Here is a 72,089-nt window from a genome sequence, read left to right as displayed (position 1 = left end):
TTCTGAAAATATGGTCTATTAGGAACTATACGAGTGAAATTATAATTAAGAAAAAATACTTTTGATATTTTGATTTTCTGCCGCTTTTGGGAACTTCTACATCAATGTGCGCCGGGCTGACTAACTGGAATTTAAACTGCCCGTTGGAGATTCAGGTGGTAGCTCAGCAGTAAAAAATCTCAAGTTGCCACATATATTTATTTATTTTCTGACATTGTCATTCGTTTTGACATATTAGTTTTGTATTACGAGTTTGTGATTTAAATAAATAGTGTTGTGATAATTTAAGCTTAAAAATGTTTAATAGCAGACCTTGGAGTCGAACATTATTCTTTTTATAGCCTCTTCTAGTGCGAAGTATACAAGATAGCTTAGTAGCCGTAAAAAACTCATCGCAACTTTATTAGAATATTTTGAACGAGACAGCGATAGTAATAGCCCTTTATGTCCCTTAAGTGCTGTTAAGAAGGTGAGTTTTGTTGATGAAAATAATAAATGTTTATATATTTATAATTAACTTATTTTAGTTTCCTAAAATATTTTTATTAAAAGAAAATATATGAAAGTGGGCAACGCGGTGCCGGTCAAGCTTAAACCCGTGACTAAAATTTATTTGATATGAACTATATTTAAAGATTAAGGAAAATCACAGGTATTAGATAGAATTTAGTAAACTTATTTGGCATCCTAAATTTTAATTTTTAAATTAAATATTCTCAAATAAAGAGAAGAGAAAAACAAGATATTAGCAAAAAGAGTTTGGAGAATACGTATTTATAGCATTTTAACTCTTTAAAATCGCATGCAATTAAAATCTTATATGTACTATTGCTGAAAATGAGTCTAAAAGAGCATCGTTAAGAACTGAAGTTACAGAACTCATTAGAAGCTGAAAAAGACTCAATCTAAAGTTTAAATCGACGATCTAAAATCTCTTAAATTGGAGCTTGATCAAATTTAAGGCTAAAACGCTGTCTAATTCTCTTTACAAATTAAATTCTATTAAGATATATGAAATGCCCTGTTATATATTTTTTTTTTAATTAAATTTTATAATCAATCTATACAAAAAAAATAGTATTAAATATGAGGATTTCCTTTTTTTTCAAGTTTAAAAAGTTTCCTTTTTTTTTAATTTTGTTAAGACAGTTATTACCTCTCAACTGCTTTAAGAGATGGATAAACAGGTTTTTCTATGCTACATTTCAAGTAGAGTTATTAAGCACAGTTAATTATCGAATAAAACATCTTCTTGGACTGTTGACTCTTTATTTTCTTTAATTTTGAAATTTTTCGTGTTGATCAGATGTACCACTGACTTTAAGACCTATGACATTAATAGGTCATCAAACCTAGTCTAGTTTCGATTTGTTGGCGATAGCTTCACAAACTAGATTGACTCATTCTCAATCATATTAATTCACAAAATATCTCCAACACATTTGCGATTAAAAAAAGATAAGATTTCAGTCTATCGTTTCTGGATGTTCTTGTCAGTATGAAGCCATCAGTGTTATATCAATGAAGCCATCAGCATGTTTGTATATAGAAAACCGACACACACAAAATAATATTTAAGTAGTAAACAAGAAGAGTTCTGGCAAAAAATCCATGATAGCGACCTTTTGAAAAATGGCGGCAGTTTATGTCATGAGTTGAGGTGGTAGGGGACTGCTTGAAACATCACCTTTTTGAACCAGATAAACTCGGTTTGAAACAGACCCTTCAAGGATGACAGTCGATATGAACTGCTGTGATTTTATAACGGGTCGCCGTCTTGTTTATTTTTTTAACGAGAGTTCTCCATATTATACTACTTATTTCAGTTGACTAATGAATTATTTTCAAAGAATGAAAATAGGAATAGTGAATATATTATGTCATCGAGTAATTATTATATGCAATGACCTTCTCCCTCCACTATGAGAGTATACTGTGATATCATGAAGCAATCGCATTTACTATGTCTCTCCACGTTGTTTTGCTTTGCGCTGCAGTACTGGCATCATGCTGACTATGATCTTTCATTTTCTTTATTTATTATATTTCACAGTTAGTTTTTCTAGGCCATTAATTTTTCTAGATATGTTGCTAAAATATGTTAAATAAGATTGGTTTAGAGATTTTGTCAGTCTCAATTCGATATTATGCTGCTCAAGATTTGAAATGTTTGCACGATAAGCTGTGTACGTTATTCGGAGTATTCGTCTGGACAGTGAAGGGCGCAAAAACCGGTCGGCTCCGTTTTTCAGAGAATCACCTTTTTAATTTTAATATGTTAAATAAACTTGGGATATATTTTTTTCAATAATTGCTAATAAAATAAATCATATTTTTGTCGTACAGTTATTTTTGCTATAATGTTATTTATTTTGTGCCAAAAACACACAGCTCCATTTAAAAAAATGCTAAAACTAAAAGAATTTCGGACTTCCATTGTCTTTATTTATTTTGCTTACACAACGTGTAGATCACAAGTATCACTGACCGTTATCAAGTGTGGACTAAACTAAATCCTAAAACACTGAGCTTATATACTAAAGCGGATCATTCACCCGTGAAATAGTTGGGTGCAGTTAAGCGTGAGGTTCTTGACTGAAAATAGCTGCATTGGAGCTATTTATGAATGGTTGCCATATTGTTAAAATTCCCATACTTGGATTGCTTAAAATTTTATTATTGTTAGAAATGATTACGACCTCTTCCAACTTGCGCTTTTTCCAATGGGGTTCTTTGTGGACAACCCGGGCTACTGACCATTTTATGTTGTGGTGCTTGGACCACAATGCCTGATCTGACTTCATCGATTCACCTCTTTGCGTATGTTTTTTATGTTCATCAAGTCGTACATGTAGAGGACATTTTGTTAACATTCTGTTAACAGAAATTATGTAGTATTATATTTTCATATAATATTTTAATCAGAAAAGTGTTTTTTTCCTTGATAACCAACTTTTTTTTCAAATTCTTTTCCGTTTTATAAAAGAGTTTTATGTTGATACTGTAATTTTTATTAAAATGGAGTTACCATTTTTTGCTCCAAATCCTTCATTTTCAACGTACAGGTCTCCGAGGCACACTTAGCAATGGAGAAAATTAGGCTTTTAATAGTCTTAGTTTGTTGCTGATGTTACGGTTGAATGTTTTCATACAGACACTAACCAGGAAGACTCATTGTGTAACCTAAAATGGAATCCTCTAACGGTCTAAAACACTCGAAAAGTTCCTCAAAACTTACGACCAAGAAAAATCAAAGATTTTCCTTGACTTGAAAACAATCTTTGGATTGTCACGGGGTTTCTAACAGGACACTGTCTCCTTAACGAGCACGTAGATTGAAGCTGAGAAACAACGGTAAATGCAGATTCTGTGGAGAAAATTGGGAATCACTAGGCAGGAATCAAACCAAACACCTTATCGCTGAGTGCCCCGAGACGACAACCGTTCGTGCTATAAACTTTGGTACGGCTGATGTTAAAGATGGAGATTTGGCCTCTGTGAAGCCGTCTCAGATACTAGCTTTTGCCAAAGCCCTGAGACTGTAAGATGAGTCATAAATGGTATTAACTTAAGAAAGGGAAACACAATAGATCTGTAAGGTCGCACTGATTAACCGCCCTAATAAACATTCTGTATTCTATAGATAGTCCTCTTATGATTTCTGTTTAAGATCAAAGAGCCGCGGTATATGCAGGGTGTCCCAGAAATAAGTGCAAATATTTTAAGGGGTGGTAGATCTCATCAAAAGAAACATATTTTCTCTTTACCATTTTTAAAACAAATTGAAAATAACCGAGTTATTTAACTTTGAAAATTAAAAAAAATATAGCAACATTTTGAGAACCGCCGGCAGATATCGCCAACTACCTCCAATTACCAGAATCAAGCCGCATCTCCGGTAATTCGACGCCCTGTGTTGCCATATGGACAAGAAAGTATATGGTTAAAAAAAGTCATAAAATCACACCACCTGAGGAGTTTGGCAGAGATTGCGGAGATGCATTACATTTTTAATATTGTGATATTATTACAGAAAATAAATAAAAAAAACTTACCCAACATTAAAAAAGATACTTATGACAGATCGATGTAACTGTGACAGTTCTCTTTTTTGATACACACTTAACTAAAATACACTTCACTGTGCTGCTATGATAATAACTGCTAAAATAACAGTCCCCATTTCTAACACATTCTTTTCATATAGGTTTCATCACAATTTGAACCACTGATTTACAAAACACCTTGAAAAGCGCACATTACTTTGAATACCTTTCTGAATGAATAAATGTTCAGAATTATTATCTCTTATCGCTACTTTGCTACTTTTAATCTAAGAAAATACATGTTTCAGTCAACAATTTTAAATACATATTTTGTTTTTTCGCTCTACCTTTTCGATGTATTTCGACACTGCCATAGAGAGCCAACCATTCGCCAAAAGTGCCGCGTGTCAACTGGTAACTGCTCCTTTATCCTTGCGTCATGCGAGGTTGCTGTAGTTTCAACAATTTCAAATTGAAGACACTCGAAGCAATCAAATTCTTATTAAATTTTAAAAACAAAACAGAAAAACATGAAAGGAAACAAACAAATCACAAATGAATTGATTATTGATAAGGTCACGAAAAAGAAATTTCTAAAAGGTTTATCGTAATTCAGAATTCAATATATCGAAAACAGCCCGACGAATAATCAATTCATTTTTGTTTTGTTTGTTTCCTTTCATGTTTCTCTGTTTTATTTATAAAATTTAATACGAATTTGATTGCTTCGAATGTCTTGAATTTGAAATTGTTGTAACAACGGCAACGTTGCTTAACATCGTCGCATGACGCAAGCCCGCCACGATGGCGCGGCGCCTCAAAGCTCAAAGAACCAGTTGACACGCGGCACTCTTGGCCGACGGTTGGGCTGTTGATGGAATTGTCGAAATACATCGAAAAAATAGCGAAAAAACAAAATACGTATTTAAAATTGTTGAGTGAAACATGCATTTTCTTAGATTGAAAGTAGTTCGTAATTCTCAACATTTATTCATTCAAAAAGGTATTCAAAGTAATGTGCGCTTTTCAAGGTGTTTTGTAAATCAGTGGTTCAGAGAAAACAGAGAAACATGAAAGAAAACAAACAAAAATGAATCGATTGTTCGTTGGGCTGTTTTCCATATATTGAATTCTAAATTACGATAAACATTTTAGGAATTTCCTTTTTGTGACCTGATTGTGAATAATGGGCGCGTTCAGGGAACACAGCCGCTGATATTCAGCGTAGAATTTCGCTGACCAGCAGCTTACGGTATTCCCTAAACGGCACAAAGCAGCAGAAAGAACAAGAAACAGTAGCTGTCTCATACGCTCTCTGTCTACTATAAATATTTGAGAGAAATATAAATAAATCGTCTTCCTCAAATCGGTCTATAATTGATCTTTAGTCTTTAGAATAAAAATTATTTTGAAAAAAGAATTATATTTATATTAATTATAAAAGAACAATTGAAAATATATTATTTGACAATACAGTATTAAAAAATTAAATTTTCAAAAAATAACAGTTTATAAAAATAATTTTACCTATACACCTGAACAAAACAACTTAAAATAACAGGAACTGGCAGTTCGACCAAGTCACCTTTTACGCATTTTTTTTTCGATGGTATGATACAAATAAAATTACTGAAGGTGTAAATACCCTACAATAAAAAAACGACGTCAGGGGTGATGTGGAGGTGAAGATTGCTGTTACTTTATAAGTAAACTTATATAGGAAATATTATCGATCGTTATTTCTAAGCCAACTAGGCGCAATTTTTTTTCGATCAGATGGTATTAAAAGTTATTTATGCTGATTTAGATTTTTTCAGAAAGTAGTATTATTTCTTAATTTCATTGTATTTAGAAAATTTGACATGAGATGAAAATCAAGTTGAATTTTCTTTATTTCTTTAACTTCTTGGATCTCTATTTACAAGTCTTTTTCGAACGTTTTCGATTAACCTACTGCTTTGTAACTTTTTTGGCAACAAATATCTCCTATTTTTTAAAGATTCAATTAACTACGATATCTATGACTACGATTGACTACAAACTTCAACAAACCATAAAAAGTTAACAATAAACTGAGAAAATTAAAGTTGCTTTTAGTTATTTTACATTAGTTGACCACAGATAAGGAAATAGATTAAGTCTGACTTGTCCCAGCCTAAATATTTACCGCTGAGAATTTTGCACAGCGGCTGACTGTTGCTGTTCGTCAGAATAGACCGTTTAGGGAAATCGCTTACTCAGCTACTCAGCCGCTGACCGTCCCTGAACGCGCCCAATATAATGAAACATTTTATTAAATTTATTCCAAAATAAAGTTATTTTGCAGCATAACAAAGATTTTCGTAAACGTCATAAACGTAATGTTTTAGTTAATTTTCGGTGGTTTTTGTTAAGTTTTCATTGAAACGGTAAGTACTAAAAATAATTAATGTGTTTGTTTATATAATTATTAATAATGAGCACTGATAAAAGACTAAATTTAATATTCCTAATTTTTTGAGTAGAAATTTGTCTATGAATTTATAAATGTAGAACTATGTAGAATGTGGATAACATAGGAGGTTGCAACACTGCGAGGTTTAGATACACCGTAGAGAAATCTCAGGTGAATAAACAAGTGGCACTAAAAAGTTTTTTCAAATTTCAAGGAAAATGTCAAGAAAAATTTTAAATTTTCAACATTTTTTTTCGCCAAAAAAACTTCATAGGCCTGTTTCTGGAGTTGAACTATACTAAACCTACCACTACCGTTAAAATATTTGCACTTATTTCTGGGACACACTGTATATTGATCTACAACATCGAAACTTGATATTTTTTGTAGTGTGCGTGAGTGTGTCCCCAGTATGCAATGACCAGCAGTTTTTAATTCTGAAGTTCTTAGTTCTTCACTCTCAGTGCCAAAAATGTAATTCTGTCCAAAAGCCGCAACGAGATAAATATTGTTCAACCGAGATACAATAATAATTTTTAGTTTATAGCGCCTGCGTATTCATTCAGAAAACTCTAGAATAAACCACATTTAACATAACTACGCCCGAATTATTTCAGTCTCGGTTTTTGCAGTCTCCCGGCTTTTATTTTAGACGAGCGGGCTACGCGCGGGAATAAATTGTTCGCATATTTTAATTAATTCTACAATTACGCTCCGTTTGCCGTTTATTAATATTAATTTAAACGGTAAATTATTTCCAGGGCAACTAATAAAATTTCATAGAGCCGCGCGGTATGCTTTCAAGTTGCGCTGCTGCTCTTCGAAAAATAGTGGAAAAACCACCTCGCTTATATATGACACCCATTAACTATTTTAATTAAACTGTTCGGCTCTGCGTGTCATTTATTTAACGGTATATAATGCCCAATTTCAAAGTTGACGGCGAACGTAAATTACATACCGATGGAAAAAGTTTTTTTTGGGCTTATTCATGTTTAGTTTTAGTGGAAGAGCTTCTTCCAAATCCATTTTTAATTAATAGTGTTCCGAAACTCTGGAATATATAAAAATATCGTATGAGTTACCTAATAATTATCAAATATTTTAAAATGCTAGAGAGAGAAAGATGGTTCCGGTCTCATAGAGCATCGTTTCTTTTCAAATTCGTCTCAATCAAAATCTCTCCTAGAAGACTGACAGTAATATTAACCATATTCATTTTATACCGAAAGAGTATAGGTATAGGAAATAGTACATTACATACCGGAGGAAGGAAGTGTTTCATTACTGTCGAGAGATTGATATTGTTAATCGAGACGCGTAGCGTCGAGCATTAACTAAATCTCGAGACAATCATGAAAACTTTCCTCCGAGGTTTGTATACTATTTTATTTACAACCACATCATTAATTAAAAAATAGAGACAGTATTTTATTTTGAAAAAAAAAAAAATATGCAAAAATTTGTCGTTTTCTGTTTTGGCATTTCCATATCTATAGTTACCGGTTGGTTGTTATGGCGCAACCTTCAACAGCAAAACAAACAACTAAGTGACAGTTTTGAATTTCTCGTTCGCTTTTTCGAATTTATATAACATAGAAAGCCAGAATGTTGTCGGAAAGTTCTGATAATGAAAACTAGTTTAATATTGTTACTCCACAAGAACTTACAGAAGCTGCAAAAAGAGCAGAAGCCAGTTTACTTCCAGAGAAAAGTAGGGGGCGATTTGAAATAGCATTGAAAGTATATATACGAAAAAATGGTGTGCCGAAAGAAATGCTAAGAATATTGCTTCGGAGACAGTCTTGATGGCATATTTTAGCGACATGACAAGGCAGAAAAAGCCACTTACTCTTTGGGCTACGTACAGCATGATAAAAGACTGATATATCAAAATATCACAAACTCGTCGCTTTTTTAAAACGCCAGAATGTAGGTTTTAAGCCAAAGAAGTCTAGCATTTTTACCTTCAACAAATAAATGTATTAAAATCTTCAGTCATTATTGTTAATCTTCTTGTTTATTTTTGTTGATGTTAGATAAGTATTTAATAAAGATATTACAAGAATATTTTGCTGAGGCGAGAAATAAGAAAAACCGATTGAGGGAAATGGGTGAGGAAAATGGATGAGGGAAATGGGTGAGGGAAATGGAAGAGGGAAGAAATGTAGATAATTTGACACTTTCAAATTTTTTAAAAGTCAATAATGTCAGTATTACATATGTGGTTGTAAATAAATCTGTTTTTACTTCCCGCCCACGGGAGAGACGTAAACTTTCCACCCGTGGGTGGGAAGTCAAAGTTAGAAAACTGACATTTTCCAACCTTCAAAAAGTCGGAGATGTCAAACTTATATGGTTGTAAGTAAATATTATATTATCAACCAAACATGACTTGCAGCAGCCAAGCATCTTTTGCTTGTCTAACTAAATAACATTAAAACGCAGATTTGTTTCAAAATGGTTAGTCCGGGAAGTGCCTCGGTAAAATTATGGCGAACTGCAAGACATTTATTATAATATCTGAAAGGCTTAGTCAAATAGCCAAAAAGTATCATATTAACCGTCTGGTATCGTTCTAAGAACAGTATTAACAAAAAGATAAAAATAACGTCTACTAGGTACCTTGTGAATGCGGTAAGTTGGACAGATAAGGCGCGATTCTCTCTATAACGTACAGTCAACGTAACGTGAAGATTCCGCGCCGCCGCCGCCGTCGCGCGGTGTCGACAGAAAACATGTCGTCACGGGGTTTCTAACAGGACACTGTCTCCTCAACGAACACCTCAATAGATTGAAGCTGAGAAATAAAGGCGAATACAGATTCTGTGGGGAAAATGGGGAAACACCAGAACACCTTATCACTGAGTGCGCCGAGATGGAGAGCTGGCCTCTTTGGAGCTGTCTCAGATACTGACTTTTGTCAAAGCCCTGAGACTGTATGATGAGTTATAACCCGTTATATATCAAGAAAGGGGAATACACAATAGATATGTAAGGTCGCGGTGATTAACACCTTCCTAAAAATTTTACATTCTACATATAAATTTTGTGAATTCTTTAGACTCAAGTAGGTACTTCAATATCAGAAACTAATGTTTTCACAAACACCAATTGAGGAGAAAGATGCCTTACGACTTTCTTCAATATCTTAATAAATTATCAAAAAAAATTAAGAATTGAAAAAAAAAACGTATACTAAGTAACAAAAATAAGTCTAAAATAATTTATGTGTTTATATCAAAATCAAAAACACTTAAGCTTCATTCAGAACCTCGCAATTAGTGGAATAAATTAGTGGTTTCATTTAGCGTAGAAGTTTGTTCGTCTAACTTGAATGTACAGCATTCAGAACGTCAAAATTAGTGGTAGGAATTCAATTAGTGAAAAAAGTTAACAAAGTTTTAAGTTTTCCACTAATTATACTTAGAGAAGTAAATGGGAGATGAAAGTTGCCACGACAGCGCTCCACAGTGTGGCGGCTGGTTATTCTAGCGGGACAAAATCTCAGGAGCGATATTATATGGTTGGTTGACAAAAATGTATCGAAATACAAAGAATATATACGACCAAAAAATAATTCATGCATTTTTATATCAATTGGAATGTCTACTATTTATTCTTATCAGTACACATTTTTGGCTTATTTCTAAATAAACGGTTTTGTCCCGCTAGATTTATCTTCCGCCGCACTGTGCGCTCGTCCATTAAACGCAAAAATAACTGTCACTGTCTAAAATCTTTAGCGCGAACTTCAACTCGGTCCCTAGATGATATAAAAAAACTGAAAGTACAGGAAGATAGAAATCGAACTATCCTTATCTCTATAGTATCCTTGGGCAACGGGTTCATTGTTGGCAATTCAAGAATATTTACCGTAGTGGCCGGTAGCTCGACGTGACAGTAGCGTTACGTTATATTGAGAATTGCGCCTAAACCGTCCTCAAGATCTACTTGAATGTACTACTTAAAGAACATAAACAAATACAATAAAAAGGTGAAATAATAATGTCAAATATTGGCAGACTATGTATAATAGTAACTTTAAAAAAGCCGTTCTTATAGGTATCAATAATAGCATCTTTAACAAACCAAATATGAAAATTTTTACAGAATGGTTATAGGTATGTTTAGTTCTGTTAAAAGTAACACTAAAACAAGCACAATATCAAAATATCTCTTTATATATAAAATATACTATAATAATATAAGCGTCTAATAAATATTAGTTTTAATAAATATATATAATATATCTTCTTTCATTGTATTATACTGATTTACGTACATATAGTAGTATACCGGGTGGTGCATCGTCGTTGGAAACATAGGAAATCCCATGCAAATTTTGAATTGCCCAGATATTGGCTCTCCTATTGATTTTATAGCGAAGTCGTAAATAGATTCTTTTAAGGTCTAGGTTTGGTAAACACATGCCAAATTGAACAATTTTGGACTAGCCTACTTTGAGTAATTTGAGAAAAACTGAATCGATTTTTAAATATAAACTGAATACTTAAAGATCAAACACCAGTCAAAAACTTACATACCTTAAGTTGTCAGCGTCATTTTGGAATGTAACTTTAATACAATTTTAATATTCAGTACTAATAATTTATTGTTATTCACATAGAGAAAAACTGAGCATGGTAAAATGGTACTACGCCGGGAAATAGCTTAGACAGTGTATCTGACATGTTTCGGTTAATTTCACCTGAATATTAAAATTAAATTACTTTTGACAATGACAAAATCATACTTTTTAAACCTAAGGTATGTCAGTTTTTGACTGGCGTTTAATAGCTACCTTTTCGGTTTTAATTTAAAAATAGATGCAATTTTTCTTAAATTACTCAAAAAGGCTGATCTAAAATTGTTCAAATTTGGCATGTGTATTTACCATACATAAATCTTTAAAAAATATATTTACGACTTCGCTGTATATTCAGTAGGGGAGACAATATTTGAACAGTTCAAAATTTGCATGGGATTTCCTATGTTCCCAACGACGATGCACCACCCCGTATATAGTATACATTCATGTATAAGTACTATAATATATAACATACGATAAAAACGGCGTTAGAGATGGCTTGGAATTAAAGATCGCTGTCAGCGGTTTTCATTAGTAACATTGCTATCAGCTGGTTTATTTAGTCACATATAGGAAACTCAGTACTTATAACCTTTAGGCTTAAGGTGTTTGAATACAATATAATTATATAGGGAAATTAAAATAACTTTGGTTGCACATCATAATACGACCACCAGCAAACTCCATAAGACGACGCATGGTGTCATTGATGACGTGCACCCAAACTTGTTTTAAATTCCCTTAGTTATTAGTGAACGTTAGAGTTTTGGTTTTGAATTGATTTTGTTTTAGTTTCCTTTTCAGTTGTTGTTTTAAATGTTTTAGTTCCTGTAGTTTCAGTTGTAGGGATACTGTGTACGATTCTATGTTTAAACTCCAGCTCATGCTTAAGTTCTTCTAGTTCAATTCCTAAAAAACAAATAATTTTATGCAGTCTTTAATTAAACATTTGGCTTAGCAATGTAAATCACCTGTAAAGAGTTTAGTGGTACCCAAAATGTCACCAAGTTCTTCACCTTTCATTTTATTATCAGATATATTTGATTTATGGTGAATTAATTCAAATTCTATTATTTCTTGTTCATTTAGGGGCTCCTTATCGACAACAAATTTGGTTGTGACTCTTTGAATAACAGCTGACGATGACTTAAGAATTTCTTTTAATTCAGCTATTTCAGTATTATTCTCCTGATTAGGTTCCAAAGTTGAAATATGTTCGATTTCTTCATGGTTAGATTCTACTGGAGTTTCTGGGCTTTGATTATTCTCGATCTAAAATTAATATATTTAAATGAAAAAAATCAGTGTTTGCACTATGTGCGCATATTTGAAGTGAAACTTCTTACTAACAGCTATTAAATTGAAGGATTTGAAGGACATGTTTGAAAAAGTGACATATAATGCTGTTTTAATATAAATATTATTTTCAATTTATTTCTTTAATCTGTACATTTTCTGTTTCCTCAACCTGCAAATTTTGCGGAATACCACCCCCAAAATACACACTTTTAAAATATTATGTATAAAATGTATGCAAGTTCCTAATAACGTTAAGGCTTTATTTAAGAACAGAACATGAAGGGAAAACATTTTGAACCTAACAACAATTCGTATTTATAGTGGTTTACAGTAATTTTCTTAAATTATACGAATATTCTCGTTGATTATTGCTTTGAAATAAATATGTCCTCGAATGAAAATACGATTTGCTCCTAATTGATAATCCTAACGCTTGATAATCCTAATAATTTTAATACTGAGCTAGCAAATGAGCTAGATGCTTTACCAAGACCGTAATTCAGAAGCTACAAACCTATCGATGAAAATATGCATGAAAATTGACTTCCTAGCACACAACCAGAGGACATTGGTATACATGTATCAAGTTTATTATAATGATTTTCTTAGCTTTAAACCAAATGTTTTTTGGTGTTTGCGATATCATTACCACTTTTAACATTGAAAATGTTTCTGTTATCCTATATATGGGAGACCAAATCGAATTAAAATGCTACATTTGCCACACCATGACGTCATATATACAAGGGTATAGGAAATCTCGGCGCAGCGGCGGCAGTCGGCCAGCGCGCGCAAAAACCATTACATCGCTAATTGTTTATTGATATATCTTTATTAGTTTAAAAGCAAAAAATATGGGGTTTGCTTTGATACCTTGTCAAGACATAAGCGAAACTTATAAATTGTTTCTTTTTTTTCATTTAGGCCTTCGTTTTTCGTTAAATGAAAGTTATATTAAAAAAATCTATTTTTAAACCAAATTTTCGCATGATTGAAATGATTATTCATGTTTAAAGTTTTTTTGGTCATAAGCGCTAATGGAAATGTTTTTTTGTAAATAATTATAAAAAATTACTCCCTACGAAGACTTTATTGTGTACTGGATCAAAAAATAAGTATTTGTTTTCTCTATACGGTCGTATTAATATATCGATTTTTGATGATAGTGCCCTTTTACACGGTCTAATTTTGTACTACTTTCGGAATAAGGGTCCCCATATCATGTACTGTACTTCCATCCCTGAAAAATTCAGCTTGTGACACCGAAGTGAGACGTAAAGTCTGAAAAAGCTTTAATCTACCTACATCATAGGTAGGTGTAGATACTCTAGGTAATATTCTACCTAGACAGTAGCTGACAGTAGTAATTAATTTGTTATCCGATAAGTAGTTGTCATTATATAAGTTTAATCATCTTATACCTCCTATAACGGTAGGTTTTGGATTTTCTTCTGATTGGTTTGTTAAACAAAAATATACTGGGCATATAAATGTCTAACACAATACATGTATTGAATGTACTTATTTTAACCAATGCATTGTTTTGTTTTTTTAATCTCACAAATAAGAAATGTTTTATAGTTTTTATTATAAAAAACAGTGATTATACAATTTATTTGCACCCCTTACACTGTTTTCTGTAAGGGGTGTAACCAGGAGTATATTTCGTAACCTCTTACGATATAAGAGGGCACAAAGTGTTTTATTACTTAATGCTTAGATTAAAATTTATATTACTTAGATTAAAATATATTTGTACATAAAATAAAATAGACCAGAAAGTCAATTAATTAATATTGACGTAATTACTAAATAAATACAATTTTTTTTTTCTAATTATTTTAGTGTATTTTTAGTCACCTAATTATAAAGGAGAGATATCCAACCATTGCATTATTTTACTCACAAATAAATGTTTTATGGTTTTTATTATAAAACAAGGATTAATTTATTATACACCCCTTAACCCAAACACTACAAGTAGGATATTTCGTGACCCCTTATTTAAAGTGGACAAGCTTTATTAGTCAATGTTTTAATTACCCAGCGTCTTTAATAAAAATCTAATGTAATTTTTCATAGAAATGAATTGACATAAAAAGCAAATTTTATCTAAAAACTTTTTGATTATCTACAAGGAGTAAACCGCTGACAAATGTCTGTATACTAGTGCCAAAGTAATGCCAAAAATACAAATTAAATACCAAAACTTCTCATATAATGCCCCGCTAATGCCAAGCTGATTCCAATATAATACCACTAATACCACGAATAATATGTAACACATTTGTTTAACGAATTAACCTGTAACAATAGTGGTAGGTAAATTTTAGCGTTTTTAATTTGTGTAACATATTTCTTTAAAAAATTAACCTGTAACAATAGTGGTAGGTACGCGCACAGATTTTTTTCGCTAGGTAACTTATTAAGTCGTTAAACAGGCCCATAAAAGCTATAACAACATAGGTAACTAATATTTATAATTTCATTCGAGTTTTAATCTCAAATAATAAATGTTTTTACTGGTGTATTTCTGAAGTGTTCATTATTAAAAGTAGATATTCTTCAAGTTATGTGAAGTAATAAGTAATGTTTCCGGTGAGACCGCGTATATGTCACCGGATTCTGGTTAGTATAAAGACTTTTTTCTATAGAAAGAGTTTTTTCTATATTTTTCTTTCAAAATAAGACTAATTTCTTCTTATTCTTTTAAATATTACAGTGTTTCTTTTCCTAAAATGTTATACTTAATTTTCGCTTAAAATTAAAAAATCACAAATGGAGGAAAATATACGTTATTGAATAAAGTTTATACAAATCACTTTACCATAACAAAAAAGTAAAAACATGTCATGGCGGAAGATATTCAGGTGGCATTTCACATATTTATCTATTAAAATCGAGACTAAAATAATAAACTTGCGTAACATGTTATACATGAGATAGAAAGTTTCAGAATCGATTAATACGCAATACGCTACGCAGTCAACTTGTTCCTATGCGCGGATGAGCGTCTTCAAGACTCTTCCATCGGCCAGGGTCACGACGCCGCGCGCCGCCGAAGAGGAATCGGCCTACGTTTGCCTAAACAGGCTGGACACGGTGGACTACGATATTGGCGAGTCTGAATATTTATAAAAATTTGCAAAGTAAAATATGTTGGAAAAATAATTAATCCATACATAATATATAAAAGCTCAAAGGTTTTTTTTGTTGCATCCATCCCGCCAAAACCGCTTCACCAATCTTGATGATTCTTTTTTTAAATGAAAGGTATATATGAGTAGATTTGTTATGAAGTATTTTTATAGTGCTTAATGGCTATTTCTTTGTGTAAAACGACTAAATACTAAAACATACCTGAAAAACACCTACACACAATACCTCCAGAAATAAATTATTTGTCATTGTCAGTGGTGTGTCAGTTAGATTATATATTAAGTTTTTAGATATTTTAGGAGTGAGTTCATACTGCCAGCTATAGATACACAAATATTAGCACAAAGGTTCGTTTAAACGACATTAGTGAATTAGCTACACAAAGCGATTTTAGGAAATTCATCCTCTTAGAGAGTAAAATTATGTCGGAACAGTTTGTTGTATGAAAATTCCTTACTATTTGGTCTAGAAGAATGAAATCCTACAAAAAGAATTAGAAGACATTTTTGAAATTCATCAACCAAATGGATAAAGTTAGTAAAAATTTATATAAAACTTGGTGACCTCTGGATTATACACATAAAAATTGGCACAAAGATAAAGCGAATTTATGAAATTTATACACTTAGGGAGTAGAATAGGGAATGAAAGTTTGCTGTACGAAAATGCAATACTATAGGACATTATAAACCAGACAGTATAAAATTTTATACAAGGGTTTATTTAGTGACATCATAACGAAATATATCTTCCTCAATTATCCTTCAAAGAATAAAAAATAACCTATAAAGAGAGTATTAGTGCTCTTAATAAATAAAAAGAAGATGAAAAATAAAAAACATCTATGCTCACTACTAGCTCTCTATAAATTAGTAAAAAATCATTTAAATCAATGGATGAACGATTCGAGGTGGAACGCGAACGTAGTCGCGGGAAAAAGCTAGTAATTTATTAAATTATTTTATTTAACTTGTTAATTTTCATTGAAAAGGAATTTTTGTAATTCGCCACTATATTAGTTAAAAACTAAGAAACTCATATCAAATTTAAGTTTTGCGATTTTGACTTATACTTTTTACAAAATCTGAACACATTTTAAAAGAAAAAGCTTTTGATAATATTTGTGTAGATTGACTACAAGTTGTATAACATAAATTTCTACGACCGGTCTACCTAGTGGTCTGCAGCATCGCCTTGTGGTGCAAACGTGGGCCTGTTAATCTGTGACGTGACGCACAACAGCCAAGAAAAACAGAAGCGTGGCTAAGAATTTAGTAATTTAAAAAAAATGTCTTTTAGATACAGTAGTAGGTATTAAAAAGTTTTGTGTTTAAATCGGGTTTGCCTTTAACAGTTAAAAAATTATATCGTAAAGTGTAACTTTCCGTTAAGAATTCTTTATCTGTCACCGATCATGATCTGTCGTCATGTTAACCTGATGTTTTGTATGTTATTTTGTTTTTTTGCTTGTTTGTTTTACGGATAGGTGCGATCGCATAATTATTATTGATAATGTTTTATTTAATGTTAACATTACTACTTTTTCAGTGAATCTTTAAATCTGTTGTTTTTTGTTAAGTTCGTTATTTAAATATATGTTTATATTTATATGTACACTCATATTAACACTAATCATATTTTTACGTTTTTATTCATCATTTTCAATGCCCCCCCGGTTGCATCTTTGTAAAGGACTGAATTTTTCTTCATGCTAGCTCGTGCGTCAAGGCCGTGGCCTTTTACGGCCTTGAATTTTTACTCCCATCGCGCGTAAATAAGTTTCACTTCAATAATTTAGCTGTATTAACTTTTGGAATTATAAGGAATATTTTGATAATTTTTTGCAATAAGTTTACACATTTTAGTTATCGCACACTAAACAAATGAATACAGAACAAAAAACAAAAAATGTAATATACAAAATACCATGTGAATGCGATAAATTTTACATTGGTGTAACATCTAGACCCTTAAATGTTCGAATTAAAGGACATAAAGATTATTTAAGAAATGAAGATTTGTCGGCATTCATGGGACACAGGGCACAGAATATATTTTAATAACGCCAAAATTATATTGAAAGAAGCGATAGCCTCTAAAAGAAAAATAAAAGAGGCTTTTTTAATACAATTAAATAAAAATAAATGTATTGCTCATGTATCAGTAGATGTTAGTAATGTATGGCAATCGCTTCTTTGATTTTAAAGAACATAACATAATTAAACTTAACAACGTAAAAATTAAAAATAATCATAGAGAAAGTTTGAGGCTTTTTGGTTTTACCTTAGTAATTGTTATCAGGTAATAATTGTTAATTTTGAAGTTTAACTTGATATAATGTCATTTTAACAGAACGTCAATGGTTTTTGTAGACGTATCTGTTTTAAAAAAACTAAAGTGTTCTCGATTAGTTGAATTTTAAATATTTTAAATATTTTTTTTTTATTCTTTCTATTTTTGTTTGCTTCCGACGACGGAAAGAGATAAACTTTCCGAAACGTTAAGCATTTTTTTGTTTGTTGGGCAAATTTGTTTATCTGTAAACTGAACTACTGACAGGTAGTTACCGTTGGATTAACTGTGTTTACAAAAAAATAACTATTTTATTTTGTAGATTTTCTTGCAGTGGCGAAATACCCATACAGGATTTTTTTGGAGAGATTTTAGTTAGGCATAAACAATAGTTGAATTTACAACAAGACTTCAAAAATAGCATATTATTAGTCTAGTTTTACAAATACCCGTCATCTGTCGTTGATTTTGTGCAATTTTATCGTTTTATTTCAATAATAACAGCTTATACTTGAATACGACTGGAATGACGGAACGACGGATGACGCACGATGGATGCAGGTAAGCCAGCACTTACCTCTCGTTTGTAAATATTGATTCGGTTCATTTGTTTCCAAACAGATGATTGGTGCATGCCCGGAATAAAAACATTTCGCTTCTTTCTAACGGTACAATGCACGTCTGATTCGCAGAGTTGTATGGATCCAGGTTTTGGGCCTATAAAGGTATTTTTTTTATTTTATACAATAGTCATAAATCAGCAATACGTTCTAAGAAAAATAGCGTCGCAGTAGTCTTCAAAATCAAAATTACAAAAGTGGCTCCCTCTTATAACTTTTTTATTTCATTTTTTTCAGATAAATAAACGAGATTAGGTGTATTATTAGTATATGATATAAATTAGGATTGTTAACTATTCAATTGTTTTCGGTCACTTCCTATTTCACCGGAAATGACTACAAATTTTGATTTTTAAATGACACCCTTGGTATTTTTTACTATAAAAGTCTGAATAGAATGATATATCAAGTGTCAACTTTTGACATTTTCAATTAAAATATAGCATTTTAAATTTCAGTTTAGAGTGCCATGGACATAAATGTCAAAAGGACAATGACTCGAAATACTAAAGTGTGTTGTACCAAATTATTCGTAAAAAAATGCTTTTTCCAATTGTGCTAATGAGCCACCCTTATTCCATTTGAAAAAAAATAGTTATGATTAAAACTACGATTTGGGCATATTTTTACAGGTTTTTTTACATTAGACCATCAAATCTATTTTTCCAGAGCTCCTCGATTAATAATATAATTACTGTTTTCAAGACAGCCATGACACTCTGAATTGAACTTTAAAATACTATTTTTTACGCGGTAATGTAAAAAGTTGATATATGATATGTCATTCTATTTAGAGTCTTATTTTATATCGAATAAAGTAAAAAAAATACCGAAGGTGGCCTTTAAAAATCCAAAATTGCAGTCATTGCAGTCACCGGCAAGTGTCCGAAATCAATTATTGAATATGTCTATTTTTCTTGTTGTTTGTTTTTTTTTCTACTTTTTTTTGCTTGTTTGTTGAATTTTTTGTTACTCAACTTGAAATGTTTATGTCTTGCAGGAGTGATCCCTTGGGGGATCCTCTGTAATTGCATTGGTATCAATTATGAATCAAGAGTTGTACATGGCTAATGACCGTGGTGATCGATGCCTAGGAAAAAAATGAATATGTGGATAAATCATATTTAAGTCATATTACTAACGTACCAAATCTAGTTTATTTATCTGAAAAAATCAAAATGTTTTAGGGGGAGCTACTTTTGAGAAACATTAAGTATTTTCTCATCTCCTAAAAATTGATATAAGATCTTGTCAGAATTTGATGTAAACCATCGGGAAATATTTTCTTCTAAACTAAATTTTAGTTTTTGACGAATTCTTATATTTATTTGTAATAAATGACATATAAGGTTCGCCAACTTGTCATCGACTGGTTTCAAAAGCAACTGTGAGGCACTAGTGCGGGCGCTAGCCCATGTCTCGTGAGCAGTTATATGCCCCTAAGTTTTTGTGCGGCGTTTTATTAAATATGTATAAGAGCTTAAAAACCAACTGGTCACACGCTCCAGATCGTGGTCGTTTAGTCGCTATATTGAAAAATGGCCGACATGTTACTAATTTCTTATATATTTTAATATCTTCCTAACAAACGGTCGGGATTTTAATTTTAAAGGTTATTATAATTTTTTGACCGCAAACAAATTTTGTAAATACGTATTTTTTAACTGTAGTTCTTTTGAGGAAAGTATAATTTAAAAATATGGAACCATGGCGCGTTTTTAAGCACTGATAAAAATTCGTTTCAAAATAATAAAAGTATATTTAAATGCAAAAGACGTACCTATTCGCAAAAAACGCGCAACAAGTATAATTATTCAAATGCAAAAAATTAAGATGTTTAAGCAGAAAACTTACTAACTTATGTATGAGGGTTCTTGCATTGGTCTAAAACACTACTTTTACATTTACAAAAGTCGCAACACATTATTTTTAATTTTCTACAGGGACATACAGTTTCTCTGAAGCACATCTGGCAACTACATGGACTAGAAAAGTCTTCGGGTCCTCTAGATCAGTGATTCCCAAAGTGGTCCAGGTGGACCCCCAGGGGTCCACGGGAGACTTGCTGGGGGTCTACGTAGGCGTGAACAAAAAATGGGGGTCCATAAGATGTTAATGGGGGTCCACGAAAATTTATCTGCTTTTGATAGTAAAGAGCAAAAATGTAAGCATAGTTTTTATAAGGGCCTACCTACATTGTTTTAAGTACCTATCTAAGCAGATAATATTTTAATAAGGCAAGCGACTGTTACTTGTCCAAACTTGCGTATTCGATATTACGTACAATTTCGTGTACAGACTTGCAAAGCGCTATCCGCCCGACAATGCTTAATGCTTGTTCAGACATGAACTTGATCACCACTATAAATACTTGATGCCAAAGGCAAACGCATTCATTTGTTTCCGGAATTTCGAAAAAAGGCGGAATTTGGAAAAAAAGTTGTGAGAAAATTTATATCTGTGTTTGCTAGTGCCGGAGAAAAGTAAGTAACCTACCTTTTTTTTTTTGTTATAGTACTTAAGTATTTTGTTTACGTGTACTAGTCGGTTGATCACAACGGCCTGTATAGATAGGTAACTTAGTAACTTACAGATATTTTAATTGTCCTCTTTCGATTTGAAGACAAACACAGCACGTTTTATTCAATTGTTTTTTCACGAGAGAAACACTGCCTCTCTAAAAAGGCCGAATAAGCAATATTGCAGAGCAATTAATTTTGTAATTTTTCTTGCAAATAACTACTAATTTTATAAAACAGTAATTTCATAATCATTTTAAATTGGTTTTGAAGTAACTATTTTATCAAAACTATTCCTTTTCGGAAAGAGCGAGCGGTGCGCGGGCGACGGGAAAGGGCGGGGCTTGGACTTCGATGCCAGTTTGTCACGTTTTAACAATGAAGCCGCAGACAAAAATACGCAAATACACGGAGCGCGTGAACTCATTGATTTAATAAAATGTTAGTTATCGTTTTTATGGACAATTTTGGGATTTCGACTTTTATTTTTTCCTACACAAATATGATCAGTATTCGATACTGAGTACACCAATTTTTATTTATACTATTAAAAATTAGTGGTAAATTATGTACTTTAAAATTGATACCGTTTTGTGAAAACGTATGTATTTGTCTCAGCGGTTTATTAGTTGGTCCCTTTACAAGCCGTAATTCTATTTCCGCGTGCTGACAAAGGCTGCGGTGTGATACCTATATTAGAGAAAAACTTGGTTACTAAAACTTTTTTTTACAGGTAAGGTAACTGACACGAAACATGGCTACAGCAAAGAAAAAATGTCGACAATATAGTATCGATTATTTGAAATATGGTTTTGTTCCATCAGAGGCAGACAAACAATTGCCCATGTGCCTATTATGCAACAAAGTTTTGAGCAATGACTCTATGAAACCATCAAAGCTCGAAGATCATCTAAAAAGGTGTCATACTGATAAAATAGGTAAAGATTTAAAATATTTTCAAACATTGAAAGAAAAATATGGAAAGAGACCCACCATGCACAGTATGTTCGCTTCAACATCTCAAAGTAACGATGATGGCTTGCGGGCATCTTACAATATCTCATTACTTATAGCAAAATCTGGAAAACCGCACACTATCGGAGAACAATTAATTTTACCCGCTGTTGAAGAGGTTTTAAAAACTGTTTTGCACAAATCTCCATTTGACGTACTAAAAAGAATTCCATTAAGTAACAATACTGTACAAAGACGCATTGATGAAATGAGCTCTGATATCGAAAGCTTTTTGTGCAATCATCTGCAAAAAACTCATTTTTCTATACAACTGGACGAGTCAACGTTACCCAGTAATGAAGCATTACTATTGGCATATGTCCGATTTATTGTTGAGGAAGAAATTCACGAAGAATTGCTATTTGCCAGAACTTTGGAGACTGACACTAAAGGCGAATCAATATTTAATGTCCTGAGTAATTTTTTTACGGAAAAATCGATCCCATTTACAAACATTATTTCAGTGGCAACAGACGGAGCTCCTGCAATGGTCGGGCGATATCGTGGGTTTATAAGTCATCTCAAAAGAATTATACCAGGACTTACAGCTATTCATTGCGTAATCCACCGACAACATCTTGTGGCAAAACATTTAAGTGACAGGTTGAACCAATCTCTTCATTTTGTAATAAAAGCTGTCAACAAAATCAGAAGCAATGCATTGAATACGCGTTTATTTGCTCAATTGTGCGACGAAAATGATGAAGACTTCCAACGACTGCTCTTACATACTGAAGTACGCTGGTTGTCGAAAGGTGCATGCTTAACGAGATTTTACTCTGTTTTCGATTCCATATTAGAGTTCTTAGAAAGTAGAGATCCAGATTTAAAAGAAAACTTGATCAAATTCAAAGCAGACATTGCGTATTTGACAGATTTGTTTAAAAAATTTAATGATATTAACTTGCAGTTACAAGGGGACAGCCTGAATTTAATAAAAACAAAGGGGATAATTTCGGCTTTTCTTGGGAAATTGAAATTTATGAAGCAAAACATTAGTCGGCGCGAATTCTCTCAATTTCCAAACTTGTCGCAGGTAGAATGTATTGATGAGGATATCCATACCTACAGTCAACATTTAAGTGCTCTGCATGATGACTTCAAAACCAGGTTTGAAGATATACTGACGATGGATATACCACCATGGATCATAAATCCATTTGATGAAACGGAAGTGGCCAATGTTGTATTACAAGAGGAGCTGCTCGAGCTAAGCACTAATGAGGAGCTGAAGGTGAAATTTAGAAAAGGCTACCCAACATTTTGGCTGCAAGCAGAAATACCCGAAAAATATCCTGGACTGTGGGAAATCGCAAGGAAATTTTTAATAGCTTTTCCCTCGTCATACCTTGTCGAAAGGAGTTTTAGTGCCGTTACAAACCTCTTAACAAAAAAGGAGCAAATTAAACATCACAGAGCGGGGGATTTGCGGTTATTGCTCACAAAAATAAAGCCAAACATTGATCGTTTGCTGACACTCCATCAGATACATCCTTCCCATTAATTAAAATTATGACCTGAACCTATATTACCTTAATATTTTTTCTTGTAATTCTATTCTTTTAATAAATAAAGTGATATAAAATGTACCATTTTTCGTTTTTATTTTACATATCGGAATATAGGGACAGAACTCAGAAGTGACACAATTTTTATTTTTTGGCGACTTTAAGAATGTGGTAGAAATGTAGCAGCAGGGGGTCCACCGAAACCAGTAAAATTTTGAAAGTGGTCCACGAGAAAAATAAGTTTGGGAACTACTGCTCTAGATCGTCTGTTACTTGTGGAATCAAAATACCATCTCTTTCTACATAACCATAGTTCAACGGATTAAGTTTTTCACTCGGTTTTTCACATGGTTCCAAAGCATGAATCCATTTGTAGCATTGCAAGTAGCTCCGTTTTATGTAAAGACAGATTGATCTTGAAGGTTGGGCCAAATCTTGAAAGTTTCGTAATTTTTTATGATGGAACTGATGGAAACGCAACTTATCTATTGTACTCAAGTTTGATGAAAGTGCACGAACCAAAAATGATTCTGCTTGTTTTTCCATTTCTTCGTTTAATGGCTCTTTACCAAATTCTAACAAGAGCTTTTCAGCATACGATTCTGCTACTTTCAGAGCTGCTCATTTTGTACTAACCTTGCTTGTAGTGTCGCAACCGGTTAAAGAATGAATAGCAGGTAAAGCTGTTAAAACATTAAGAGGTAATCTGCCATCAAACGAGTGAAGTGGAATATACCGCAACGTTTTTCCTACTCCAATGGCAACATAAAGCTCTTTAAATCTTGCACTTTTCCACTTCTGCAAGTAGTGGTAAAGTGCACTAACAAAAACATCAGTATCGGTAGAACAAATAACTACGTTCTTTACGTTTGTAGTCAGTATCATGTGAGAAATATGGGTTAGCATTCTGTCATCCGCTTCTTCATGATCAGATTCCAACGTACGTTCTTCTTCAATTCTGCCATTCTTTATACTGAAACACTTTGGCTTACCATTTTTAACAACGCCACCCATGTAAATCGGAATTGATGCATCTTTTTTTCGGGATACCCAATCAACAAGGTATGACTGCAATAATTCTTTGTTTTGACAGGAGGCCCAGTAAGCATCAAAATCCACAGGAAGTGGTGTGTTGTCATTTGGTGCTCCATATTCCACAGGCTGTTTCCGCGATCGCTCAGCCCTCTCAAATCCTTTCACGCTTTTTTCCTTGTAAACGTCAAAAACAATGTCTATGCGCTCGCTTTTATGAGAGGATTTGCATATGGTACTCCAAATGCTTCCCACAAACTCTTCATATGTTTTCAGTGTTAAAGATTTAGCTGGTACCTTCCTTGCAAAAGCCATAAAGTCTATGATTGTTGCTTTTCCCGCAGATTGAGGAGTTTCGGATTTTGCCGGTATTTGTAACTTCTTTTATAGTTCATGAACCAGCTATATTGTTCAGATTTTGTTAAAAATCCATTTCTTGTTAAAAACAAGAAAGTAGAAGTTAATTCATACGATAAAAGATGATTTATGTCATATCCCCGACTCCGTACAATGTCAATTAAACGTAGAGCATAGGCAGTACCATTTTCGCGGCGACACAGGAGCGGCGTTGTCAATGTGACAATTTATGCTACACAAATTAGAAAAAAAATTAATCACCTGAAATTACTCACAAGTATGTGTAATTTCAATAAAATTAAAGAAAATATTCCATATTCCTCCGCTAAGTGGAAATGTTAAAAATATCCCAATAACTAATAAATTTGTCAGTAAATTAATTACATTTTTTTTTCTTCATAAGAGGAGTAAGTTGATCTTTAAAAATGCAAAATCGGAGCACTTTTTACGGAAATATAGTCAAAAAATTTTTAGAATTTGGCAGCCATTTTTAAATATGGCAACAAAATGACCATGTTCTGGACCATGTGACCAATTTTGTCAATTACTCCTAGAGGTGCTTAACAAATCCCCGCAACAAAATTTAGGGGATATACAACGGCACACGGGGCTAGCTCCTAGACTATTTGTCAATAATACGGTAACAAAATAAAATACACTAATTCGCAACAATACACCAAAACATTTTTAATTTTGCATTGGATGCGCGTTTCTCTAACCATGTTAGCATCATCAGCAGGTGATTAAAAGCAAACGAGTTATTAGTGAAAAAGCAAGTCTTTTGGTATATTTTGGTGAATTAGTGTTTTATTTTGCTGTTGTAACGCCAAAGATTTCAACTGCCCAACTGTAATAATACGGTACCTGTACATTGGGAATCCTCTACAAGTATTGATTCTCCCTTTATATTAGGATTTTGTTGCAGACATTGTACACTTCTTGTTCTGACACCGCCTTTTTTCTTACATGCGTGACATTTACCCCAACTGCCTACGTTCCATCTAAAATAAATATATCATGACCTGTTCATGAACTGCTTTTGAATAGACCCGGTTTGACACAGACCGCTTTTGAACTGTTTTTAACAGGGTCTATTCTGATGATAAGCTGTACGATAGCGGTTGAAAACTGTTCAAAATCAGTTCAGAAGCAGTTCATGAACCGGATATAATTTGACGCCAAACGGCCGCCATCTTTTTTTTAGGGGCCTGGTACCGTACCTGGTACCTTACCCTTTGGTAGGTGATTCTTCGAATAAAATTAAGATAAAAAGTTCCTATGAACATATGCCCTAAAATGCTTTCCGATGAAGTTACAGTCCTCCACGAACGGCTAAATAAAAAAATTATATTTTGTTTGATTTTAAGAAAATTAGTAAAGCGTCTTTCTCAAAACTTGGTACTTTTATACACATTTTAAAGCCAAAGCGAATGGACATCATGTAAAATTCCGTAAGAGCCCTGAAAGGATACTTTTCATTAGGGTACAGGGTACTACTGCTGGTATTCTATTCAGGTATAAATAATTTTATCTTTATCATTTTTAAACGTAAATATCTTGAAAACCGTTGACCGTTTCGAACTAAACGAAGAGCACCTTTTTTTACATATAAAGCTTTAATTTTCATCTGTTGAAATTAATGTATCTACAGAGAAGACCAGGCTACTAGTAACATAGCAAGTTGCCGGACGAATTTGCGTTTACCCGACTTGCGTTTGTACATGGAGATTCACTGCCGGCTAGTCGGCTGGTCAGGTGCAGTTGTGCTTGGACGGGTCGGTCGTGACAGACTAGGAATACGACGCGAGGAGTGCCGAGTATTTATTATTTTCATTTTAAGTGCTTACCTTCACTTAAGGTAACATTTAAAATAAAAATAGTTAAATATTTATTATTTGAGTCAACATTACAAGCCAAAACTAAAAATAAATTCTCTAAACCCAAAACTCATTTCCAAAATTAAAAAATACATCAATAAAATTAAAAAAAACTAAAATATTATTCTAAATAAAAAAAAGTTATAACAAGTGTTCAAAAAGTCCACCTTCCTGTGCTAGACAGAAACCTAGGCGGTCGTAAAATTCCCGTCTGACATTGGCTAACATATTAGGGCTAATAGTTTGGAAAGCCTCTCGTATTTTTACTTGAAGCTCATCCAGAATATTAGCCCTATTATGACCATATACTTTGGATTTTACATAACCCCACAAAAAGAAATCATTGGGAGAAAGATCTGGTGATCTAGCGGGCCACAAAATAGTTTCATATCCACTAATTAAACGGTTTGACTAAAACGGTAAAGAATGGCAAACCTATTTTGGAAATACCATTTTACAATATGAATTTTCTCACGAACTTCGTAAACATCCATTATTCTACTTAAAAAATAAATTTTACACGAGAACTGTCGCGAGAATCTATGTATTCGTTTTGACTATTAAAACACGAATAAATACAAATTCTGAAACATTCTTATCACATTATATATACCTTTTTTATATTATTATATATTATTATATTATATATATTATATTATACCTATTTTTATTTTATCGCATTTTTTCGCCTGCTTTTTATCCGGCGGACGGGTATACGATAATTCGTCCGGTTCTGCCTATGTTACTACTACGGTGGTCCGGTCTGTATAAGGACAAAAGAAGTACCAACAGTAGTACTTTCTATCATAATGGAAAGTACTCTTTCTGGGCTGTTGCGGAATTTTACACTATCACCATTCGGTTTGGCATTGAAATGTGTGTAAAAGTACTTAGGCTCAAGAAAAACGGTTTGCCAATTTTCTTAAAAATAAAAAATATATATTTTTATTTATTTACTACAAGTAGTTATATATTTACCTAGTATGACAGGATTGTTCGTTACACTTTTTGGAATGTTGTGTAGGTTTATTAATTCCAATACAATAGGTTGGACTAACCATGCCACCTTTTTCTTCCATACAGCTCCATATTGGTTCTTGAACACCACCACCGCATCTAGCACTGCAGTCTCCATACTCTCCTATACCATACATTTATTTGATCATAATTAAAGTCATATTTATAAAAAAATATACATTCAGTTTAAAAAAAAAACTAACAAAATATAAAAAATATCTATTCAGCTATTCAGAAAATAGTGAATGTGTCAAAATATTTCCTTTATAAAAATATTCTTATTACCAATTTCCCAACTATAAACAGGGTCATATTTATTTCTTTCCTCCGGTTCTGCCCATTGGTAATGGTATCCTGGGTTTGAAAATTCTCCGATGTTATTTTTGAAGTACATAAGCTACATATTATATAGTGCTTGTTTTAAAAATAATAGAAAAACCAAGAATTACATTATTTATTACCCATACAACTAGATCAATACTGGTGGGCCCGTCAATAACTATATGATCTTGTTCCATATTCTTGCCTTTTGTATAATAAAAACCTTTGGTTCCAGGAAGTTTAAATGATCCACGAAATTTGCTATTACTACGAATTGAATGAAATATATTATTTAAACAATTAATGGAGACTAGGTTAAACTGTACCGCTTTACACAAAAGTTAAAAAAATGCGAATATTTTTTTGACCTCTTCCACATCTTATATATTTATTTCAGAGGTACTTATTAGCAATATTTTAACAGAAGCATCAATTTTACATAACCCTTGCAAATTGTACGATTTAGGAGGTCGGTTGCCAAAATCGTACCACTTGGCTTCTTATATCTTACTTACCATCTGAAATATATCTGAAACATATCCAAATCAAACCACTCCAAATTATTGATTGTAAGCTAGATGCATTCTATTGATTGGAGAATTTTTGTTAATATTGGTCCTACAAGCATCAACATAAAATGTGCTGAAGTGCCGAGCTGCCGTTCTCGGAACAAAAATATTCAACCTATTGGGAATATCTGAGCAGTCTATTTTATCATGAATAACACCATATAGCGTCTTAATGTCAAATATTCCGCCGCGATCGACTAAAGAGGAAAACGAATGACGTTCCAAGAGTTCATCATGAGGGTAGCCTCTAAAAAGGCAATTTTCATCTATTTTAAAAATTAAAAAATTTCAGAAACCGTCGCTGGATACTTTCGATGTTTTTTAATATGTGTCTGGTAACATGGTGACCATATACCAGATGCGTAGTCTAACTTAGATCTAACAAATGTAAAATATAATAGCTTAAGTGCCTCAGAGCTGGAAAATTCTTTTCGGTTTATAATAATAAAATCCAAGGCTCTAAAAGACCGCTGTACAATCTCCGATATGTGTGGTACAAAAGACAGCCTGCAATCGAACAGAACTCCCAAATCTCTCGAACAGTCATTTCACGTCGCATTTCTTCATTATAGGTATAATAAATATTTTTTGTTTTAAGCTGTAAGAAACGATGGAGCATTTTTCAATATTTAAGAGAAGTTCGTTATCTGTACAGCAGTTCACGATTCCTGAAATTTGAAAATTATCAACAGGGCTCACCTGTGAATAAATCTTTATGTCATCCGCATACAATAAAATGTTAACATTTGAACGTTCAACAACACTATTCATGAAAATGTTGAATAAAAGATGACCCAGAATTGACCCCTGGGGAACCTCAGAGGTAGCATTCACCTCAAAAGACATTTGACCACAGCATTCCACAATTAATTTCCTGTCACTCAAATACGATTTAAATAAACTTAGGAAACTGAAGGAAAACCCAAAGTTTCCAAATGGGAAATCAAAACGCCGTGATCCAGCTTGTCAAATGCCTTTGAGAAATCGGTATACACTACATCAACTTGATGTCGATGGTCAAACGTTTCCGCAATAAACTGCGTGATGCACATGAGATTTGAGGTCGTCGATCTACCCCTAGTCAACCCATACTGGGAGGGGGGGGAGGTCAACAAGAACCATCGATAGGCGACTTCCCCCTAATATATTTATTGATAAAAATAATTACTCACCCTCCTTTGTTTAGAAAAAACGTTGGTTCCTTCTTGTTTTTATCGCTAATTGCCAGTATATTTACTGATTCCTCAAGTTCTTTTATAAAGATCTTTCTTGATCCTACTGGAATGTTAGCTATTGCTTGATCCGGAGGCACTGCAATATAATAATATACACGACCGAGTTTAAAAAGTTTTTTAACTTATTTGTTATTGTTAATTTAATCTGCTTAGCTAAAATAATATAAAACATTACTCTTTTTAGGATCTGACACTTCCTCATTGTAAATCCCATCAACAAGTCTACAGGTGGTTCCATCACCATTACAGATGCCGCATCTGTCCTCTATAGCTTCTGAATTTATTTTTAGGTCACAACCAACTGTCTGAAAGTTTATTAATTTTTATTATATAAAATAAATGGAAGTCATATTCATCCTACTTTACAATGTCCAGCTATACACAGATTTCGAGTACCTGGGTTACATAAGGTTCCATCTTTAGCATTTCCAAAATTAAACAGTCCTAGACCTTTTGTAAAACATATTAACGTACATGGTGAATCTGATAAAAAACGGAGTTTATTATAAGCTAACAATATAACCATAACCATGTAACGTATTCCAAAAAGTTTGCAGCAAATCTTAAAAAATATTTTGATATGAATTGGACATACATAAACTGTTATGGCGACAAAATACAAAAAAAATCCTTTAAATATTTAATAAGTTGAGTTAGAGGTATAATTAGGGTTTCCAATTTTCGAGATCGGTATTGGGATCCCGTTTCGAAATCCCGGGATTAGAACCTATAATCTATATATTAAAAATATTTAGTAAGTAAAATTATTATAAGTAAATATTATGAGTCGATTGAGCATAAACTTAATGTAAATTTAAATATGTTGCGAACTTTTTGGCACATAGTATATCTCTAGATTTGTCATAATTACCAAAATTATAGACGGCCGTCCAATGATAGGTTATATTTTCTGACTTAGTAGATTTTAAATCCTGTTCTTTACATTGCTGTTCACGAAATGAAATTGAATCCTCTGGACATAGCTGGAAAGAAATATTGAAAGATGTATTGAAGTTTAGAGTTGGGGGTTGAAACCTTTGGTGTTACACTACAAAATAAAACACAAAATCACCACAATACACCAAAATACTTTTACTTTTACACTGGACGCGCGTTTCGCTAACCATGTTAGCATCATCAGCAGATGATTATAAACTACAACAGTTTATAATCATCTGCTGATGATGCTAACATGGTTAGCGAAACTAATAAACTACAAACAGTTTATAATCATCTGCTGAAGATGCTAACATGGTTAGCGAAACGCGCGTCCAGTGTAATAGTAAAAGTGTTTTGGTGTATTGTGGTGATTTAGTGTTTTATTTTGTTTTGTTTTGTAGTGAGAATGAAGAACTAAAAATTTCAGAATTAAGACCTGCTGGTCATTGCATACTGGGAAAATGCACGCACACCACAAAAATATCAAGTTTCAAAGTTGTAGATCAATTTATACAGGGTGGTCCGAATTGTATTCCGGAAACTTCGGCAGTATATTCTGCAGATAAAAATAAGTAAAAAAGTTAGCAGATGTTAGCAGATAAGTAAAAAAGTTAGCATCATCAGCAGATGATCAAGACAGATAGTCTTGATCATCATCATAGTAAAAGTGTTTTGGTGTATTGTGGTGATTTAGTGTTTTATTTTGTATTGAACTACGACGATGAGTAATACCGTATATTCGAAAAAAACGGCGTCAAAGATGGTTCGTGAACGAGAATCGATGATAATTTTGTCGAAGTCAATCTCTAGATGTCATTTACTAAGAATTGATATAAAACTTATCAAAAATTGACACTAATTATAGAAAGATTAAAAAAGGATAGAACTTTTCCAGATACACAAATCTATTTACAAAAAATAATTCTTTCTTTAAGGCCAACTGGCAGTAAGGGCTATTAAAAAATAAAGAAGAGCAGAGGCCAAGTAAATAAGATCTAGGGCTTGACCTCGCCAAAATTATGATCGATTTCCATCCTTCGGCCATCTTTCACATCGTTTTTTGCGATATTATGGCATTGATAGAGACTGTATGAAAAATATACTATATATTACTTGTGTGTTGCATAATTTAACACTTTTTCTATCACCAATGCAGTACTTTCCCCTGTTGGTTGGAGTTGGATTGCTACAATATCTTTCTCTATAAGTTACACCTCCACCACAAGTCCTGCTACATGGAGACCAATCAGTCCAGTCGCTCCAACCACCGTTGATAGCACCAGGTCTAGAGCCCATAGCAACACATTTTTGTTTGTAACACCACTAAAATATGTTTTTTGCTTTACTTGTGATTTTTTTTTCGTTGATATTATGATTCATATTAAAAGGCATTATGATCTATATCTATAACGTCCTCTAATATTTTTGTGAGGCAAAAAGTTCCCTAATAAACCTTTGACAACAAAAATCATGGAAAAGTATACCTCTTCCACTATAAATAATTAAAAAATATTGAAATAATGATGAAGGAAATCTAAAATCTATTATCTCGGGAAATAGTTTAACATCTATGGAAATAGTTGGCTATTCTCATTGAGCTGGTTCGGATGGAAATAAATTTAAAAAATATATATGCTACAGTATACGTCAGAAATCAGTGATTGTTAAAAATTACTAGTAAAAGTTCCCATTTCCTGATTTGCTAAGACTACGCCAGTAAAAGTTCAACAGCTATTTTTGATACCAACTTTTACTAGTGAAAGCTAGTATTCCCTGGAGGATAACAGTGAGCTTGGAAGATTCTATGTTTGGAAGATTCAGTTTGCGCTATATTCAGTTGGTTGCCATATGTTGTAAAATATAAGGATAAATACGGATAAGTAGAATAATAGGCGATATAAGGATAACGTTAAATTGGGTTAAACATTGGCAACATTGACAGACATCTGACGTAAATTCATTTTGTTTTTTGTGGTTATGTATAACTGTTTTGTTATCGTTGTAAAATGTGCTATGCGGAATTTTCCCTAAATGGAAGAAAATTTCTGTGAAAAATTAAAACAAAATCGGCTCTCGCAAAAATGTAATAATAAATTTTTAATTTTTGCAATATAATAATATATAATATAATATAATCATAGCAAAAGTATACTAGCCCTTAACAGGCGTGGTCGGAAGTTTTAGCACTCCAGGCGTTGCGGAGTCCCCGGGCTCCAAAATATACAGGTGCTCTATATTAGTGTTATCATAACATAATTTATTTTTTTCGTTATATATATATCGTTAAACACTTACAAGGAAATATATTTTTATTTTCACAACCATATTACTTGCAAAATAAAGTAAAAAATACAAACAAACCAAAAGTGATACAGTTTGTACAAAATGAACATTATGCTACTTTTCATCGCATTTTACAAAAAGAAAAATAAAAACAAAAAAAAATACTCATAGAAAAACGTATTCACCAAGGTGAGAACTACAAAAAAAGAGAATACAACCACCCCTAATGTAAAATTGCAAAAAATTGACAAGTGTTTAAAAACAAATAAAGTATAGCTTTTATTTAGGAATCTTGGGTATTGTTTATGCATTGAAGACACACTTTTCTTGAACATTTGATTGAACAGAAATATTTTTTAGTCGGTTCAGTTGCGTCACTCTCGTCTAAAGTTTCAGTAACCTCCATCTCATCTTGATTATCAGACTCATTGGCAGACATCTCACTCGCCATGTCGTGATCACTTGTGATAAGATTTTCTGTTGTAACATGGCCCTCAGGTTCTCCATCTTGGCCAGAAAACTCTTCCTAACTTTCATCAAACCATCTTAACATTTTGTTTCTTCAAAGTTGGTATCTGTGGCTTTAACCACCTTTAATTTCATAGACATAGTCACTAAATTGATATCATGATACTAACGGCGTCGTAGAGTCCCACGGACTCTAAGGTGTTTATTAGACGCACTTGCCGTAATAACAGATCGAAGTCGACTCAACATCCGATGGGTACCACCACCATAGGAAGCTACTAGACGACGCGCGTCATTTGGTCGACAAATACTAAAGTTATTAAACAATTTATTTTTACTAGAGTCCCAGGGACTCCGCAACGCCAGTTAAGGGCTAGAGAAAATTTATTAAGGACCTTGAACCTAGTGACCATGAACTTATTAAACGTTTTGATGTGCTTGATTGAAGTGCCGGGTTTGAAAAAACTAATTAGCTCCAGTTGGAGAAAATTCAGGCATTCTTTATTTCCTCCACGATGAAGAACTTTATGAAAAAACCTTTTACCAATAAGTAATCTTATGTTTATGAATGGTTTTTTAATTGTTTTGTACAATTTAAAATGTTTATTATATTTTTTTTAATATTTAAAAGGTTATAATGTGTCGTTACTTTCTATAATTTTTAATAAATATACTAAAGTAAGTTGTAATTTTAAGATATGTGAATCAGCTTGAATATTAAGGTGATCCAATATATTTTTATTTGTTCTAACTTCCACCAACGCTCTTCCTCACCACAATCACCCTGTAAAATACCGTACGATCGAAAAAAAACAGCGCTGTTGGCTTGGGAATGACAATCCGTTACATTCCCCATATTGTTTTACATATAAAATGACAACTACCTTCATTTCGTAGCATCGCTGACGCCGTTTTTCATCATCATTGTAGAATAAATTTTACTGACAATCTTTAGTAAATGTTATTTTTACTAGTGAATGTTGGAAGTTACTAGTAAAAGTCGATAAATTTCTTTAAAATAAGACACTCCCTGGTTCAATGCGTAATTGTTAGTGAATTTTCGAATTTCACTGTAACTTATATATTTATCCAGTCTTCATCGGAAAGGTTAAAACAAGCCAAAAAATAAATAAAATTATTTTCTGCCGATATTTGAATTTGTTTTCCGTATCATAATGCGTGTGTAATCGACATTAGCATATAACGAAAGAACGACGAGATTGCTTAGAGATTCGTCTCGCGCGGATCTCGTCAGGTCTGTACGCATCATAACACAGTATAGCCAACTATTTCAATCATTGTTCCTCTTCGCAGACTTCATAATATATTTATCTATAGCCTGAAAATTATCCTTCTGTCCTTTTGAAAATTTCTTGTCACCTTCCGGTTATTATCATCCTATTAACCCTTTCGGGACTGAGGCTTCCCGGAAAAAAAAATTGCCGTAGCACTGAGAGTTTCTGCAGTGCCATAAAGAAGCATTGAGTTGATGTCGTGTATACACCCAGCCGTCCCCGACGCACTTTTTTTCCTGTCGTCTATGCACCGACAGTCGTCCCGAGAGGGTTAAGGCTCTTTATGTATAACTAACTATTACAGCATATAGCTTACTTTGCTGTCTGCACATTTTGTACCATCAACAGGCCCCTGACCTTTAATTCCCGTACATTTAGTATTATTAAATGTCCGACATATTAGGAAAGAACAAAAATCAAGTGTTGTGGGATGGCAAGCGCCATTGCTTTCAGGAAACATTATTCTACATTGATCGTTTTCATTATAAATCACTCCTGGCATATTATCAACGTAAGGAAACAAGTTTGTAGTAGGTTCATCATCAAGGCATTCACTTTGCTTTGTTCTAAATTGATCGACATTAATAAATTAGTATAACATATAAATTAAATAAGTTAATAAATTAAGTATACATATAAATTAGTAGTTAACAGTATGTAATAATTAGAACACTCACTGAAAGAATGATTTGAAATCCTCCCTGGAACATTCGGACCATTTGATAGTATAAACATGTGTATGTGGTGACATAACGTAGTGTGAGCCATCAGTTGGATCAATACTACTGCAATGTCTTTCTTTTTGATCATCGACCAGACCTAATCTACAAAGAAATTGCCTTGAAAATATATTTATATCAAATACTTATTAGATATTAGTGTAATTAGAGATTTATTAGAGGTAATTAGAGGAATATCAGTAAAGTTGACGAGCACATTATGAAAATATGTGACACATGCAGATCATAATGCTGCCATGGCTAATTTTATTACTTTGACTTTTTACAAGTGTCAAATAAAATTCGTAATTTTGTCACAGATTTCTCACTTCAGTTTTAGACACAATATATACAGGGTGTTCCAGACTGAGCGTGCATTATAAGTTTCTAGAGAACTACAATATCTAGATTGGAAATTTCTTGCACATCATTATTTCACAATGATATCTATCGATTAAAATATTTTTAATATGGCAGCACTTCCGGAAATACCGGAAATTGAAAGCAACCTTCTTATTTTAAATAGGTGCCTCTATTTTTTATTATATATTTAAATTCTCTATAAAATTTTATGATTTTTTATATGAAACATTCTATACCTAACATTAACCGTTTTTAAGAAAAAAAAATATTTAAAACTTTCGGATGAAAAAACCGCCTATCAAAAAAAATTGGATAGCCTAAACGTCAAAATTAATAATTTAATGGCTGATTTCAAAAATGAAATTGTTTGAATGTCATAAAATATTAGCCGTAAATGTCATGGAATTCAAAGATTAAAAAAATATGATAAATCATTTTATTCAAATGGAAACCCCCTTTTTTATTCCACTAGTGAAAAGGCTTTTTAATTCGTCACATTTTGATTATACATGTTTCTATACCTAAAATAAATTGTTTTTAAGGTATTTAAAATTCAGTTCTAAAACGTATATTTTTCTGGTTTTTAAACAGCAGCCCATGACTTTAAACGTCAGGCGATTTTAAACTATATCTGGCCATGTCATATTGCCACTAAAATTCGAAATATACCTTTATAAATATACATTATAAAGTTGTAGCAGTAGTATTTATAATATACTAAATTCAAATAATTACTTTTTGACAGAAGGAAATAAACTGTCTCACTGTTTGACACTTAATGTCTAAAATATAGGAAGGAATTATAGAAGCTAGATACAATCAAGAAAAATTTACGCTTTAAAACTAAATCTTAAATATCTTAAATACAATTTATTTTAAGTATAGGATTATACAGGGTGAGTTTCCTACGATGTTCTCTATGGGTATCTCGGAAACTACTAGAGATAGAGAGTCGGCTAAATGGGGAAAGAATTGCAGTTTTGTGGGGTCATAAATATGCGCCTTTCAGATTTTTGAAAAGTTCATGGCTTACTAGATATTTGGAAAAAAAAACAAATTTCGGCTATTTTAAAAATTGCCCCTAATTCCATTATAAGCTATTTTAGACAAAAAGTTTTCAGATAAAAGTTGGAGATAATCACATCCTTAATGAGACTGTGTCCTCCGTTTTTTTCTAAAGCCTGTCATTTTTGACATATGACACAAACATATGTTTTTTTAAATGGAAAAAACCATAGTTGGTCATAACTTCATAAAAAGCGCCATTTTTTAAGCTTTTCAGCGATATAAGCTATAATATGTTTTCTTCGAAAAATTACTGAGTTATAACCAATTCTTATCATTTTTAAACAATTTCACTTAGTTAGCCATGGAAACAAGTTTAATCGCCTTTGCTCTCAGAAATGTGAAGCTGTCACATCCAAACTTTGTAAATTAAAATAAGCAAAAATTGTAAATATGAATTTTTCAAATGAAGAAAAGCGTGTAGGATTATTGGTTCAACTTTTTTTGACCATACATTTTCGAGGATACGTTGACCGGTGAATGTTACTTTTCTTAGAGAACGGTTTTAAAGACATGTTAGAAAAGTTAAATTTAGTTATTGCAAATTCTTATCTTTCTTGACTAATTTCAATTAGATTGCATGGTATTCTTATTCTGTTATGATTTATAACTTAAAAAAAGTCAGATTACTAAACGGTTCCTTACAATTTACATTACACAAACTAAAACTTAAAAAAATAATATCACTGCATACACTTTAAGGTAGTTTAGAAAGTGTTCAAAAAATCCGCCATTGTTTTGAGTTGCATCTTTTTAAAACTGAATTACTACCTATTCTCACAGACGGACCGCTCCACTTAATTAAACTTCTCTCGTACCGCCAATTCGAGTGCCTCTCTTAATTCATAAGTTCTTTTGTAAACTTTATTGTTAACCATACCGCATAAAAAAAATCTAAAATGGATAGGTCAGATGATCAAGGAGGCCCATGCAATTGGTCCACCTCTTCCTATCCCTCAGTTTGCATAATTATGATATAAATAATTTTTAACATTTCTTTCATTATGGGGGAGTCATAATGAAAGTCATGCAAGAACCACTCTATTGAAGCGCGAGTATCTACACGCTTTTCTTCATTTGAAAAATTCATATTTACAATTTTTGTTTATTTTAATTTACAAAGTTTGGATGCGACAGCTTCACATTTCTGAGTGCAACGGCGATTGAAGTTGTTTCCATGGCTAACTAAGTGAAATTATTTAAAAATAATCAGAATTGGCTATAACTCAGTAATTTTTCGAAGAAAATATATTATAGCTTATATCGCTGAAAAGCTTAAAAAATGGCGCTTTTTATGAAGTGATGGCCAACTATGTTTTCCATTTAAAAAAAACATATGTTTATGTCATATGTCAAAAATGACAGGCTTTAGAAGAAAACGGAGGACACAGTCTCATTAAGGATGTGATTATCGACAACTTTTATCTGAAAACTTTTTGTCTAAAATAGCTTATAATCGGATTAGGGGCATTTTTTAAAATAGTCGAAATTTGTTTCTTTCGAAATATCTAGTAAGCCAAGAACTTTTTCAAAAATCTGAAAGGAGCATATTTATGACCCCACAAAACTGCAATTCTTTCCTCATTTAACCAACTCTCTATCTCTAGTAGTTTCCGAGATACCCATAGAGAATATCGTAGGAAACTCACCCTGTATATTATCAAAAAGCAACAAATTGAAAAACCTTTTCAATAGTGAAAAAAAAAGTGAGTTTTCGTTTGAAAAAAAACGATTGATGATAATGTTTTAATCTCTCAATTCCATGAAAATCGAAAAAAAATTAATAATAAATTAATAATATAATTAGTAATTTAAATAAATAGCAACATGTCTTCTCTTTATGCAGTGGCTGTGGTAAAATAGAATTAAAAGAGGTAGAACTCACATACCAAATAACATTTCATGTTAAACAAAAGCTTGTAAAAATAAAGTGTTCATTAACTCAATTTTGTGTTTAATCAGGCGCAGATAAATTTCTTTCTTATATTTTTAAATTAGCAATTCCGGGTTATCAAATAATTTTAATTGGCCAAATTAAATTTAAATCTAAAGTTTGTTTTAGCCTATAAAGAATACAATACACTATATCATAAAGCAAGAAATACATAACTTACAAATGCCCAATTTCGTGTGCTATTATTACTGTATAAAGCCCCAAGCCCATGTCTTCTGTAATACATGCAGCAGATCCATCGTTTTTACATGCAGTTGCTGTTTTTGCGAGACCTGTTATTTCGCAACCTTCCTTTGTAGAAGAATTAATACACAGATCAAATCTAATAAATATATCTTAAATTATTTACAACATTAATAAGTTATTACAGCACAATATTTTTAATGACAAGAAAAAAAAATTATACTTATGCCACGATTACTTTGATAAAAGTATTCCAACATCATGATGAGTTGGACTATCAATGGGCTGGTTAATCCTGTTTACCCAACGTCCAAAACTCTCCAAAGTTTTTAAAGCATTGCCCGATACTTCTAGATCAATTTCTTCTTCCTCTTTCTCTAAATAGATTACTCTTACAACTTCAACAGTTATTAATTGGCCAGTTGAATTATCTCTGTAAAGATCGTTCACCTAAAACTTATTAAAGTTATTAAAAAAGAACAGTGTTGTATATCGTTATACCCCATTCATTAAAGTCATTACATACAACTCCACATCACGAGATTTATGATAATCTAGAAATTTCTTATCGCAAACTACTGCAACCTCAATAAATTTAGGTATAGTTTTTAGAAAGAGTGGATTATTTTTGAAGACATCTGTTTCTTTGAACGAATCAATTTCTTTCCTGCAAAATATCACTGTTGCATGTCAGTTAATACAATTCAATTTTGAAACCTTATTCTATCTAAGCTATCGTCCTTCCACGTTGGTTTATTTCCACATCTGTAGATTCCATCATTTGGTGATTTGTTATATATTATGTGAAGATGATGACCCTTTTCGCTAGGGACATGATCAGACACTGGTTCTATGAAATATCTTTTACTCCTTATTGTTATGTGACCAATCTAAAAAACCTTCTACTAGTACAAAGTCATTCTTTATAGCATGATATACAGCATTTTTGGATAACTCTAATTCTATAATATTAATTTCATTTTTTCAATTTTGGATGACTCTAATTGTATAATCAAGCTTTCGTTTCTTTTTTCTACATATTATTATTTTTAGCAAAAATGGATGGCTTTTGCTGCTGCTATAAACCATCAAAAATTAAAATAAAATTTAAAATTTACCATGCTATAGTTGTCAGATGTTTGGCCATTGCACTATGGTTTCTAGAAGCTATTTTTTTGGCCAAAATACATATTTTAGACCCACTGTATATGGACTTTTTTTGTAAGTGGAATGCAAGCAGATATACAAATGAAGAAGACCACATGCATATATTTTTGTTTAGTTTTCATTTTTATTCGTTATCAGCATTTATATTTAGACGTTCTAGTGAAGTATTTGTGCCTATTCAGTTGTTTTTTATTTTCGAAAGAGTTTTGGTGAATATTAAGTGATATATTTCAGTTGGATATAAAAACGGATTACTGTTATTTTTACACTTTATGGTATGTATTTTTAAGAAATCACTAAGAATTGCTCATAAGAATCAGCGTCCATTATTTTTTAATTAATTAAAAATAATGAGTTTAAGACAGAACATAAATAAAAAGCTAAAAATTTAGTTTGACTTATAAAAAATTCTCCATGTTTCTTCATGCTAGATGTTATTGTAAAATTTGAATCAATCCTGTGTGAACATATCAAAGAAAAAATTGGCTGCTACTAGCTGCAACTTTTTTTTAAATATTTTTTTTTCTCCTATGTATCGATTGAAAAAAATAGATATTTTGGAAAAATGGCTACAAGGGGCCGATAAAGTTGAGAAAAACGGGTATGTTTCAAATTTTGTAAGACAGAAATTTCAGAATAATGAACAAGGACTATCAGGTACAATGAAAAAAAGATAAATCGCCTTTGTATAAATTTTGAAAGAAGATGGCAGGCGGCTTCGTGGCTTAAAGATTTATTTTTAAAACAAAATGAAGACTGGTTAAAGGAGGATTTTATCCTTGAGTTAAATGAACCCCTTCCATACACATCATCTGCCGGCCGCCCACGATTACCTTTTTCGGAGCAATCTTCCAGAACCCAGAGAAGAACGGCCTCAAAAGTTTCCGAGGAACATAGGCAGGATTGGGCTTTACTTGTGCAGGCTGCTTTGTAAATTTAGTTATCCTGCCGATGTACTTAACCTACTTCGTGTACCTGAATTTATCGAAAAGATGTTAAATGAAGAACAAGCTCTTGCAATGCTCTTGAAGAGAAGCATGGAAAAGAAGAGGCGAATACGAGGAGGAACAGCAAGAAGAAAAAATGCAAAAATGAGAGCAAGAAGATATTTCTAAAGAAGATTGTTTTGAACAGCAGTAATTCGATGATTGATCGACTTTCTTTTTTGGAACTAGATACAGAAGATGCTTTATTGGTAAAAGTTAATCACACGTTGAATGAGAAGATTAAAAATAACTTCATTTTATTAGTATTTTCTTAAAAACACAAATTTACAGTCCATATTTTCCATTAAATGTAAGTTGTTTAATTTTAGCCAAAAAAGTAGCTTCTAGAAACCATAGTGCATTGTAGTGATCTAAAATACAATTTGTATACAAGGAATTGATGTTATTTAATAAATAAATAGTTTAGGATTATTTTTAGGAAGCAGCTTTATATCAATATAATGCTATGTTTTCAAAATACTGGACATGTTGATTTTTTTTTAAATATTTTTAACAATGCCTCAGACATTCTCAGATTTATAAAAAATAAGAACATATAAAAATGAATAGTATAAAAAATTATAATAATTAAAATAATAGCGTTAAATTGAAAAGCACCACGAGCACAAAAAATTATCTATTTCTACAACGTGAATATATACAGGGTGTCTCAATATTCCGTGAACATAGAACTACTACATATTTTTGGAATCAAAATAAATATATTGAAGACAATTCGCCTCTATATAAAAGTACTTCGTTTGACCGTTAAGGGGCATCAAATTTTAAAAAAATAAGATGGTTTTTAAGATATTTTAAGAACTCATATTCCGATTTGAATGAGTTTTGTGGTGCCTGTGTTTTGCTAGAAGTTTAGACATTCGACTTTCACAAAAAAAGAAAATGTACGGGAAGGGTGAGAACTACCTTCACCCCTACATAAATTTTAGTAGAAATATTTTTCAGTCTCACCCACCACAGATTTTTTTTATTTTCGTAAAGTAGTCTTTCTAGTATTTACTACATAAAAAAAAATATAAAAATAAATATAAATAAATATTTCTTGACACATAAAGCTATGTAGGTGCATATAATCCAGTATGCGCTAATAATATACAGGGTGTTTCAAGAAACATGTGCTTTTTCTCGTGGGGAGATTTCTCTGTGCTTCGGCTGTTTAAATGCTTCGGCATATTTTCAACACACAATTTCAAGAAATGCAATACAAAATCTTGAAAGTTTAGTTCTTAAAAGAACTGTTTGTGCTTAAAAGTGCAATTTAAAAAATAACTATGAAAATAAACAAAAAACGAGAATTACTCACAGATATTCAACAAAAACACGATATTATACAAAATAATGACCGACACTAGGATAATTATTGTCAAATAATAAAGGACAACATTGCTGAACACGGCGCAATGTGACCCACATAGCGATAATAAAATTCGGTTTTTTGCAAAACTAATTTTTGCAGCTCTAATCTAAATAAAATATCTGTTATAATCATTTGCTCTATAAAGTAAAATGAAGAGCTGCTCGGTATCTTTAATTATACAACAAATTTAAACATTTTTGCCAAAATTTTATTTAGTCAGGTTTATAGACTATAGTGTCAATGTCGATATGATTGATAACGTGCATCGGAAAACGTTTTGCGATTACAATATGTATATAGTAAATACACTTTGATACAAGGCATTATTAATTATATTTAATAAATAAATGTATAGGATTTTTTTTAGGAAGAAGATTTATATCAATATAGAGCAATAATGCTTTGTTTTCAAAATACTGGGCGTTGTTTTTTTCTAATATTTTTAACAATGCCTTAAATCAATCAATGCCTTCTCAGATCTATAAAGAATAAGAACGTATAAAAATGAAGAGTATAAAAAATTATAATTATAATAATAGCGTTAAATTCAAAAGCATTAGGAGCACAAAATCATCTATTCTTACAGAAATAGATGACAATATCCCGTGGACATAGAACTACTGTAACTACTCTACGTATTTTTGGAATCCAAGTAAATACATTGAAGATAACTTCACCTCTATATAAAATTCCTTTAGCCGTTAGGGGGCTCCAAATTTTAAAAAAATAAAAATGTTTTTAAAGGTATTTTAAGAACCCGTATTCCGATTTGAGTGAGATTTGTGTAGCATGTGTTTTGCAAAGCGCATAGACATTTGACTTTCACAAAAAAAACAAGAAGATGTACTGGAAGGCTGGTCCTCACAAACCACCGATTTTTTTTGTAATATATTATAATATTATATTTACGTATTTACTAAATTTTTTGTAGTAATCAAGCTGTCTTACAAAAAATATTTCTTGGCACATGAAATTATGTAGGCGCATAAAATGTAGTATGCGCTAATAATATAGTTAATTAAAAATCTATGAAACTTATTGTCAAATATCACAAATAATATTTCATAATAAGCTTCATAAATTTTAAATTAATTAAATTTCGAGTTTATTTTTTATTGATGCCCTCGAACGTACAAACGAAGCACTTTTGCGTAAAGGTAAATTTTGTGCAATTAACATATTTTGTTTCAAAAAATACATAGGTGTTCTGTTGTTTGACCCTTCCCGAAATTTTTCATGTCTTTTTGAGAAAATCAAATGTTAAAATGTTTAGAAAAATGTAGGCATCCCAAATCTCATTCAAATCAGAATGTCGGTTCTTAAAATATCTTAAAAAATTTGTTTATTTTTTTTAAGATTGCTGCCCACTAACCAACAAACGAAGCACTTTTGTATAGAGGTAAATTATGTCCAATGAACTTATTTTAACTCCAAAAATACGTAGTAGTTCTACGAAGTATTGGGACCCCGGTATACAAGGAATAGATACTAAGTTCGTTCTGTACACTTACTAATCCATCGCACGTTGATATCGAGGCACTCGAATCCGTAATACCTTTCACCCGTCCCCTGTAATGGCACCATTTTTTACTTCCTACACCCCTGACCAGTCTGTCCCGTACCGGAATTCCAGAGTCACGTTTCTCAAACACTAAATTGGGATGCATGAAATCTCTGTTTGGCCAAAGCTCTACGTGATACGTATCGCCGTCGATCGGAATGGCTAAAATATCGACAATTCTAATTGAGATACAGTGGCGGATCAATATTCTTTTTAAGATTATCGATAAAAACAATATTAATTTATTGTACAGGGTGTTCCATGTTCGTGTGTTTTGCAGGATTTTTCGTCTATGAGTGGAGCTACAAGGATGCGGTTTTCAAATCATTATGCTACTTTCTTATGAAACTAAAGATGCTACCCACACATTTGTCCTAGCCCTCTTAGTTTGTAAAATACAGGGCAAAATTGAAAATTAAGCAGTAAGTTATGTATAAGTATAAAAAAGGTTTTATAAAAAGTTTATAAGATAGGGCAAAAATAATGTGTTCAGACGAAAATTCATTAAACAGAGATATAAACCACATAAAAAATACATTAATAAAAAACGACTACCCTCCATCTTTTATTGACAAAATATTAAACGAAATACAAACCCCAAATGATAGACAGAATACACACAATGATAACAATACACAATATATACAACTTGCAATTCCATACATACGAGGCAGTTCGGAAATAATAAGAAGGATATGAAAACAATATAACACGGGAACATCTTTTAAAACAAAATACACTTATATCCATTTTAACACACACTAAACCAATGAACACTGGACAAGAAACAAAAAAAAAGGACATAAAAATTATTTTAAGAAAGGGCGACTGTCACAAATCTAAGATTTGTCAGCATTCATGGGACACAGGGCACAGAATAGATTTTAACAATGTAAAATTATATTGAAAGAAGCTATAGCCTCTAAAAGAAAAATAATAGAGGTTTTTTTAATACAATCTAATAAAAATGAATGTATTGCTCATGCATCTGTAGAGTAATCTGTTAGCCAGGTATGTCAATCGCTTCTTTGATTTTAATGAACAAAACATACTTTTTCGTTTTTCGACAAACTTTTTCCTTTTACCTTATTAAGTAATTGTTATCAGGTAGTAATTGTTAATTTTGAAGTTTAACTTGATATAATGTCATTTTAACAGAACATTAACGGTTTTTGTAGACATATCTGTTTTAAAAAAACTAAAGTGTTCTCGAATAGTTGCACTTAGATATTTTAAATGGTTTTTTCTTTGTTCTTCGTGTTTTTTTACTTCCGACAATGGAAAGAGATATACTTTCTGAAACGTTAAGCATTTTTTTCCGTTGGGCAAACTTGTTTATTAGTAAACCACTGCTGACAATTAGTCTCCGTTGGATTAATGCAGCAGTGTTTACAAAAAAATAACTATTTTATTTTGTAGGTTTTCTTACAGTGGTAAAATACCCGTAGGACCTTTTTGAAGAAAATTGAAAATGGTTTTGACGCCCTTCGTACTTCGATTATCTTATATCTTTTCGAAAAGTTGAAAACTAAGTCCCGTATCGTTTTTCATGTAGAATTGAGTGGAGTAACTAGATTTTTGCTGCGAGCTCTCATTAAAATATGACCCAAACTTATTTTTTTTTTGTAAATGGAATGCCCTGTATATTACCTAGTGGAAGTAACACAAATTATTTTTAAAGAGTTCTGAGGACAGCTATATCACAAAATATGGTGTTAGAGCAGTTTTTAGAAAAACAACTTGTGTTACTTGGGATATTTTTATTTATATCTGCCTTGTTATGAGCTTTCTAAAAATGTATCATACACTATACTTATTTTCCTAAACAAGATGAAAAATATGTATTATTTAACCTTTTAACATAGGCCGTCGCGTCGGTTTAAAATAGCCAATCAAAACAATCGAATAATTTATTCGACGTCAAATTTTGGTCATCGGCTATTGGCTAACCACGCTAGTGTGTAGAAGTATTGAAAAAGTGCATTAAAAATATAAATAGCACTGTTAAAGCCGCATCTTTTTTATGTATACAGGGTGGCGCACCTAATTCGCCTCGGTTTATTATACGAAAACGGAAAGATGTAGAAAGAAAATATTTTATGGGTATATGTGGGTAGGTAATGTGCACAATTTAAAATTATTTTGAAATATACAGGGTGTTTCAGAATTAACATCCATACCAAAGTTATATTTTTTCTTATAGAGCACCCAGTATTTTATTTCATTTTTGGATTCTTGGGCCCAAAAAAAGGTATTTATTATAAGGGTTAAATATGTTTAAAATCTTTGGTTTTTGAGATATTTAAAGATATTTAAATTTGCATGCTACAATAGAAGAGATTATTAACACCCTGTACATTACTTTTCAGAATTAATTCTTGTGCTGAGTTTAAAGGTAGAGAAATAAACTTTACAGACAAATGTTATTCCATCCTTAAATGTACACAGGGGTATCAAAGATTGCTAGTCTATTTAAATATTTATTTTACATAAAAACTTCGTTATTTCAAATGCAATACTATGTATTTTTTTAAATAAGTCGAAGCAGATTTAAATGCTTTTTCAAACTATATTAGGGTTTCCTATACCTATCTGGCTCAGATTTTGAATAAAAAGTTATTTTTTAATAAAATTGTAATCAAGATGGCTAGTGTTGTCATGGCAAGTTTCTAGTGACAGTTAGTAGCTATTTTCAAAATCGAAATTAGTTTATGGACTTATTTAAATTTATATCACTTTATTTTTATTTAATTTACCTGCAATAGTTTTTTTTGATAGAATAATAAACATATTTAATTCTATTATTCTATCAAGAAAAACGAAAAACTAGTTCTTTGAATTATTTTACGATGACTTGTAGATATATGGATTTTCTATAAAAGAGCCAGTTACGGCAAATTCATTTTCTTCACTTCCAACGACAGGTTTCTGCCTAATAGGTTTTTTATAAACCACACTACCAGCTCAGCGAAATAGGACAAGAAGCTTTTCAAGGAAACGCTTATCAGGAAGATTCCTATTTGGATATCTTTGAGCATAAGCCCTTGAGACCAAGAAGCAATTTTCCTCAAAAAATTATATCACTGGTAACATATCTATTCGTTCCGCCAGCAGATACTGCTTTTTTTCTTGATAAACTAATGAATACTTCCTTATTAAACTATTGTAGGTAAATTTAAGTAAACTGCTATAAATTATAAATACTAATGTCCATAAACTAATGTCGACTTTGAAAACAGTTCCTAACTGTCACTAGAAAATTGCCATGGCCACACCAGCCATCTTGATTGCAATTTTATTAAAAAATCGCTTTTTATTCAAAATCTGAGCTAGATAGGTATAGGAAACACTAATATAGTTTGAAAGAGCATTTGAATCTGCTTCGATTTATTTAAAAAAATACAGGGTGTTGTATTTGAAATAACGAAGTTTTTATATATTAAAATAGATCAGCAACTTTTGATAGCCCTGTATAAATTTAAGGATCGAATACCATTTGTCAGTAAAGTTTATTTCTCTACCTTTAAACTCAGCATAATAATTAATTCTGAAAAGTAATGTACAGGGTGTTAATAGTTTATTCTATTGTAGCATGCAAATTTAAATATCTTTAAATACTCAAAAACTAAAGATTTTAAACATATTTAACCCTTATAATAAATGCCTTTTTTTGGGCCCAAGAATCCAAAAATAAGAAAAAATATAACTTTGGTATGGATTTTAGTTCTGAAACACCCTGTATATTTCAAAATAATTTTAAATTGTGCACATTACCACCCATAAAATATTTTGTTTCTACATCTTGCCGTTTTCGTATAATCAACCGAGGCGGATGAGGTGCGCCACCCTGTATATATACCAAACCAAACTCAATAAAACATAAAAAACGGGACATCCGTACACCAACTGGGTATTTTCGGTGGAGAAAAATAACATTAATTAAATGGAGGAAGATAGTGCAATCAGATACAGAAAAGTTATGAATAATATATTTAATTTTCAGACATTCGGATTAAATCATTATCAATTAAATATTTAGTTTTTTTATTTAATTTATTTTACTGAAATATTCTAAGAAGTTTATTTTAATATAAAACATGCTTCATTTTCTAAAAGAAATGTGTGTCTGGATAGTTCACTCAAACCGAATATTTATACAGGGTGTTCCTTAGTGACCTGCTAAGAGTTAAGGAGGTGATTCTTGGACCTATTCTAAGAGAGCAACTTCATATGAATGTGTGTCTTAAACATCTTAATTTCTTAGAAACAGGGTGGTAAATTTTTGTAAAAAAATTTTTTCACGATAGCTCTCATTTCATTACAGATATCTTTATGAAACTTCGTACGTCTTCTATGCATCAAATTACCTTTTTTGGTGTACAAAGAATTTTATTAATTTCAACCATATGGGTTTTACATTGAATATTTTTGGAGAAAAAATGCTACACCTTCTCTTAAAATAAAAAATTGTTCTCAATATCTTCATTTATTTCTAAACATTTTCTATCTCTTTTTCTCTTCTGACGCATAGGTTTTGCTTAAAAAAATTGAAATCAGGTTATTTTAGGGTCAAATCGCTGAAAATATGATGCGGTGACTGTTGTGTGGAAATAATTTCTACATCGGCTGAAAGGAAATTAAGAAATAAAACAATTTTTTTTTGTATATCAAAATAAGCATTTTGATGCATGGAAGACATGTATTGAATACACCACCAGAGATATTTTGTAAAAAAATGAAAATGTTACCACCCTGTATCTGATAAGTTAACATGTTTGGAACATACATTCATAGGAAGTTTTTTTCTTAGAATAGGTAAGTATCACCTCCTTAAATATTAGCATGTCATTAAGGGACATCCTGTATAGCTCTAAATTCAACAAATTAAAAATTACCGTATTGAATCAATTCATCATCATCATTATCACTTCTTTTCTTCCTATCCCCATACATTTCTGATTTATAGTAATAAAAATGTGGTAAATGAAACACAGAATACTCTCCTTGTCGGGTTAGCTTATGTGGAATAGATAATTGGTACTCTTTTAGATCTCTAGTATATCGACCTTAAAAAACACAGTTTATTATTAAATTGAGTAATAATAATCTTTTTACCTTGCATAATTCTTCCGCATATTATAGGTATAATAAACAATAGTATTATAGGTACATGCAGTATCTGCATTTTGCTTCAAAATATTGATTGATAACAGTGGATAACAGATTATTAACTGACAAGCCGTCATAGTGACATGGTATGTTTTAGAAAAGTTCCACAGATAAGTTATTAATTCTGATAACAGAAGGAGGGAAGAATTTTTTTTAAGCCGCATCAGCTGGCTAAACCATTTAACGGCATTAATTCTAATCAAAAAGGAAGTAATGTTCTAGTCAGTAGTTCAACTTGTTGAAGATAATTACTCATTTTTACATGGTATTTACTACTATATTACATTGTGTAGTATTGTAATTTGACTGTAACTTTAGTGGGGGTAGTAGTAGGCTTAATAGGTAGTAGTATCGCATCTAAATGAAAAAAAGGATATTGTATTTTAATTTGAAGCATTAAGGCAGATTTTCAAACATGCGTAAAAGGGGAAAGTTAAAATTAATTTTTGTTTTCGTAGATAATAATGGATGTTGTGACTACTGTAATCTAAACCTACTTCTTTGTTTTTTTTGGGCTTTTATCGGAGCAGGATTTTGAGAAGTGGTAGTCTTGGCGCACTCGGTGACTTATCAATTTAGCGCTCTGGTGTTTTCCCCACGGAATCTGCATTCGCCGTTGTTTCTCAGCTTCAATCTCAGTAGATTGAACGAACATTTCAGTAGGTGTTCGTTAACGAGGCAGTGTCCTGTTCGAAACCCGTGATAATCCGAAGATTGTTCTTTCTTAAATCAAGGAAAATCTTTGATTTTTCTCGGTCTTAAGTTCTGAGGAACTTTTTCGAGTGTCTTAGACCGTCAGAGGATTTCCATTCCAGGTTACGGATGGTGTCCTCCAGGTTCTTAAGTTCAGTTCCGCTTGTTTCCGCTTAGAAACCAGAAGGTAGAGTGTTCGCTCCTTTTCTAGCTAGATCGTTTGCTTTTTCATTGCCTTCTATCCCTTGGTCAGCACCCACATTAGTAGGCCTTTATTTGCTTTGCTTAATTTGTTCAGCTTTACTAGGCATTCTTTGACCAACTTCGAATTGATGTTTACTGAGTTGACCGTTTTTAGTGCTGCTTAACTATCGGATAAGGTGGCTATTTCCTGTTTTCGATAGTTCCTATCTAAGATAAATTTTACACATCTTCCGATAGCATAGATTTCTGCCTGAAGGATGCTCGGATATGTGGCTCTGGGTAGGTGCCTATTGGTTCAATCACTCCTATCCCTGTCTCTGCTTTGGTTTTGAAAGCATCAGTATATCACGTATGGTATGGTCTTTTACATGTTGAGCAAACGTTCTCTCTTCCAATCCCTTTTATTGCTCAATACTACAGTGAGGTGTTCCTCAAAGTTGTAAATTCGTTGTATGTCATCCACTGGGAGTTGGAGGAGTGGAATTTTCTTTTGGAGGGTGTTTCATGCTCCTGGCCTGAAAATTCTCTCAGTACTGAATTCCGCCAATGACCATTTTAATCATTTGGGTTGGCATTGACATAACTACCGACGACAATGTACAGTGGTGTTAGGTCTAGGATGACCTCTATTGCTGCTGTTATGTAAAACTAACAAAAACCGATTTGCAAATGAAAATTGGAATTGTATTGTGATTTGTCTTTATTAAATATTTTTGACTAATTATATAAATATTCGTATTATACGATATACCAAAAAATGAAAATGTTATTATTTTTATGTTATGTTATTATATCCAAGATCATACTATTTCTGTTGTTTCCTTTTCGGTTTATAGCCTTTCTGATGTCTATTTTACTTTTTTTACTATTTTCACTGTCACCCCTTTTTTTTGATCTGAAGACATACAGGTATAAGAGTGACAGAAAAAACAGTAAAACGAAAAAAGAACACTAAACGAAATTGTAAAATAGACACCAAGAAAAGTAAAAACAAAAGAACAATGTTTCTTTTAGTGTTTCTTTTCTTCTGTTTTGCAGTTTTTACTGTCACTCTTATACCTGTATAAATTGAGGGCCAAAAAACAGTAAAACAGATATCCAAAAGAGTAATAACAGAAGAACAAACAACAAAAATAGTATGACCTTGAGTATACTAAAGTGAAGTTTTGAGACCTTCTTTTAAAAAGTAAGCGATTTGGCGGCGAAACGCAGCTAGTATGTCTAATGTTGTTTTTTTTGGTCTCGTAGTATAGAGAAGTGTTGCTTTTCCCGCTTCCATGGACTTCTCCCTTTACCTCTAGTATTATACACAGTTTAAAACAGATTAAAACCGCCTTTAGTTCTTCACTCTAATTCACTCTAACACTCTAAATTATAATATTTTGATATTTTAATGCACCTCTAGACATATTTTTAAGAATACAGGGTGGCCCATCGAAAACGGCGTTTGCAAGACATAACGGCAGGATATTTTTTTTTTCAAAAAATCCAAAAACACGTCAATTTTTTTTGTGAGGGGGACAACTTTTGCCTCAAAAATGATTGCAAAATCTTCAACCCTCTAAGCGGGGGTGTTATCCCCCAACTTTTTTCAAATGGAAAGGGGGGTCAAGTGGTGCCGCAATGAAAAGAGCTTTCTATTCTCTATATTTCCCCGCTTCGTTTTTGAAAATCGGTCGAGTCATTGAGAAAATATGAAGGATTGAAATTTGAAAAGTTTATTTAAACATTTATCAGAGTAAATGATAAGGATAAATTCCTTCGACCAATTTGCTGTTTTTTCTTATTATTTCTAGATGTTTCTAGCTTTTTTGTTCTAGCATTTTTTCACTTGCCACAAGGTTGAACGATCAGGTGCGGTCTCAATATCGTTAAACTGACCCACAATAGAATTTCGAAAATAGAAAAATACCAGCCCGCGACGATCAAAATCGTCTTCTTTGAGTTCTTGTACCAACTGAATTTTGTACGGGTAGAACTTGTGTTTTTTTAATATCGTTTGGACACTTGTACGATTCACGCCGGTCGCGGTCTCATTGGCTAATTTTCTTGTACTCAGCGTACTACCCATGGCAACTTGGCCCAATACGAATACCTACATAGCTTCATTTACTACAGGATTTTCTCTCTGCCTCTTTTTATTCATAACGGAACCAGTTTCGTGAAATGTTGCTACTAAATCGCGAAAAATTTTGCCATAAAGGTGTTTGTCAGGATGGCGTTCATTGAATATCTGCGCAAACCGATTTCCACATTCATTATTTTTAAAATAAAGTTCAATTATATCCACTTTTTCTGCAAGTGAGTACACCATAATTGTTAAAAAGTTTAACAATATTGGGAAGAACTTCAACGCACAAGTCACAGAACAGCTATCTAGCAACTACCGCACCTGATCGTTCAATCTTGTGGCAAGTGAAAAAATGCGTAAACATCTAGAAATAATAAGAAAAAACAGCAAATTGGTCGAAGGAATTTATCCTTATCATTTAGTCTGATAAATGTTTAAATAAACTTTCCAAATTTCAATCCTTCATATTTTCTCAATGACTTAACCGATTTTCAAAAACGAAGCGGGGAAATATAGAGAATAAAAATATCTTTTCATTGCGGTGCCACTTGAACCCCCTTCCCATTTGAAAAAAGTTAGAGGATGACACCCCCGCTTAGAGGGTTGAAGATTTTGCAATCATTTTGGGGCAAAAGTTGTCCCCCTCACAAACAAAATTGATGTGTTTTTGGATTTTCTGAAAAAAAATTACCCTGGCCGTTATGCCTTGCGGAACGTTTTCGATGGGCCACCCTGTATAGGTAGAACAGGAGGTAGAAAATTGTAGGAAAACTTTAATCAAAATGGAAATCGCTTATGCAACACTGTACTAATGTGAATATGTTAGTAACTTCGGCAGAATTGCAAATGTCCACATTCAGAATTCATCTCACGCACGATCGAGGTTATGGTCAGCTGCTGTCGAAGCCAGACAACCACCGTAATAGCAAAACCGAACTTAAAGAACCTAATTAGCAGGTGAGGTTCAAAGTTAAATGCGAGCAACTTTGGCCGATAGTTCGTAGGCAATTTCAAATTTAACGGTAGTTAGTTGCTAGATTAGTGTAAATATTAAATATGTTATACCAGTGCGGTGTCCGAATTGTAGGTATTCGGGAAATTTCGGCATTATATTCTGCATTTTTTTTCTGCAGACGTTTAATTTTTGCCTTGATGATATGTATTGATCATTTCGATTCCAAATATCTTAAGCCAATATACTTTTTACGTAAAAAACGGCGGAAGTGTATATTTTTATATCAAAATCGCTTACTACTTAATTGCTCATGCTAAAAAACACCCTGAAAACAATTTTTATCCAAATATCAGTCAATTTAGAAATAATATGTTAAAAAAATGCTATACCAATAACCTCATATTAAGTGCTGCAAAGATTAAAATTATTAATTTTATTATCATACTATAGCTTCTTTAGACTAATGCCAGAATATGTAAATTATAAGTAAAAATATATCTTAAGTTAAAATTTGAGCTTAAAAAATGGAGGTGGATTGTTGAAGACATTTAAACCGATTATAATGAATTTTTATGAAAGTACCTCAACGTGCGTGCAAAGTTTTTTTTTAAGTTTTAAAAAATAAATATATGAAAAAAATATAAATAGATGAAAAACAGTTACCTTATTTTGAAACGGACAACTTGTGTGACTGAAAGAAAGGATAACTTTTCTCGAAATAATATCCGGAATTGTCACAATTTTTCAGGCTGAAATAATATAATGGCAATCCATTACTGTGTAGAAGAAATAATAATACAGCATTCGGCTGATATATTAACATATAGCCAAGCAGCGCTAAAGATACTCAATTTCATAGATTTCAATCTAGATGTCTGGAGTTGTGTGCATCATATAAATATATTGTTAGCCTAGATACCGAGACACGAGGATTACTAGACTAACCAAAAATCAGATAAAATGATCAAAAAATGTTCATCAATATCATTCAAATGATCAGAACCCTTTCTGCGGTGTTTGTAAAGACAATTACAATTTTAAAATTGATTAAGTACATGAAATCGCTAAAATGGTGTAAAATATTTCTTAGTAAAATTCGCAAAATCGTAAATTCGTAAAATATTTCTTAATAAAATATTTTCTTAGTAAACATTTACGGCAGAAGTGAATATTTTTAAATTCATTGTTGGACCAACCATGGAAATATTTGTCATTGGGCTGACTAACGGAAAATATTTGGTATCGGGCTGACTAATGGGAATTTCCCGCTGGAGATCAGGTGGTAGCTCTGCTGTAAAAAATATCAAGTTGCCACGTTTATTTATTTATTTCCTGACATTGTCATTCGTTTTGACACTTTAGTTTTGTATTACGAGTTTTTGGTTGAAATCAATAGTGTTGTGATAATTTAAGCTTAAAAATGTTTACTAGCAGACCTTGCAGTCGAACATTGTTCTTTTTAGAACCTCTTTTAGGGCGAAGGGTACCAGAGAGCTTCATAGCCGCAAAAAAAAACCGCAAAAATCGCAACTTTATTAGAATATTTTGAACGGGAAAGCGGTAGTAATGGCCCTTTATGACTCTTAAGTGCTGTTAAGAAGGTGAGTTTTATTATATTTATTTTATATTTATTATTTTTGTTTCCTAAAATTAAAAGAAAGCTTAATCATGTGACTGAAAGTGGATTTGATATTAACTATACTTAGAGGGCATTATATGGGCACAATCTGTCAATCAGATCACATTACATTATGTCAAGGCGATAGCCCGGGAAGTGGGAAGTATGCGATTCTTTGTACAAACCATTGGCAAATACTTATAATATGGAAGATTCAGTCTCCAAGTTATTAGCCTTTGAAAGGAATACTTCTTGAGGATGCAATCTAGAGGTAATAAGAGAACAATAGTAAAGATCGCACCGGAATAAGCCAATAGACATTTTATAAAACCTTATTCAAATCTAAATAAAGGCATATAAAAAAGTTTTGATTTAGTTGAACTGATTTCTTTAATGCTTAGATTATGTTTCAATTTAAGCATAAAAAAACAATAATAAAAAACATCATTAATCCATCCATTTTAATACGTATCTTAATAGATAAACAATTCGGCGTGGCCCTTTCCAATTTATCCTTTATTGTCACGACGAAACATGTATACAAGCCAAAGCTTAATGAAACCTTAACCGACCGTTAATCTTATCGAACCCGAGCGCCTGCCAGTTTAGAGAGATCTGACCGGATAGCGAACCTTCACGTCCAAGATGCAGATCCCCAGGTCTGCGAAGTTTAACCCTTTCCATGAATCCATGAATATTCCTCGAAACGTTTCTCTGGCGCTAAACCGAGAATGGACAAATATTTATTGCCTATTGCGGATTGTGTCCATTGTTAAGACGGTCTTGCCTCGAATTCTGAATAGGGAATTTGAGGCGAGGTATATTTAGTGTTAAAATAATATCTATTGCATAGTTAATTATCTAGAAACCATCATTCATTCTTATATTTGAGTGGTATTTATTATGTCTTAATGATCATTATATTTTTAATATTTTTTGTGATATAGACACAAGTTCAAATAAAAGATGCTGTTTTATTCTTGACTGGAATTTAAAAGTATTAAAACTTGAAACTTATTCGTTAAAAGCAACCTAATAAAAATATTCAGGAAGGAGCATGTCAAAAAACCTAGGGTGAGCGCGATGGGGTATTAATATGGTTGACTTAAATTCTGCTTAATCAGGCCATTCTAATTTTATTTTAAACATGTAAAAATATACAGGATGATGGTAGATTTCGACAAATAAAATATTTTGTTTTTGCCGTTTTTCAAATAAGTTCAAAATAACCGAGATATTTTACTTATAAAATTATATATTATAAAATTAAAAAAAAAATATTTTTCACTTAAATTTTTAGAACCGCTGGATCTTTTCTGTTCTTCCGCTTGTTTTCTTTCTTGCAAATTTAATCTACTCTGTTTCCACATTATAAAGATATTCGCTTTTTCACTAAAATTTTCCAATTTTTTTCCAAAAATTCCAAATTTTCATAATCATGTTCCTGGTGTCGAAATATACTACCCCTAAAAATATTTGCACTTATTTAAGACTCACCCTGTATTGTAATATTTCTAATAACAATAGATAAAATATAACACTTATTTAATAACAAAATTACCAGGTACGCAATTAAACCTTCTAAGTCAAATTGACGTATTTTAATTATTTTTTAGTAAATAAAAGCACAAATGACAGAAAAAAAAAAATAAGTTAAGCCTATGTTCTTCCCCTAGGAGATGCAAGACCTTGTCGTTGGTGGGGAAGCTCCTGGTCAGGTGCTGGGGGGAATCCCCTTAGCACTTGGCTTGGTCTAAGAAGCATCTCACTCATCGTCTTGTCCCTGACTGTAGTGTCGTGGCCAGGGAATTGCACCAAGACATATAACGATACCGGGCGGGACAACGGACAGCCTCAACCTTGGGGCATCGGGGGGCACCCCATTGTCCCTTACTTCCTTCTACATGCGAGGCTCTGTAGAAGTGGACCGACTGTCCCTAGCGACTCATGGGAACACTATGAGATCTGGTAATAATAGTAATAAAAACATCACCGGTGAAGCTGTGGGGAAACCCCCTAGCGACACTGGGAACAGTAACAATGAGGGGCCAAACCTAAAGAGAACTACAGGAGAGGTGGCTGACACTTGCGTGAGACTATCCTCTGCAAGTGGCATACAAGCTACCACCTCCTCCAAGGGTCGGGAGCCTACCTCCTACCTCTAAACCCAACAGGCGACACAAGCTACCGTTTCGTCTACCCGGCCTGGGTCGTAGCTCCTCGACTGTGAAGGACACGAGTCTCCGTAGGAAGTCCTGGGACTGTATGATGAGTTATAACTCAAGAAAGAGGGACACAATAGATCTCTAAGGTCGCAGAGATTAACCCCCCTCCCACTTATTCTAAAATTCTAATTCTTCTAAGTCTATGTTAATTTCATAATTGTTTGGTTTATTACACGTAACGTATATTATACAAGGTGGTCCGAGTTGTATTCCGGAAACTTTGGCAGCATATTATGTCCTAAAAATCCTTCCTCGTTTCGGAGATACAGGATGTAGATGTTTTATTCTTATTTCGATTTTTTCCAAATAATTTCTGAGATGATGTTAATATTTAGATGAAAATTGGTGTATGAGTGTTTTTTTTACATGAGAAATAGAATTTCGATATCAATATGACTCGTACTTGTAGGGGGCGCCACCTACATATTTTTTAACTGGTTTGAAGAAGAATTTTTTTTTCTGTACCGAATAAAAAATATACATTTCCGGCCGCTTTTTACGTAAAAAAAGGCCTCTTATTAAAAATCGCTAAGACTAACCTTCTGAAGATATTTTGAATGTAAATTAATTATCAATACATGTCATTATTGAGCAAAATGATAAATCTGTAAACTTTTTTTTTAATTAATCGTAATTTTTTCTAAAAAAATATGATGAAAAATATTTCTGTTGAACTTTTGACACAAAAAAAAATAAAATTTATTTTTTCAGTCTAGTAACGTAATCAGCGTAGAATTTTTAGAATTTAGAATGAGTGGGAGGGGGGTTAATCACTTCGACCTTACAGATCCATTGTGTCCCCCTTTCTTGAATCATAACTCATCATACAGTCCCAGGGCTTTGACAAAAGCCAGTATCTGGGACGGTTTTATAGAGGGTAGTTCTCCATCTCCAATATCAGTCGTACCAAAGTTCATGGCACGAATGGTTGTCGTCTCGGCGCACTCAGTGATGAGGTGTACTGGTGTTTCCCCATCTTTCCCACAGAATCTGCATTCGCCGTTTCTTCTTAGTTTCAATCTACTGAGGTGTCCATTGAGGAGACAGTGTCCTGTTAAAAACCTCGTGACAATCCGAAGATTGTTCTTACCAGACCCAGGAAGATCTGTGATTTTTCTTGATCATAAGCCCTCAGAAACTTCTTCGAGTGTCTTAGACCATTGCAAGATTTCCATTCCAGGTTGCGGATGGAATCTTCCAAGTTCTTGAGTTCCGCCTTGAGTTGGTTACCACTTGGAAAGCAGAACGGTTCTGGTCCAGTTAGTGGAGTGTTCGCTCCTTTCCTAGCTAGATTATTTGCTTTTTCATTCCCTTCTATCCCTTGGTGAGCAGGCACCCAGTGTAGGAGGACTTTGTTTTCTTTGCCTAATTTATTCAGCTTCTCTATGCATTCTTTGACCAATTTCGAATTGATTGATACTGAGTTGATCGCCTTTAACGCTGCTTGACTATCAGATAAGATGTAAGTAAGCAGCGTATCAAATTTTATTCAATAATGACATGTATTGATTATTTCGATACATAATGTCTCGAGAAACATTAGTTGTAGAAATTTTTACCAAGATACCTATTTTTCGTATTAGGGCCATTACTACCGCTTTCTCGTTCAAACTATTCTAATATAATTGCGATGAGTTTTACGATTATTAAGCTATCTTGTACACTTCGCACTAAAAGAGGTTCTAAAAAGAAAAATGTTCGACTGCAAGGTCTCCTAGTAAACATCTTAAGCTTAATTATCACAACACAATTTATAAAGTCGCAAAACGAATGACAATGTCAGGAAATATATAAATAAATGACTAATGATAAACTTGACATTTTTTACAGCAGAGCTACCACCTGAATCCCCAGCGTGAAATTTAAATTCCAGTTAGTCAGGCTGGCGCCGAAGATGTCCATGGTTGGCAAAATGATTTTAAAAACTGCGCTCTCTATTACGTAACTAAAAGTTAAATTGGTATCAAATTTATATATTTTTTCAATACAAAATGACCTTTATTGTTTTATACTAATTATTTAACAGTTCTCTATTTAAAAATGAATGCCAAGTTTATAAGCTCTACCTGTTATACAAATTATTTATGCACTATAAGTAAGTAGGCAAAGAGTTAATAGGAGTACGTAGTGAATTTTATGAATAATTGATTATTCCTTTAACATCAGCTTTGTATTGGCGTTTATTGTTTAAACCGACGCTATTTAAGTGATTGGTGAATAAGTGAATGACAATTTTACCTATGTCAGTGCTATTCTGCTACGTAGTTTTAGAGAGCAAACGTTTACTAAACCGATATTGTAAACCGCGCATTGGTAAGTAATTACTAGTTAACTAAACTATTGTTTTACTAAATCGTGATTTTCGCCGTTTGCTATTAACTGCTACTGGTAATCAGTACGCCACTGATTATTGTTTTGTTCCCACACACTGTTTAAAATTAATTGATTTAAGTATATTTGTTTGATAGAAATGCACACTTGAAACAAATTTGAAATTTATTATTTTTTTATGTATTTTATAAAATATAAATTAATGATATATGAACAAATATAAAATATGTTAATTAACTGACACAATTAGAATATATTTAACTGAGCAAAGCTTTCTCATTTCTAGTCACTCCTCTTCAGCTGTTTAGTTTGTTATAATATTCACATTAAATCTTAGTGTTTTTGGTATTTTTTGTTGAGTATCCTTTTTTATGTATATACGATCATTAGATTTGTAATAGCTTTGGCTAGATGTTTAAGAAAATCGATTTGTGTATAATACCGTGCTGGCAACTGTTACTTTTGGGGCGGAACTTACATGTGTGGAAGTAAATCGCATAGGGATCTTATTCAGTCGGAGTGAGAGAACCGCTTATTTTTGAACGACTTTTTGTTCGAAAAGATAACTAGATAAAATCATTTGATATATTTCTGAGCATCTGAAATGGAATTATAAGGATATCGTTAGGGTGTCCATTTTTTTATGGAACCAAATCAAAACATCAGTAATCGAGATAATTTAAAAACTCAACCTTTAAACACATAACACGCCATAACTTAAGAACCACTTTAGATATTGAAACTTTTTTTATTTTGAAAATCAGATCTTTTACAATATGTTTAAATAAGAAAAATTCGATAAGGTTGTTTTTTTCCATTCAAAAATTTTTAACAACGCATCTATTTACTTTTAGTACATAGCAATTTTCAGCAATCATGTAACTTTTTTTTATTTATAAATATTTTCGCATACTGTCTGCCAAGAAAATATAGCCGAAATGTTAAGAAAGTTTTTGAAAAAACTACAATCAATTGTTTTTAATAGATTTTGAGATATCGATTCATTTTGAATTCAGAGTTCTAATAGCGCGACCACTGTCGAACACCAAATTGCAAGTGTTTCTAACTTGCACTTTCAAAAGCACTTCTAACTTGCACTTTCAAAATTTTCAAAAAAAAATTCAAAAGCTCTGGTTAAAATTACAAAGTCTCGTTAATAAATAAACAAATAAAGTATCGCGAGATATAATTAAATCGTGAAGCTGAACGCATGAATCTAGAACTTTAAGGTACTGACAGATGTTGATTGGGTCGACCGGTGGACTGCGACAAATCTGCCATATCCCCTTCCACGTCTCTTAGCAATGTGCACAGTTTCTCGGTTTATTTCGTGCGTTTAGCAACGTGTTTACTGTTCTCTCTTTGTTCAATACATTATAAACGCATTGTACTCTTTTTACATACGGAAATCTCGACCCAAGACTAACCTTTGCCAGCCCTTAGTATGCATTTATGCTATGTCAACCATATGGAAAAAATTCTCATTGGCCATCGATACAAATTTTCTAAGATGTATTTATTGCAAATTAATACATACCTTAACTTAATTTTAATAAGTATATGTCTATAATAAAAGAAACAAATAAATAACAAAAACCATACAAAATACAAAAATTAATTGAAAATATACTTACACAGTAGTCCAGTAGAGACGTCCCTAATTCCTATATTCAATAAATCAGGATTCACTATTCAAAGTGCACCAATGTAGGCATTCCAAATGGAAAACCTCACGGTCGATTGCACCCAAATTATTCACGGGTGAATACCTTGCTGTAATATAAAATCTCTGTAGTTTTAAGAATTAGATTAGTTTAAACTTGATTTTGATAACGGTCAGTGATCCTTCTGTCCGAAATGTTGTCTTATAATTGTTGTTTTAATACTGAATCTTTGTCTAACACATTCAAAAGAAAAATCAGCACTCCGTACACTAATAAGTTTATCGCTTTATTAACTTATCGAACGCCTATTGACTTGAAGGTACATGCATCGTCATTAATTAAATTGTAGGTGTTTACGAAATATAGAAGAATGTTTAGTGCGTGTAATCTGACAGACCACTCTGTAGCCGTTAAGGGTTAAAAGACTAAATACAACTATTCAAGAACACACATCCATCTTTTCTTTGAACAGATACCATCAGATACGTTCAAAAACCGTCGACGTGCTGTTAAAATTACATTATATCAAGTATCAACATTAATAATTACTACCTGATAAAAATTATTACTTAGTAAGGTAAAACTAAAAAAAATAAAAAAAATTGTATATAATAATTTTTTAATAAGTCCCGTATAATAGCGTTTAACGCCTTGGGAGTTTTCGAGCTCTCGTTCTCGTCGCCGATCGAGTCGCCGAACTCCGACTTCCCCATCCACACACATAGGAAATCGGCGAAGCACCGATTGGAGATCGCCAAATGCCGCATGTGCGGTTGCGGCATAAGGCTGAGTCGACCTGGGTTAGTAAACTATTTTTATTTTATTAAAAATAGTCGGCTAACGAATTGCCGCGCCGGCTGTAGGATTCGAATCCACAACCTTTAGATTGGTAGACGAGAGCTGTACCTCTACGTCACTGGGCACTATATACATATAATATTTTTTTTATTTACTTTATTTTTATTTTTATTCATGTTTATTTATGTTATGTTCATTAATAATTATTGCCCAGATGCCTGGCCAATATATTGTTGACTGAATTACATTATATTTTACATGTTTTTTCTCAAATTGATATAAATACAAGGCAGCCTTAATTTTGTTTTTTGACAATGTATATCCTATTTATTTTTTTATATTTAATCATGAATAATTAATTTAATAAAGGAACAACCCACCTACAAAACAAAAACGAGAATGAAACATGATATTCACTGTGCAAAAAAAAACTTTTTGTCCGGTCGACACTGTGAAAAACTTCTTCTCATCAGCACATATACACGTAACATATTTTCCACCCCCAGGAAATACGATATTATCAAGGCGAAAAACAATGCTGCGGTAATAAAGTAAGCCATTTAAGTGTGCGGACGAGCCAATATCTTTTACATGCTTTGGACTAGGCTACACAAAAAGATACTTTCAGCGGCACAATCGATTTTTGCAGTCCCAAACCCGGATCTCCTTCTTTTGTTTATGGAATAAGACGGACGACTTAAAGGATCGGGTCCTCAAGGCAAAATATGATAAAGTGATTTACTACAAAGAAAGAAATGCGTATACCGGGTATACGCATTTCTTTCTTTATTAATAATTCTCATTAACGACGTGTTAATTCAATAATCAAGCGTTGAAACATGATAAGTACATCCCTAGTCTTCTGGAATACTATATTTCTCTGCTGATATGACAACCTTAAATTAATAATCTTCTTCGTCTTATTTGACGTCAAATAATAGATAGTTTTCCTAGTCGCAAATAGATTAAAACAAGAATTAGTTCATCTAAAAAATCACTTTTTTATTGATGTACCTACTACACTGGTAGTGCCACTTAGTAATTTGTATGTATATACCTATAGATAGGAAGGATATTTCAAGGTATAGAGAGAATATTTAATATTTTTTTAAGTTATCCCCAAGTTATTACTGCTAATTTCCTAATATCATGGCCACATGTCAGGTTCGGTCTTCTTCTAGGTCTCTTAATTCCTCGTGGGTACCATGCTGTAATTTTTCTGATCCATCTTGTCCGTTCTCCTTGCCTGGTGTCCTGCTCATTGCCATTTGACATATTTGACTCTGTGGATGACATCTATTACCTGGGTCTTTTGTCTTACCCAGTTTATTCTTTTACGGTTTCCTTTGGTTATTCCCAGTATATTTCATTCCATTGAGCGCTGTTCTACCTGTAGTGTCTTTATGATGTCCGTTTTAAGTGTCCAGGTTTCGCATGCCTGGGTCATGACTGGTAGTACACATTAGTCGAATGTTTTCTTCTTTAGAGTGGCATTCTATATTTGAATATAATTTTCATTCTTCCATAAGTACTCTTACTAACTAATTTTGGCAAATATTCCACTATAAACTTATGTCTGTCTCACCTCATGTGAATTTCTCAACTGTTCACCTAGGTTACTTTTGTTTTTTTAGCACTATAGTCTGGCTTATAAGCTGTTGATCATGAGATAACCTGTGCATGACAGATCTGGTTTTTCCTTGTATGAAACTGTATTGTAGTAGTAGATACAAGAAAACTTCAATCCCATTTGTGGGTAAATAATAATAGTTTTGTTTTTTTTGGGGTAAATATATTTATACCGATGAGCATTAACATCGGTGGATTTCATGATTACCAAATTTAATTAAGTAGGAAAAAAATTCCAATAGAAAGTCATTGGAACTTTTTAAGTTACATTTTCTTGTTACTTATTATCATAGAGAAATTCTGATCAACTCTTTAATTTGGTCCAGTTTTTGGCTTTTGTCCATTTATTTTTTATTTTTATATTTTGGTATAATAGCATCCACTTAGAACTTTACTTGATGGCTTACATCAAGATGTTTGTCTTAGTTTGTAAAAAGGAAAGCAATTTATTTTGTTTAAAGGAAAGCAAGCCTTTAGGTTGATTTTAACCGCCTTATTGCGTCCATTTGCAATGTGTATATCCACCACATTACTGCGAGTCTCTTATTTACATGGAACTTTGCGACCAATCCAGATATTCGCTTATAGAAAAATTATCGAAACTGGTGCCTGCATATATACTAGAACAGGAGTGGTAAAGCTAAGAAGGCTTCATTATTCAAGATAATTTTCTGATTATTTAGTTTCAGATTTGTAGAAAATTTAAGTTTAGATAATAAATATCCAAACAGTCATTTCAATCAGTCGTGTGTTATTTGATTATTGCATTCTGATTTTTGAATTATTTATTTTTATACACATTTATGCATTCAATTTCAACCATAATGGAATTACGTCTCTCTTTTTAGATGGAAAACGCGCAATATTGTGGCATGAATTATTAAATTCTAATAAATATTTCACAGTTGGGCTTTGAAAATTTACAAATCATTTTTAAAACACAAATTTCATTGTTTTCAATATAGTTTATTTTATTTAGTTATTTATTATTTAATGTTCAGTATTGTAAATGAATGTTGTAAAATGGTTTTTATTGTATACCTTGTTTTTTATGGTATACTTTGTTATGGAGTTAAATTGTGTCTACACAAAATTTATTTTTGCCTCTTTAAAAATTTAGAAGTTAAACACATTCGAATATACAGCAGGATTAGTTGGACCAATGTTAGTTTTCAAGTACTACTGTGTAATTTTTGTTGTGAATCCATATTGCTAGGTGCTTGGTCATCACCTATTAGTGTGTTTAGAGATATACCAATTAAACTATATTGTCCTTTTCAAAATAGTATGACAAATTAATTCTAGAACAGTGTGAATATCATAATTCGATATGCTGCAACTATAAGGTAATTTTTGAATTACATTGTAGATTGTAGATTATATGGGAGAGGAGAGTTATTTAATTTACCGCAACTTTATAAATCTATTGTGTCCCATTTCTTAAGATATAACTCATCATACACTCTAGGGCTTTGACAAAATATAGTATCCGAGACGGTTTTGCAGAGGGTAGTTCTCCATCTTCGATATCGTACCAAAGTTTATGGCACGAATGGCTGTCGTCTCGGCGCACTTAGTGATAGATGTTCTGTTTTTCCTCATTTCCCCACAGTATCTGTATTCGCCGTTGTTTCCTAACCCTTCGGTCGCGGACGGACTCACAGTCCGCAGGTACCTATTTTTCCAGATATTTCGAAAATCTGGAAACATCAAATGCTGCGCCGCTTAGTGTCTTCCTGTCTCTGCATATTTTATGAGAAGTGTACTTTTACACATCGTTTAGTGTAGTTAGTATATTTTATACTCATATGCGGAGTGTCAGTCCGTGCGCGACCGTTTGTGATATTCTTTTAACATAAATAATTTTATAATGTCGTGTAAGGTAATTTACTGATTTCTTTTAACTGAAAATAAGTAAATTGTGATTAAAAAGTGAATAATCGACATTTTGTTTAATTTTAAATAATTATTATTTTTAGATGTACCGACTCATATGAGGCAGAGCAAGAACGATAGCAACAGCCGGAAAAGCAGACCATCTCGTTACTCTTGTGTACAGTGTCACAATTTCATATGTTTTGAGCACATTGAAATGTTTTGTAATCTGTTATACGGATTGATTTTTTCATTATTATTATTATTTATTTTGTTCTGAATAATATTTATTAGTTTGTGTTTTGCGTGTTTTATGTAGTTTTATGTTGTTTTATGTTATATATTTGATGTTTATGTTTGCTATTTGTAATGAAGCAAGTCATTAAATACTTTTATTTTGATGATTATATTATTTTTTGTCTTTACACCACTAGCAACGCTTAAGATTTCTCGAATTTAACACGCGGACTCAGAGTCCGCGCGCGACCTTTGTTATAAAAAATAAAGCGCCACTGCCGAAAGGTTAAATTCGCCGTTGTTCCTTCAATCTACTGAGGTGTTCATTGAGGAGACAGTGTCCTGTTAAAAACCCCGTGGCAATCCGAAAATTGTTCTTATTTAAATTAAGGAAAATCTTTTTGATTTTTCTCTTGTCTCGTGAGAAACTTCTTTGAGTATCTTTTTCTTCGATTTTTGTATGAAAAACACTACTACAAAGCGCATCTTCTATTCAACATATTCATGGCACCGCTCTCTATTATAGTGAACAGCAAACTGCAGGAAAGATGATTGGGCAGTAGATACAGACACGACGGCGCCGGCGCGGCTGTCTTTTCAACATAAATAGACTCAGGGCAAAAACACGTACAAAATTCATCACAGAACTTCAATACGGTGATGATTGCGCTCTAATTGCAAAAACGTTACAGCAATTACAAGAAATGTTGAACACATATACCTGGGCATACGAGGCTTGGGTCTTAAGCTAAACATCGACAAAAATAAAATCATGTGCACTCCCCCAGAAGATCACAACAATGCTATAAAAATCGGAGAAAAACTATTGGAATATGTAGCGGAATTCAATTAGAAGAGCGTTCTGGAAATTAAAAGACAAGGTTTTCTACAACCATGACTTGAGCACAAAAACGAAACTTGCAGTGTACTGAGCAATAATAATTCCCACCATGTTGTATGGGAGCGAAACCTGAAACCGCCGACACATGAACGTATTAAACAAGTTGCATCAGAGACACCTTAGACTACTCTTAAGAATCAAATGGTACCATCATGTCTCAAACGTATCGGTCCTTGAAAAACCTAACTGCGAGAGTATTGGAGTCATGGTTACAAAATCCCGCTTAAGATGGTCTGGTCACGTATGCAGAATGCAAGAAAACCGCATACCAAAATCTTACGGTGAGCTTGTAGACGGTAAGAGGAGGCCGGGTGGACAACTCAAAAGGTACAAAGACATTTTCCACGAAAACTTAAAGGAGATTAACACGCAGAATGAGTGGGAAGAAGCAGCTTACAATAGAACTCATTGGAGAAGAATTGTAAACTCAGTTACAGCGACAACCAAAAAGTAAAGAGGCAACAAAGCAATGAGATTTTTGAATCTCCGGAGTGCGGTAGGCAGATAACATCACGTATCGGGCTTTTCAGTCACAGAAAAACTAATGAAAGAAAACGCTTTGCGTGGCCATCTCCTGATGCGTGTCAAATACTCCTCAGCGAGTAATGGTAATAGTAAGTAATAACTACTACAAAAATTACTAATAAAACAGTATTTAGAAATAATTTTAACTTGAACTTGCTGGGTGTTTTATGAAAAAAAATATTTCTAAACAAACAATAAATTTATTAGATTAATTTATTACAAAAATATAAGTTACATAAATAGTATTTTTAGCTCAGTTATCTCCTCTAGGAATATTTTTTTATTATAAACTGCTAAATGTATTGTCGTGTAACAATACTGTGACCGACCCACTTGCGAAAATGCCTGAAGGAAAAATATGTTTATTAAAAACAAAGGCCTGACAAGACCGATCACTAGCACGCACATACATAACAACACCCTTTTCACCCTGGCGAAATACATAATAATCCATCTGGAAAACAACGTAACGGTAATAACGTATGCTATTTAAGGGAAAACAGAAGAGCTAATATTCCTTACAGGCTTTTATTGCAGTTACACAAAAAGCTACTTTTAACGAACCAACCAATTTTATCAAGAGCACAGACATTCTGAAGAAGTTTTTACGTATGTTTAGTAGAATAAGAAGGACCACATGTTGATATTTATTTAGACCGAAAAACAAAATGTGATAAAATAGGTTATGGAGAACAAAGTAAAGTTAGAATAATATTGAAAGGGGGAATATTGGATGCAGTTGAGCTTGAATTTTTTTACTTTTAGGATTGAATACTAAAAAAACAAATTTTGTTTTGTTAACATAAAGTTGTCGAAGTCACAAATAATGTTTAAATTTTATCCTTCTGTGCAATCTTCTTTAGTATTTGATTGTCCCTTATATACAAAACCAAAAAGCAGCATCTTCACGATTTTCATCCTGGTTTTTAGTTCTTCAGTCATCTTCTTATAATGGTTCTAATTAAATTTCTAGAATGCTTTAGTTTTTAGGGTTCCGTGTCTCAAAAGGAAAAAAGGGAACCCTTATTGGATCACTTTGTTGTCAATTCATTAAATTTAATGAATTTAAAATTATTAGTGTTTAACTTGAAACCACACTTCAACAAAAAATTCGAGCAACAGACTTGTGATGAGTATTACAACCGAAAGAATGAAATTGCTAATTAAAAATTGTTACATCCATTCCGCCGAAACCGCTTCACCAATCTTGATGATCCTTTTCTTAAATGGAAGGTTGTAGAACGTGTAGATTTGTTATGAAGTATTTTTATATTGCTTAATAGCTATTTCTTTGTAATCTCTGTTTCAAACATACCTGAAAAACACCTACACACAATACCTCCAGAAATTTGTCATTATCAGTGGTGTGTCAGTTAGATTATATATCAAGTTTTTAGATACTTTAGGGGTCAGTTCATACTGCCAACTTTAGATACATATATATTAGCACAAATGTTTGTTTAAATGGCATTTGTGATTAGTGAATAAGCTAACTAGGAAATGAAAGTTTGTTGTACGAAAATGCATTACTATCTCATCATTAACATCTAGCAGTATAAAATTTTGTACAAGGGTTTATTTAGTGACATCATAACGAAATATTTCTTCTTCAATTATTCTTCAAGGAATAAAAAATAACGTATAAAGAGTATTAGTGCTCTTAATAAATAAAAAAAAGAGATGAAAAATAAAAAAAATATATCAAGGGAGTATATCAAGAAAAGCGACAATTGAAAACTTCAAATATTCAATTGAAAACTTCATATGTTAAAACTATTTATTTTAGTACTTAATACATTTTATATGGGACCATAGGTAGGGGTTATATCTATAGAGGGTATTTACGAAGGTATTTACTATTATTATTATTATTTAAATGACTATTTAGTCATTTCACTATTTATTATTTTGCAGAGATTTTTTTTTTCAGATTTTGCAAAATTTCAACTTTGGTTCGATTTGTAAAATACCCTATACGTATTTAAGAAATAAAAAAAACCACCATGGAAGAGCACCATCCACCCTCTATCCAACCATACATAATTAGTTCCAGTCAATGGAAACAGTTCAAAAACATTTTGGGGCCAAAATTGAACTTCTTTGAAATACTTTGATTACGATAACTTCTAGAATTATTAAGGTTATTTATTTCGATGGATCTAATGAAAAGTTTTATTTTTGGTATACATAGTGTGTCATAAAGTATACAGGCGATGAAAAAATAAAAAACGGTTTTTAAATTTTCGGATTTTTTTAAATACATAATAATATTTAAAAAGAATAAAAATGCTCTTGTAATTGGCATATTGACGGCTTTTATAAATTTTAAGACATTTTTTTTTATCTTTAATCATAATCGATTTTTGAAAGGATATACAGGGCGAGTCCTAAAGAGGTGCAATTATTTTTAGCGGTAGTATATTTGACCACAGAAACACGATTATGAGATTTTCGCGAAAGTTTTTTTGAAAATTTAGATTTTTTTTAGTTTTTACTTAAAAACCATAATTTCTTGATAATATGGCAACATATGTAGGTAGTAGATTAAATTTACCAGACAGTAAAACCCGAAAAGCTGCAGTGGCTCTCAAAATTTAAACAAAAAAACTTTTTTTTTGGAAATTTTTAAAGTAAAATAACTCGGTTATTTTGGAGTTATTTGAAAAACGGCAAAGATAAAATATAATTTTTTTATCGAGATCTACCAGCCCTGAAAATATTTGAACTTTTTCAAGACTTGCCGTATATAATACCCAGAAAATCGATAAATGAAAATATGAGTAGCTCTAAAACTCTTAAAAAAATGGTTTAAATAGTGCATTTTGTAAGGCTCACTACCTCTATCTATAAAGAAGTAAACAATCATTTAAATGAATGCATGAACGATTCGAGGTGTAACGCGAACGTAGTCGCCGAAAAAAGCTAGTTATTTATTTAAGTCAATGTTTCCAAACGTAAAGGTATAGACATTTTTTATAAAAAAATATTTTATGGAATTTCAATAAAATATTTTTTCTCCTGGTCCAGTTAGCGAACACTCCATTCCAAAAATTCCAACTGCCAGCGTCCACGTTTGCGTGGAATGGGAAACGCTGAACTGGACCAGAACCGCTGTGCTTTCCAAGCGGAAACCAATTTAAAGCGGAACTGAAGAACCTGGAAGACTCCATCCGTAACCTGGAATGGGAACCCCCCAACGGTCTAAGACACTCGAAAAAATTCTTCAGAACTTACGACCGAGAAAAATCAAAGATTTTCCTTGATTTGAATAACAACAATCTTCGGATTCTCATGTGGTTTCTAACAGGATCTGCTCAACGAAAGCCTGAGTAGATCGAAGCTGAGAAACAACGGCGAATGCAGATTCTGTGAGGAAAATGAGGAAACAACAGAACACCTTATCACTAAGTGCGCCGAGACGACAACCGTTTGTGCCATAAGCTTTGGTACGGCTGATGTCGAAGATCGAGAGCTGGCCTCTGTGGAGTCATAAGTCATCTTAACTCAAGAAAGGGGAACACACAATAGATCTGTAAAGTCACGGTGATTAACCCCCCTCCTAAACATTCTACATTCTACAAAATAATTTCTTGATTAATTTTATCAAGTCACGTTATCAAGTAAGGTTTTATCAAGAATTGAAATAATGTAAGGTAAATTATTATAAGAAGCTCGGCGTTTTAAATTATTTGAAGTTGACTGACCTGCCCTCTACAGAAATAATTCAATACAAGATCGATTATGTTTTGTTAATTAAAAATTTCCAGTTCCTGAATATTAATTTTAATAACAATACATAATTGATTCAAATTTATAATTGATAGCTTTGATTTTATAAGGTAAATTTAATTCTGGTAATAATGAATAATTGTTTAGTAACTTATACAGACCATGAAAGTTTTACATAAATTTTAAAGTAATTACATTGTTTATTAACTTATTTAGAAAATCTAAAATTATAAAAACAGTAATAACAAAGATAAATTGCGTTATAGCTGATAAGGGGTAGCTTGGTAAATAGCGTACTTTATTTTGAGACTGAACAGTTTGATATATAATTTCTAATGATGACAGCTTTCATCTTGGTTGTTGATTCTTCAAAGTCGGAAGTCCTACTCCTAGAAAGATATTAGTTATACCGGGTATTTCTCAAAAGTGGTATAAATTTTATTTTTTTAGGTAAAAATACGAGATTTTACGAGAATTTTAAAAATACGAGAGACGTTAGTATATGATATACTAAATCGGTATTGATTGACGTATTGAACTGTTTTGATATACGGGGTGGTGTGAACTGTGTTACGGAAACTTTGGCAACATATTCTGCAGATAAAAATAAGTAAAAAAGTTTGTATAAATGTATGTCCTAAAATGCTTAGTTTCGGAGATACAGGTTGTAGACGTTTCATTTTTATTTCCACATTTTTTCCAAATAATTTCTGAAGTAACGTCAATATTTGGATAAAAATTGGTGTCCACTGGATAAAAATTGGTGAAACACAGCTTGGACCACCCTGTATAATACGCATTTGCTTGGTAGTATAATATATTGAATACAGGAATTAAAATTGTATATTTTTCTCTATATGTCATTATATTCAGAGTGTCAGTTTTTCAAAAGTTGTAGTAAAACAATTGAATTTGTCAATCAATCCTAATTTATGACATATACTAACATAACAAATCTCTTTTTTATCTGAAAAAATATCAAATTTATACAGGGTGGCGCCTCTCATACGCCGCGGAGGCTCGAAGGAGAACGACAGTTTGTATTGAAGTGAAATTTTGTGAGCATATGTAGGTTAATTCAGAGCACTTTTTAAAAATATACAAGATATCCACCAAAAAAAGTTACATATCAAAGTTGTGTTTTTTATAATGGAACACCCTATATATTAATTGATTTTCGGATTCTGGGAGAAAAATAAATGTGAGTTTCATTA

General features: G+C 32.4%; 1 protein-coding gene across 2 annotated transcripts; it reads right to left on the bottom strand.

Moving 5' to 3' along the window:
* Positions 1 to 11,484: 11,484 nt before the first annotated feature.
* On the bottom strand, positions 11,485 to 49,489 carry LOC115880548 (A disintegrin and metalloproteinase with thrombospondin motifs 7-like). Of its 2 annotated transcripts, XM_030897776.1 has the most exons (21): positions 49,367 to 49,489; positions 49,147 to 49,317; positions 44,202 to 44,413; positions 39,877 to 40,049; positions 39,661 to 39,826; positions 39,398 to 39,609; positions 39,137 to 39,298; positions 35,553 to 35,699; positions 35,192 to 35,441; positions 31,943 to 32,152; positions 30,762 to 30,873; positions 30,252 to 30,373; positions 30,066 to 30,195; positions 29,828 to 29,966; positions 28,227 to 28,353; positions 28,051 to 28,162; positions 27,727 to 27,889; positions 25,736 to 25,872; positions 18,399 to 18,538; positions 12,043 to 12,343; positions 11,485 to 11,980 (listed from the first exon to the last, which is right to left on the bottom strand). In XM_030897776.1, exons 1-21 carry the CDS (start codon positions 49,434 to 49,436, stop codon positions 11,820 to 11,822), a joined length of 3,417 nt encoding a protein of 1,138 aa, XP_030753636.1. In that variant the 5' UTR covers positions 49,437 to 49,489; the 3' UTR covers positions 11,485 to 11,819. The 2 variants fall into 2 exon arrangements, with proteins under 2 accessions (XP_030753636.1, XP_030753637.1); XM_030897777.1 differs by lacking the exons at positions 44,202 to 44,413; positions 49,147 to 49,317; positions 49,367 to 49,489 and having other exon boundaries at positions 39,661 to 39,821; positions 39,877 to 40,010.
* Positions 49,490 to 72,089: the final 22,600 nt, after the last annotated feature.

This window comes from Sitophilus oryzae, unplaced genomic scaffold, assembly GCF_002938485.1.
Source record: "Sitophilus oryzae breed Bouriz unplaced genomic scaffold, Soryzae_2.0 scaffold_1625_pilon_pilon, whole genome shotgun sequence".
In the NCBI taxonomy this organism is placed as follows: Eukaryota; Metazoa; Arthropoda; class Insecta; order Coleoptera; family Curculionidae; genus Sitophilus; species Sitophilus oryzae.
The sequence above is the reverse complement of the archived record's forward strand: the minus strand, read 5'-3'. Positions and strand labels throughout refer to the sequence as shown.

Excerpts from the sequence above, each read along its gene's own strand:
- LOC115880548 (XM_030897776.1), bottom strand. The coding sequence starts at position 49,436 with ATGCAGATACTGCATGTACCTATAATACTATTGTTTATTATACCTATA. Across the intron at positions 29,967-30,065 it reads AGTGTCAGATCCTAAAAAGA|TGCCTCCGGATCAAGCAATA; the intron begins GTAATGTTTTAT and ends ATTATATTGCAG. Across the intron at positions 18,539-25,735 it reads AGAGGATTCCCAATGTACAG|GCCCAAAACCTGGATCCATA; the intron begins GTACCGTATTAT and ends ATACCTTTATAG.